Source organism: Jaculus jaculus, chromosome 1 (genome assembly GCF_020740685.1).
Source record: "Jaculus jaculus isolate mJacJac1 chromosome 1, mJacJac1.mat.Y.cur, whole genome shotgun sequence".
In the NCBI taxonomy this organism is placed as follows: domain Eukaryota; kingdom Metazoa; phylum Chordata; class Mammalia; order Rodentia; family Dipodidae; genus Jaculus; species Jaculus jaculus.
Genome location: NC_059102.1, coordinates 211804347 through 211876435, shown reverse-complemented (window position 1 = coordinate 211876435; position 72089 = coordinate 211804347). Strand labels below are relative to the sequence as shown.

Sequence of the window (72089 nt, the reverse complement as noted above, 5' to 3'; positions counted from 1 at the left end):
TAAAAAATGGCCTGAAAAAAAAAAATAAATAAAGGAAAAGAAAAGAAATAGCCTGAGTTGAACTAGAAATGTTTAAAAGAAAGAAGAACTAAGGTGCTGACAGACAAGTGTTGGCATTTTTATGGTAGAAACAGCTTTGTAAGATACTTGTTAAGTTGCTTTAATTGAATTCATTTACAGAGAATCACAATGCCTACAACCGATTTATATGCAAGAGTTTACACCAACTAAATCTGTCCCATCTACAGACCTACATTATCCCTTTATGTATATTGGAAAGAAAAAGAAATTATATAATGAGGTTAAAATATCATGCTATTTTGATATAACTTGAAGACTGGAGGAAGTGAGTCTATTCACATCTGATTTTTGTAGCTTTTGTAACTTTTGAGAACAAAATTGTTGAAATTAAACAGTATCAGAGGTAATAGACTCATATACATATCTTCCTAGATATCATCACATAGAAGAATTGAAAATAGATGACTATTCATGAATTTTCCTCCCACATAAGCAGTAAATCTTTTCCTTAAAACAAGACCTCCACAGAACTACTCATATTTTAGTTTGATATTTGCATTAGTTTCCAATAGGGGAAAGTGCTATATCACTGGGCATATGATCTTCTAATATTTGATAGAGTTTTTTTTCAGAACATGTTTTGGAAACCTATTTGACAATAGGTTTTAGCATAAAGATTTTGAAGACAAATACAATATGTCTACATAGACAATATATGTTTTAAAATAGAGTCAATACTTTATATAGTTTTGATTTTGAATGTATTAAATTATATAAAACTGGGAAAACATACTTGTACACTACACTATGTATTTATCTTTTTTTCTATTTCTTTAGCTGTTTATTTATGTGTTTAAACATTGAATATACAGTATGCATAAAGACCTCAGGGAGATGCTAAAGAATATGAAGAGATTGTTTAAAAAGTAGACTCTCTTTACCTCAACTGTTACTAATTCATCAGAATTTATGTCAATAGAGAAACAAATGTATAGACCATGGTTATGTCACAATTAGATAAAGCAGATAAATTAAGCACTAAAAGTGTAGCTTTTTTTTTTTTTTAGCTGTGTTTATCAAGAGGGGATAAATAAGTAGAAATAATTGTTAACATTTTCTTATACTTCACATTTCCTCACCACCATCAATATTCAATCCGTGTAGCATTGCATTATCTATCATCTCCTAATTGAGGTTGTAAATTCATGTTTCATTTCTTAGGTCAGTGATAAGCATTGACATATTACCATTAATGATTATAAAGACTATAGAAGGTTATTTACTGAAAATGAAGAGGTAACTTGCAAATGAGAGACTTTGTATGCTCAGCTTATATTAATTCATGACAACACTAGCCCATTTAAGTCTGTACTTTCTTCTTTAAAACATAATAAAATAAGGATATCCAATTAAAATGACATAATGAGAATCAACTTGCACTTGAGGTTAGCAAGACAGTCATCATTTCCATTCCTCCTAATAAGATGATTATGCTTAATCTTTTTTTTTTTTTCAGTGCATTTTTAACAGCAAAGTGTGGTAGTACAGTCAGTGATCATAGCATTCCTAACCTTAAAGAAGGAAGAACAAGAGTTCAAGGTCATCCTCAGCTACATAATGAGTTCAAGACAGCCTGGGTGCCCTGTCTCAATCTACTTCCCAAATACACTATTTTTTAAAAACAGGGGCATAATAACACCAACCAACATACTTTTAAATTTTAATGGTTGTAGGTCTAGGGGATTAGAATAATTATATTATTACTGAAGGCTTAGTAGAATTAAGTCCCTGTCAGTTCTCTTTATAAGCATGAAATGAAGAACTTGATTTGGCTGAACCAGGCTTCCTTGTATTCATACTGCATATAATTCTTGCATATCAGCCATAGATATTTATCCAATGGACAGATGGTTTTTGAATTGGACAAATCTCATGAATTAAATGCCATGCTTTTTTGACTTAAGCATCTTTTGTAGTGCATTATAGTCAACACTCAAATGTTATGATGTCAGCATTATAGTTCTCAGCCCAAGACAACTCAAGTAAACAAAGTAAATTATAACTCGCAAGTGTTATACCCTATCCATAAATTACTGGCAGCTTATGGATGACAGTGAGACACTGCCCTTATCCATCTCCACGTTGCCATTCAGCTCATGGAAAGCCTAGGAGTAAAGGAGTAAAAAGAGATTTACAGTATTTTGCAAGATGGCATGCTTGCCTATTTCCATTTGTGGAATAGAAATCAATTTGTGGCTTACAGCTTTGTCACAAGAGAGTGCATCTTCTAGTCAGCCTCTTTCATGTTACGTGTTATGATGAGAGAAAAAATATGACAGTGCCTTTGGGGAAAATACCACATTTTGTTAGGTTACTGAAATGGTGTGGGAAAAACAGGGCACTAGCATTCCCATTTGATCACATTATTCAATCTATGATCTTGGAGAAAAAAACAGGAGAGTACAAATATAGAGGAACAAAGAGAATTCTGACAACCAAAACCAAAATGGAGCCTGAGACTGTAGGTGACAACCAAAACTGATCATTATGAGAAATTCCTTTAATATCCTTACTATAGTTTCTAAATACTACAGAGAAAGCCAGCTTGAGGCTTTACTAGTCAAGTAAATCTATGTAGATATCATGATTCTGTGAATATAAATTTGAAATCCTTATTCTTTTGTACTTTGTATTTTGTCAATTTAACAATGAAGCAGAGTATGTAGTAAAGAATTTTGCATTTATTCCTGTTGCTTATTTCAATACATAAAGACAGAGTCAGAAGATATAACATTTTTCATTAAATTTCTCCTGCTTTAAACAAAGAGCATAAAAACTGTATTATAAATAACAATTATAGATTTAATTTTTCTTATTATTTTAAAGTATTATATTCATTTATTTGAAATAGAATGAGAGAGGCAGATAAAGGAAGAACACAGGCATGCCAGGGTCTTCAAGCATGGCAAGCAGACTCCTATACATTTTTTTTTTTTTTCTATTGACATCTTGTGCATTTGGCTTACACAGGTATTGGGGATTTGAAGTTGGATCACTAAGCTTTGCAAGCAAGTGCCTTAACTGCTAAACCATCTCTCCTGCCCCTTATCATTTTTTAATTTGCATACAAATTAATAAGTTTCATTATGCACCTATGTCATAATATTTTGCTCTTATATATCCCCACCCCCACAAACACACTGGCCTTTCCCATCCCTCTATCATCCTGTTGCTGGTCTCCTTCCCTTCCCCGGATAGTCCCACTTCTTCAAGTCATGTATATATTTTTTTGCCCTTTCCAATTACTTAAGCTCTATTCTTCCATACTCATGATCCCCTTTCTATTTTTATGACCTTTAAGTGTGGATTTTAATTTTAATGAATGTACCTATATTTGTAAGTACATAGATTTTTGCTTCTTACACACATTCTGAAACATAGCATGTATAGATGTGAATTCTCCATTTTGTCTCTAAATCTGTTTTCACTTCTCAATGAAAGACACTTTAGCCCCCTAACTGCCCAAATCTTATATATCCGGATTTCTTCGGTATCTTATTTTCCACCGTCATCTCTCAGCTTTCTCTCCAGAACAATTTCATGTTCATGCAGTTCTCTGTCCATTAGTACCACCCAGTGTAGACCACTCCCACCCATTTATTCACTTCCCTGCAATAGCAGCCTTTCAACTGGTCTCCCATTTCCACTTTCTATCCCAATGATCATTTAAAAGGATTTAATGTTCTAATTCCCTAATATTGTCAGTTCTTCCCAATTTCAGATAGGATTAAGCTACCTATTCTCAACATAACACGTGAAGTTCATTAGTTTCTGGTTCTTACCTTGTCTTCAGCTCAAGTTCACGTGGTACCTTTTTCCTCCCTGCTCAGCCATCTAGCTCTCTCTTCCATTCCATGCCTGTGTCTACTCTTTACTTGTACTGTTCTCTGTTCTCAGAGCTACTCGTCTCCATACTATAATTCAGAGAAACTAATTTCCATCTATTAACTGCAATACCTCAAGGAGACTTTTGATAATTCTTATTGCTGACAAGTCCTGCATGTTGTACTGTCTCATGGAACACTTTATTCTTATAATACAATGTAACTATTAATTTTGTGTTTATTTGTTAAAAATTGGTGTTAGTCCAGGCATGGTGGGGTATGCCTTTAATCCCAGCACTCTGGAGGCGGAGGTAGGAGGCTCACCATGAGTTCAAGGTCACTCTGAGGCCACATAGTGAATTCTAGGTCAGCCTGGGTTAAAATGAGGCCCTACCTCAAAAAACAAACAAAATAAAAAAATCAACATTGATCACTCAACAGTAGACCACTCTGTTGAGCATTTTTATTCACCGTTGTGCATCCTGCATGTAGTCCAGCCCTTCACATTCACAGACCTTTACGGTGTAGTATCTATAAATTGCAGACTCTACTCTCGGGTATGTGAGACATGACAGGCAGGACTTGTCTCAGTGGCCACTTGTAGTGTACATTAAGTAAACTTTTTTTTTTTTTCTGTTGAAAGAAAGGACTATGTCAGACATATCTTGATTTCCTTCAGTAAATGTGAATATCATTATGAGCCTACATTTTATTGAACTTAGGGGAAATTTAATGAATATAATGTGACTTTCTCTTCCTTAAATTGTATTGAACACAGTTGTGAGTACCCAAGTTGGAAAGGTCCATTCTTTATTCTTGCTTTGTATGACTTTATTATAAATATTAACTCATAGCATTGTACAAAACAGTGGCTTTTATGACATTTCCAAACATGCATATAATGAGTTTTATTTGGTTATTTATGGTATCATTCTCTTTGTCTTTCTCTTTCTCTCTCTCTTTGATTTTGTGAAATAGAGTCTCATTCATCCCTCAGGCTGGACTCAATAAAGAGCCAAGGCTGGCCTTGAATTCATAGTGATCCTCTTGCCTTGGCTAGGATTACAGGCATATACCACCATGCAACATCATCTGTCTGCACTCACTTTTATTTCCTGAGCTATAGTAGGCCTATTCATATAATCATTGTCTGTGCCCATTTCTTAGTGTTTTCTGTACTCGTTTTTTTTTCTAATAGCTTCAAAGTTAAAGCATTACATTAATGTCTTTGATCCATTTTAAACTAATTTTTTTATTAACTAAAAATTTAGTATGGACACGTGATGTGTTGGTACCACCATGTCCCTCCACCCTGTCCCCATTCCACTTGAAGGCCCTCTTCAGTGTGATCACTGGTACTCCACATGGAGTTGTGGTGTATGAGTTGTGAGATCATCAGTCAGTCATTGTGTGGGAGGAGGGAATACCTCTGGATATTCCCTCCCATGCTGTGACTCTTGTAATCTTTCTGCCTACTCTTCTGCAAAGTTTCCTGAGCCATGGTGAGTACATTTTAAGTCTACCTTAGTGTTGAGTTCTTAGCTGCTTTTGGATTTCTTGTTTGGTGTGTTTTGTGTATCCTCAGTGTCTCTATCACTCTAGCCTAGGTTGTCAGGCTCACAGTGGAAGCAGCACTCTTGCTCATCTTGCCAAGGCCTTTGTGGTTTTACCAGGGCCCTAGCTGATGTGAAAGGAGTGGCTCGTTTCCTGCCAGGGATTCAGCTATCTTTTCTTGTCTTGTTGCCTTATGAAAAATAAAACTGTTTACCATTGGAAAGTAAGATCAGTATGGGTTAAAAAGGATAGGCATTGATAATTTAGAGAGATTTTGCTGCCTCTCTTGTGGCCATAAACTAGTGGGGTTTCTCATTGGAGTCCATAATCTTGGTTTCAACAGGACTCTGACTCAGTTCTCAGTTCCAGCTATGGGTTTCTTTAGATTAAGCAGATCTGTTAAGCCAATCAAAGAGCCATGGGTTACCTACCTGGGCTATATGCTAGTACTGCACAGGTTTGTACATCTTATCATTGTTGACCATTTTTCCTCAAGACATTCATGTATCCCTTCTCAGAACAATATGTGCTAACCATAACCATACAGGAACTGACTTCCTTCCAGATTCCAGCCAGATATCTTGATGGTTTCTATCAGCAGCATGTGGTATCTTCAGCAATTGGGTCTTACCTTTTACCTCAGGCAGGTAATCAAGGGCTTTGACAGAAGCATGTCTTTTTTGGAGGAAAAATTATATAATGAGGTTGTAGGAAAATGGATGGACTTGAAAAATATCATAGTAAGCAAACTAACACAGAAACCAAATGACACATGCAACATGTTCCCCTTCACCTGTGGTTCCTAAACTGGAAAAGCTCCAATTGCAGCCATACCTGACAGGCAATGTGAGGGATATATATTAGGGACTGAAGAATTTGTGGGAGAGAAATGAGAGGGAGAGAGGAGAAACATACAAAATTAAATCCAAAATTAATTGGTACCATATAAATCTTCTACCTGGATAGCAGGCTAAAATATATATAACCCTTAGTAGGAGCATGGAATGATGGTTTGGTAACAAAGTCCCTGAAGATGGTTGCATAAACCCTAACCCTAAATAAATCATTTGGCTTTGGAACTCCCAGTACCAGCCTTAGGCTACAAACCACATTGAACAGTTGTTTGGAGAGTCCTCCTCAATTTCTTTCTTAAGTGTATTTATATTTATATTTATGTTTTCATTATATAGTTCTTTCACTTCCTTGATTAGTGTTATTCCACAGTATTTGTTGTGTGTGTGTGTGTGTGTGTGTGTGTGTGTGTGTGTGTGCGCGCGCGCGCACGTCTACTGAAATTGGGAGAGCCTTGCTGATTTATTTCTCTGTATATTTGATTTTTGCATATAGAAAGACTACTGTTTTTGTGTATTGATATGTTAGCTGGCCACTTTGTTGAAGGAATTATTACATATAGAAGTTTTATGGTGGAGTCTTTGAATTCACTTGTATATAGGATCATGTTATCTATATAGGGCTAATTTGGACTTCTTTCAAGTTTGTATCCCTTTTAAATTGCTATACTGTCTTATTGCTTGGGCTAGCACTTCCAGTACTATGTTGAAGAGCAGTGATGAGTGAGGACACCCATGTCATGTTCCTAACATTAAGGGGAATTCCTTTAGTCTTCCCTCATTAAGTATGATTTGGGATATAGGTGCTTTGTATATAGACTTTATTAGGTTGAGATATAAACCCCCCATGCCTAGTATCTCCAGCATTTGAATCATGTAATAGTGTTGTACTTTGTTGAAGACTTTCACTGCATCTATTGAAATAATCATGTGGTTCTTATGTTTAAGTTTGTTTATGTAGTGCATTATGTTAATTGATTACCATATGTTGAACCATCCCTGCATCCTTGGAATGAAGCCTACTTGATTGAGGTGGATAATACTTTTTTATGTGGTGTTGAATTTGGTTTGCAAGGATTTTATTCATGATGTTTGTATCTAATTTCATCAGGGATTTAGGTCTGTAGTTTTCTTTTCCTTTATATCTGTCTGGTTTTGGTATTAAGAAGGAGGTGGAGAGCATTTCTTGATTTCCAGTTATGTGAAAAAGGCTTAAGAAAAAGTGGTTTCAGTTTGGTAGAATGCAGGTGAGATTCCATCAGGACCTGGACTTTTTCATGGGGTAGAGGTTTATGAGTATATTTCAATCTTGATCGTTGTAATAATTTTGTTCAAAAGATTTATTTGCTCTCTGTTTATATTTGGTAGTTGCTATGTCTCTATAAATTCTTTCATTTTTTCAGATTATTCAATTTTGTGGAGTAGAGGATTACAAATATGTGCTGATACTTCTTCAAATTTCATTGATGTCTGTTGTGACCGCTCCCTTTTAACTTATTTAGCAAGGTGAAATTTCTCTTTCTTCCATTCAATCTAATTGGCCAGAAATTTATAAATTTTGTTTATTTTTTTAAGGAATTAATTGTTTCCTTAGTTTCCAATTCATTAATTTCTGCTCTGATCTTAATTATTATTTTTTTACATCTGTAACTCTAAGGATTGGATTGTTCTTGGCATATCTAATTCAGTCCAACAAAAATAAAGACAAACTTATAGAAAAGTATGAGTGGGAATTTCAAGATATTCGGGACACTATGAAAAGATCAAATATTAGAATTCAGGGCATAGTAGAAGGGGAAGAATTCCACACCAAAGGCATAGTAGGCGTCTTCAACATAATCATAGAACAAAACTTCCCCCAAATTGGGAAAGAGGTGCCAATCCAGATACAGGAAGCATTTAGAACCCCAGCCAGAAAAGAAACCTGGAAAGAACCTCTCCTCGTCATATTATAATCAAACTACCAAACACACAAACCAAGGAAAAAATATTGAAAGCAATTAGAGAGAAAAATCAAGTTAGCTACAAAGGCAAGCCCATCAGGATTACAGCAGATTAATCAACACAATCTATAAAAGCCAGAAGGGCTTGGAGTGATGTATTCCAAGTTCTGAAAGAAAACAACTGTCAACAAAGGTTACTTTATCATGCAAAGCTATCCATTCAAATAGACAGAGAAATAAGGATATTCCATGACAAAAGCAGGTTAAAGGAGTATTTGAAGACAAAACCAGAGCTACAGAAAATACTTGATAGGATTCTCCATGCTGAAGAAAAGGAAAACACACATATAAGGAACTGTAAAAAAGAAGCAATACTCAAATATTAGTTAACACAAGAAAGCAAAGGTAGAACTAGAACCACAAAAAAAAATAATAATGGCAAACATAAATACACAACTTTCAATGGCACCAGTCACTCTGACATCTTCCTAAGACATTGCTAGGCCAAGCCCCTATAATTCTCATTTGATACATTTCTAACAAGTTCAGAGTTGATGCTAATGCTGGTCCAGAGACCTCATGCTGAATCACTGATCTACACAGCACAGAAGCACAAATATCTCTAAATATCAACGGCCTCAATGTCCCAACCAAAAGACATAGGTTTGCAGACTGGGTTAAAAAGCAGGATACTACAATTTGTTGTCTCCAAGAAACTCAACTTTCTACAAAGGATAGACATTATCTTAGGGTGAAAGGTTGGAAAACAATGTTTCCAGCAAATGGACCTAGAAAACAAGCAGGGGTTGCTATCCTAATATCCAACAAGGTAGACTTCAGTCCAATGTTGGTCAAGAAAAATAAGGAAGGTAACTTTATATTGATTAAGGGCACACTCCAACAGGAGGACATTACAATCCTAAACATATATGCACCTAACATGGGGGTTCCCGAATTCATCAAACAAACATTATTAAAACTAAAGTCACAGATAACACCAAACACAGTAGTGGTGGGTGACTTTAACACCCCACTCTCATCAATTGACAAGTAATCCCAGGAATAAATAACTAGAGAGGCATCTGGACTAAATGAGGTCATAGAAGGAATGGACCTAACAGATATATACAGGACATTTCTTCCAAATGCTGCAAAATATACATTCTTTTTAGCAGCACATGGAACATTCTCTAAAATAGACCATATATTAGGACACAAAACAAATCTTAATAAATTCAGGAAAATTGAAATAATTCCTTGCATTCTATCTGACCACAATGGAATAATTAAACTACAAATCGGTAGCAAGAAAAGCTATAGAGCATACAGAAAATCATGGAAACTAAACAATACACTACTAAATGATGAATGGGTAAATGAAGAAATCAAGAAGGAAATGAAAAAATTCATAGAGTCAAATGATAATGAGAACACAACATGCCAAAATCTCTGAGACACAATGAAGGTAGTTCTAAGAGGTAAATTTATAGCCTTTAGTACCTATATTAAGAAATTAGAAATGTCGCAAGTAAACGACATAATGCTTCAACTTGAAGCCTTGCAAAAAGAAGAACAAGGCAAGCCAAAAATCAGTAGACAGGAAGAAATAATAAAGATTAGGGAAGAAATTAATGAAATAGAAACAAACAAACAAACAAAAAAAATCCAAAGAATTAATGGAACAAAGGGTTGGTTCTTTGAAAGGATAAACAAGATTGATAAACCCTTAGCAAATCTGACCAAAAGAAAGAGAGAAGAGACACAAATTAATAAAGTCAGAGATGAAAAAGGTAACATCACAACAGATTCCAGAGAAATTAAAGAAATCATAGGGACATACTATAAAAGCATATACTCCACAAAGTATGAAAATCTGAAAGAAATGGTTGATTTCCTTGATCTATATGACCTACCTAAATTAAATCAAGATGAGATTAACCACTTAAATAGACCTATAACAAACATGGAGATCCGAACAGTTATCAATAATCTCCCAACTAAAAAAAGCCCAGGCCCAGAAGGATTCGCTGCTGAATTTTACCAGACCTTTAAGGAAGAGATAACATCATTGTTTCTTTAGCTCTTCCAGGAAATAGAAAAAGAAGGATTTTTACCAAACTCCTTCTATGAGACCAACACCACCCTGATACCAAAACCAGGAAAAGATAGAACAAAAAAAGCAAATTACAGACCAATCTCCCTCATGAACATAGATGCAAAAATTCTCAACAAAATATTGGCAAACATAATACAAGAGTATATCAGAAAGATCATTTACCCTGACCAAGTAGGCTTTATCTCAGAGATCCAGGGATGGTTCAATATATGCAAATCTATAAATGATATACATTATATACATGGGTTGAAGGACAAAAATCACATGAACATCTCATTAGACTCAGAGAAAGCATTTGACAATATCCAACATCCCTTCATGATAAAAGCCCTACAAAGACTGGGAATAGAAGGAACATATCTCAATATAATAAATGCTATCTATGACAAGCCTACAGCCAACATATTACTAAATGGGGGAAAACTGGAAGGTTTTCCACCAAAATCAGGAACAAGACAAGGTTGCCCACTGTCTCCACTTTTATTTAATATAGTTTTGGAAGTCTTAGCCATAGCAATAAGGCAAGAGACACACATAAAAGGGACACAAATTGGAAAGGAAGAGATCAAGTTATCATTATTTGCATATGACATGATTCTATACATAAAGGACCCTAAAGACTCTACTAGCAAACTTTTAGAGCTGATCAAAACCTACAGCCTTGTAACAGGATACAAAATAAATACACAGAAATCAGTAGCCTTCATATATGCTAACAACAAACACACAGAGGATGAAATAAAGAGAATCACTCCCATTCACAATTGCATCAAAAAAAAATAATAAAGTACCTTGGAAGAAAGCCAGCAAAGGAAATAACGAATCTCTAAAATGAGAACTTTAATACGCTCAAGTGAGAAATTGCAGAAGACACTAGAAAGTGGAGAAACATCCCTTGTTCCTGGATTGGAAGAATCAATATTATGAAAGTGCAAAAACCAAAAGCAATCTACATATTTAGTGCAATTCTTATAAAAATTCCAAAGGTATTCTTCATGGAAATAGAAGAATCAATCCAAAAATTCATTTGGAATCACAAATATCCTAGAATACCTAACATAATACTGAGCAAAAAAATAAGGTTGGTAGTATCACCATACCTGATTTTAACCTATACTACAGAGCCATAGTAAAAATTCAATGTGGTACTTGCACAAAAACAGACATGTAGATCAGTGGAACAGAATAGAGGACCCAGATGTAAGCCCAGGTAGCTATAGCTACCTGATATTTGATAAAAATGCCAAAAATACTAATCGGAGAAAAGACAGCCTCTTCAGCAAATGGTGTTGGGAAAACTGGATATATATCTGCAGAAGGATGAAAATAGAATCTTCTCTCTCACCATGCACAAGAATTAAGTCCAAGTGGATTAAAGACCTTAACATCAGACCAGAAACTCTGAAACTGCTAGAGGAAAAAGTAGGGGAAACCCTTCAACATATTCGTATTGGCAATGACTTTCTGAATACAACCCCAATTGTTCAGGCAATACAACCACAGAGTAATCACTGGGACCTCTTGAAACTACAATGATCTTGCACCGCAAAGGACACAGTGAAAAAAGCAAAGAGGCAACCTACAGAATGGGAAAAAAATCATTGCAAGCTATATATCTGATAGAGGATTAATATCTAGTATATACAATGAACTCAAAAAGTTAAATAATAAGGAATCAAACAAGCCAATCAAAAAATTGGCTTTGGAGCTAAATAGAGCATTCTCAAAGGAAGAAATATGAATGGCACATAAGCATCTAGAAAAATGTTCTATGTCACTAGTCATCAGGGAAATGCAGATTAATTAAAACTACATTGAGATTCCATCTCACTCCTGTCAGATTGGCCACCATTATGAAAACAAATGATCATAAATGTTGGCGGGGATGTGGAAAAAGAGGAACCCTGCTACACTGCTGGTGGGAATGCAATCTGGTCCAGCCATTGTGGAAATCAGGCTTGAGGTTCCTAAAATAGCTAAAGATTGATCTACCATATGACCAAGCTATAGCACTCCTAGGCATATATCCTAAGGACTCATCTCATTTCCTTAGAAGTACACATGCTCAACCATGTTTATTGCTGCTCAATTTATAATAGCTGGGAAATGGAACCAGCCTAGATGTCCCTCAACTGATGAGTGGATAATGAAGATGTGGCACATTTATACAATGGAGTTCTACTCAGTGGTAAAGAAAAATGAAGTTACGAAATTTACATTAAAATCGATGGATCTGGAAAGGATTATACTAAGTGAGGTAACCCAGGACCAGAAAGCCAAGTGCCCCATGTTCTCTCTCATATGTGGATCCTAGCTACAGATGATTGGATTTCTGTGTGAGAAGGAAAATACTTAGTTGCAGAGGCCAGTAAGTTAAAAAGGAGATATAAAGGGAAGAGAAAGGAAGGGAGGAGAATACTTAAAAGGTTGTTATTGTGCATATGTAAGTAGAATGATTGAGATGGGGAGGTAATATGATGGAGAATGGAAGTTCAAAGAGGAAAGTGTTGGTGGGGAGGGTATTACCATAGGATATTTTTTTATAACCATGGAAAATACTAATAAAAATTAAATTTTAAAAAGTGTCCGTCTTTGCCCTTTTCGATTACTTTTTGTTTGAAGTGTATTTTGCCAGATATTACTAACACCACACCTGCTTGTTTCATCTTTCCCTTTGCTTGGAATATCATTTTCTGTCCTTTCACCTGGGAGTTGTCCTTTTTAATGGTAATGTGGGTTCCTTGAAGACAATAGATAGAAAATCCATCTTTCTGATTCACCATATTAACTTTTGTCTTTTGATGGGTAACTATGACTGTGAGGTCTAATTAAACCCCTGCCATGTTGAAGGCTTTATGCTGTGTGCTTTATTTGGCTTTGAATGTTTTTGTGCCTGCTCTAGTTTTGGTTATGGTTTTCTCCTTCTTGTATGCTCTTGAGGTTTGCTGTTTGGCTGTTCTGTGTGGATTATTCTCTGAAGTATTCTATGTAGGTTTGGCTTTGTGTTTATGTCATCATGGAAGGTATTCCTTTCACCATCTATTTTGGATGATACTTTCACTTCGAACAGTAGTTTGGGTTGGAAGCCATAGTGTTTCAGACTTTGAAGTGCACCATTCTAAGCCCTTATGGTTTTCATGGTTTAAATTGAGAAATCTGATATAATTTGGGTGGGATTGCCTTTGTATATGATGAGTTTTTTCTCTCTTGCTGCTTTTAGCACTCTCTCTTTGTTTCACTGTTTAGAGTTTTAACTATGATTTTTCTTGCAGTTTCTTCTTTGTTGCATTCTATTTGGGGTTCTGTGTGCTTCTTATATCTGGATTGGTCTCTCTTTTGAAAGAGAGAAAGTCTTCTTCAATTTTGTTGAATAAGTTTTCTATGACTTTGGTTTGGATTTCTTCCCCTTCTGGTATACCCATGATCTGGATGTTTGGTCATTTAAGTATATCTCAGAGTTCCCTCATAGTCTGTTTACATCACTTTTTTTAGTCATCAAAGTTTATGGACTCCTAAACAATTTTTTCTATTTTGTTTTCCATGTCTGAGGTTCTGTTATCCACAGTGTGGGTTTTGGGGAACCACTATGGCTTGTGTGAGGCACGTTGGGATGGCTCTAGGTATGGGATTCCCACCAGGCATTTGTAGGGTGGTGTGGGACATGGGAGAGGGAGCGCAGTGTTTTGCCTAGTGTGATGCCAGACATTTTGGGGAATGAGTGCTCTCCAGTGGCTGCATGTGGCAGTGTGGGGCATGAGAGGACCTCCTGTTCATGCAGAGCATGTTGGGGTGGTATCAGACATGGGGAATCCGCCAGGGCTCATGTGTGCAGCATAGCATGGTACCAGGCATGAAGTGCCCTCCGGGGTGCATGAGGTGCAGTACAGGTTGGTGCAGGGTGGCATGGAACTGCATTAAGCATGTGGGGTCCAGTGAAGGCAGATGCACAGGCGCAGGAGCATGGGAAGGGCATGGTTTGGGTCAGAAGCATGGCCCCTGGGTCCTACTCTGTGTGTACCCATTCAGCTCAGTGGTTTGTTCCCCTGTGTGCAGAAGGTATGGGGAAAGTCTGATAAAAGGACCTACCTGAGGTAGGTAGATACCACACTGCCCCAGTATGAGGGGCTAGTACTGTTCCTAAGAGTTTAGGAATCAGCAGATTCCTGAGTATGTACCCCCATTACAACCCAGAGCAGATTCAATAGGACCTACTAGCACTGGTGTCCTACAGTTCTTCCCTAATTTCACCTCCAGAGCTCTAATGCGGTTACAAGCCTACCAACTTTACTGGAAGCTATGATTTAAAAATTTTTGGATTAATTTTTTTTACATGGTAAGATGCTGTAATTTCAGAAGTGTTATATGGAAATGCAATTTCCCAGCACTATTTGTTGATAAAACTGTCATGTATTGATGATACCATTGTTGAGAATTTGATGAATGTAGCTATGTGAATTTTTCTCAGGTCCTCTGCTCCATTTGATTATCCTACATATCATTTTTTCTACTCTGATACCACACTGTTTTTTGATAATATAATGACTCTGGGGTATGTTTTGAAATCAGATTGTGTGATGACTACAGAATTTTTATTTTTAACTTTTATTCAGATTTTTTTTTAATTACTCAGTGTCTTTTGTGCTTTTATGTGAACTTCAGTTATGATTCTATAAAGATTATATTTTTTACCAGGCATGGTGGCACATGCCTTTAATCCAAGCACTCTGGAAGCAGAGGTAGGAGGATTACCTTGAGATTGAGGCCACCCTGAGACTATATACTTAATTCTAGGTCAACCTGGGCTAGAGTGAGTCCCTACCTCAAAAAACCAAAAATTTTTTAAAAAGAACATATTTTTGATGAGGGTAGCACTGAATATATAGATGTCTTCAATAATGATTTTTTAAAATAATATTAATTCTTCACACATATGAAACCAAGGAAATCTCTCCATTTTTTCATATCTTTTTCTCCCTCAGTGTTTGATGATTTTTTTGTAGTGATTTTTCACCTCCTCAGTTAGCTTTATTCCTAAGATTTTGTTTTTGTTGTTGTCATTTGTTTTGTGTATTGTAAAAGGGAGTACTTTCCTCATTTCTATCACCAGTATACTTGTTATTGGGGAATACAAAAGCTATTTATTCTTTTATGTTGATTATATATACTGTTATTTTATTGATTTCTTTATCTATTCTAAGAATCTTGGTGGAATCCTTCTAAACATACCATCATATCATCTGCAAACAGGGATGATTTAAATCCTTCCTTTGTACTTGGAAGATCAATTATTCACAAGATTCATTCTAACAACTTAAGACTACCTAGTGTAGGAACATGGGGAATCCTGAGGTCTAATGACATTTTTCATCCCTGTTCTATTTATAAAAACAAAATTTTTAAGTCAAGTTCTAGGTCCAGTCTTTCTAGGATACTATCTTCTTCAGATCCTGTCAATTTTGCAGGGTACCACCAAATGTAGGATATAATATTCCCACTCACAAATCATCCTTTCTTAAGATTGAAAAATCATTTGAACCATCTCTCTGTATACCAAAGGCCACCTTGCTTGTTGCCCTTGGATGCATTTAGCAGGCAAATAAAGTCTGGACAGATTTTCTGAGAGGAAATACTGGGTGCTGCCATTCCTATTAGCTCTGTGGCCTTAGACCATTCTAAACTTCAGCCATTTCATCTGAGAAATTGTATGGCAATAGGATCTACCATATAGAAATATTAGAAGATCAAAATAATAGATGTAAATACCTAAGCAAAGTGAATGGGTTTTAGTAAACATACAATTGATGTGATTAATTTTTGTTACTATGACAGAGAGATATCATCCAGCCAACTTGTTTTTGACTCGATAATGAAAATTTCACTTCAAGTAAGCAAGCACAAGAAGGTCTGGTTTTAAATCTTCCATGCCAATATACATGTCAGAACATAAGACTTATTTATCTGTTTCACTATATCTCCAACACCAAAAATGACTATGGGATTAGAGCAGATACTCAAGAAATACTTGCTAAAGAAATAATTTACAAAATCTACTGCATAGTCCCAGTCATGCTAGAGGAATGAGAAAGTAAACCTGACAATTATATAGGTTTTAGAATCAGAGATAGCTCAGGCCCAGAGGAGCGAGCCCTGGAGCACTGACTGGTACAAACTTATAGAGCAGCAGAACACAGTTTCATTGCACTATCACAAGCAGAATGTCAGTTGAAGCAAATGAAGCTAAAATGAAACGAAATAAAACTAAAACGGCCAGAAGAGAGAGAGAGAGAGGAGAGTTAGTGATAGAGTCAGAGAGACTGACAGTCCAACCTTCAGTGTGGTTTTACTGACCTGGAGCTCAACAAGCAGGCTAGACTGGCTGTCTATCAGCCCCTAGGATCCATCTTTTCTGCCTCCCCAGTGCTGTGATTACAGGCACATAACACCAATTCAGGCTTTTTTTTTTTTTTTTTTTTACATGGGTTCTGAAAATTGAAGTCAAGATTCAGGCTTGCAAGGCAGGCACTTTATTGGCCTAGTTATCACTTCACCTAAGACCCAAGGCTTCCTAAAGGTGCAGTATGGTTGGATTTGGTGCATACAGATGGGAGCCAGTCTGAGTGCTGTGTTATGACATGTAAAGGAGAATGGTACTCACTTGGGGGCCAAAGTGTTCGCTGTGAAGATGAAAAGAACTGAGCTCATCTCAAAGCTGCTTAGTGAGACCTTGAAAACAAGTCAGCAAGTTAGTTGACTGGACCATTCTAGAAGGTAGAGAAACTATTTTATTAATGTCTGGAGACCTAGCATCTTGCATATCCTCCACCTAAAAATCAAGCCTGGTAGTTTTTTGATTAGTTGATAAGTAAGAAGAAAGTAGATATGTGTGCAGGTTCCTGAGGATTACTTCAATATGTAAATGTAGCAGGGAATAAAAAGTGCCTGGCAGGATAGGAAACAAACTTGAGTAAAAGTGGGATGGAAGAAAACAGCATAAATTAAAAAGGGGTAAAGGAAGATAAGGCAGGTGCCAGAAGGTAGCGGTTCTGCATGTCAAGCACATTTGTTTGTTGCTAAATGTGTATTTTGGGCTGGAGAGATGGCTTAGCACTTAGGCACTTGCCTGTGAAGCCTAAGGACACTGGTTAGAGGCTTGATTCCCCAGAACCCACATTAGCCAGATGCACAAGGGGGCGCATGCATCTGGAGTTCATTTGCAGTGGCTGTAGGCCCTGGCGTGCCCATTCTCTCTCTCTCTCTCTCTCTCTCTCTCTCTCTCTCTCTCTAATAAATAAATAAAAATGAATTTAAAAAATTTAAATGTGTATTTTTCTCTATCCAATTAATTTGTTAACCACACTGAAGAAAAAGAAACTTGTTAAACAGTTGGTGAGAGAGTTGTAACATACCTAATTATGTAACTCTGTGCCTCATTTTTTCTTACTCTGATGGAACATTACCATGTATGAAATTGTTCTTTCCAAATGTTATATTTGTTCTTATAATGAGCAGGTGATAAAGCTGAATACTGAGGCCACAATTTTCTTTAGAGACACCTTCTGATGACTTTCCAGGGACAAGAAAAGCACAGGCAGAATTGTTTTGTGAAGCTAATTGTCATTATTTTGAATTTTTCAATGGTTGGAATTTTCTGAATAGTTTGATGTTTTCAACAATGAGAAAATAATAATGTATAAAACTAAAAAAAAATTTTTTTGAAACTTCATGATAGAAAAGATCATTCCTACATTGATTAAAATATACTTGATGATGTATATTCTATTATTCATATTCTCTAAATCTTTTCTCAAGCAAATGAGAGAGATTTCTACAAATGAAAGATTATTAGTCTGAGTTCCCAGTTCCTTCCCCACCTCACAGTTCCCTGGTCCCAGTTACTCTGCTGTTGCCTTGGGTCTGCCTGGACTATGCAAGCTTGCTGTGGAAGCAGGTCCCTTGCTTTGTCTTCCTGATTGAATGGTCCTTGTGTACCAATTCCCAGATCTCCTGTTCCAGAGGGTGTGCGCATGGAGTGAGTAGACCAGTGCTCCACCTCTCAGTTCCCTGTTTCAGGTACCCCTGCTGCTGGCTTGAGCAGGCTGGTATCTGTGTGTTTGTGGTAGAAGCAGGCCTTTTGCTCTGCTTTCCTTATTGACCATCACCTAGGTCCCCAATTCCCAGATGCCCTTCTCCAGATGGTGCATGTATAGAGCCAGACCTCCTAGTTCATTACTCAACTCCCAGTTCCCTGGTTCCAGTACACCTGCTTCTGGCTAGAAGTGCCCAGGTTCGTGGCTGTGTGCTGTAGAAGGAGGCCTTTTGCTCAGGTCTCCTGATTTAACCACCCTCTGGGTCCTGAAATTTCTATTCCCCCAAGCCAGAGGGTTCACAGGCCACTGTGAGACTTAGGCTCTTGCCCCTGGGTCCCCAGCTTCCCAGCTCCTGGGTCCCCAAACACTGGTCCCTTTGTGCTGAAGAGTACATGTAAGTCGAGTGAATAGGCCAGAGCTTCTAGTTCACCACTTCCCAGTTCCCTAGGTAACTTTGAACTTCTTGCAATCTCTACATCTGTGCATATGCAAGTACAACCCCATAATACATCAATCTGCTTCACATTTAAACAGGAACGCTTGGACAAGTGAGAAGGTGTAGTGGTTAAGGTGCATATGTGTGAAGCCTAAGGACCCAGGTTCAATTCTCCAGGTCCCACTTAAGCCAGATTCACAACATGGAGCATACATCTGGAGTTTTATTTTTGAATGGATAGAGGTCCTGGAATGCCCATTCTTTCTCTCTTTCTCTCACCCCCTTTCTTGGTATCAAATAAAAATGAACATAAAAAATAAAACAGAACAACCTCTGAAGAACCTACAAGAACAAATACTTTTCCCATCAACAAAATAAAAATTTTCCCCAATATGGGTAGTCTGCAATGTAAAAGAAGCAATGAAAGTCAAGAAAATGAGAGATCTCCACCAAGGATGCCTAGCCTAACAATAGAAGCCACCAATGAAATCAGAGAAAACAACAGAAAATGAATCCCAAAATTAAAACACAATAAGCTAAGGTGACCCTTATCAAAATTATTGCTACACTGGAAGGAGACCATCAAAAATCAAAAGTCACATTAATGAAGTCAAGCATAATCATCTCTTAGAGCATTCAGCTTTTGACACTAGATTTAACTCATTGAAAAATAAAAGAGAGAGAAGCCTGAAAAGAGACATGCATGAATTGAAGGAGGGTCAACTAATAGAGGCTCTCAATAACCAGCTGATTAAGCTTCATGAAGACATGATAAAATGCAAGAATGAATTCCAGGAATCATCAAGAAAATCAGACCATAGATCAGTGGAAGAGATTGAGTAAAGGAAAGGTGGGTAAAGGGTTAATTAAAATCTAACAGAGTATCAATAAGTCATATGGAAACCTACTTTTCTTGACAGTGGTGCATCCAGAAACCATAGATTGTTATTAGAAAAATTTCAGTGTCAGGGATGGGATACCTTCCCACTGAGTTGTTAGCCAGGAAGGCCCCTGATGTACCGCAAAACATTACAGGCTATTAATGAGACACTCGGTATCCCACCATGAATAGATGGTAAGACCCTGTAGCTGAAGATTACACATTCTTGGGCTGCAAAAATCACTGAGAACTATTTCTGCAATTGAGCTACAAACCTCCTCCATGTAGTAGTCAGAAACCTGGAAAAAGCTACATTGTACAAAGTTCCATTCGAGAGACAGAAATTACCTGTGAAGATAAACAACAGTGGATACTGCAAGCCTGAAATTTGGCCAGTCATGACAAATGAGCAAGAGGTGAAATAGTGGCAGGTCTGTTATGGGCAGAAACAAACCACTCCCTAAGTGGACTAGAGGCTTGTTCCCCAGGAGGGAATATATACCTGATACTGAAAACCCATTCCAGGGAATCTATGAGCTCTAGGGTTCTAACATCTGCTGGTGTCTGCTAAATGCATATATTATGCTCACCACATTTCCCAGTAAGTTCATGCTCATATACTAATGCTACTCTCACTTTAAGTTAGAGAAGCTTCTATTTTCAGATGGCAGTGACTTCTAGAATAATACAGAAGACACCATGGTGCTGACTAGAAGTGAGAGAGGAGTGCTCAGCATTGAAACATCTCTATCAAACCTTCCAAGGTTCAGGATCCATTGTGGAAGTGGTAGAAGAAAGAATGGAAGAGCCCACAGAAGGGTAGGGCTCCTTACAATACACTCTTCCAGACACAAAAATGGCCAGGATATCCATGAAAGTGAATGACACTGTGCACACAATACCACCATCATAGGAGGAAAAGATGACGGCATCAAAATAGAAGAGAGGCTGAGTGCGAGGGGGAAAGGATTTGATGGTGAGTTAAGTTGCGAAAGGGAAAGTTGGTGAGAAGGGAATTAACATGTTTTGTTGTCTATGATTTTGGAACCTGTCAATAAAATAAATAAAAAATAAAAAGCTGAAAAAACACATGATAAAAAAGAAAATCAGACCTTGAACTAGAATTGTTCCTCAAAAAAGAGATGGAATTGGGTGTGGTATTGAACACCTGTAATCCAAGCAGTTGGGAGGCAGAGGCAGCAACGTATCAATGAGATCAAGAGCACCCTGAGACTACAGAGCGACTTCTAGATCATCATGGATTAGAGTGAAACCCTACCTGAAGAAAAAAATAAAAATAAAAAGGAGATGAACATGATGCAAAGAAACACAACAGAAAATAAACATTCAATAGAGGTTTTAAAAAAACCTCTCTAAAATCCCTAACTTACAGAGTCAGTCATGTAGAAGACAGAACATGTAAGATGGAAGACATGACAGAAGAAACTGATCAGGAAGCCAAAAATCTTGCTAAGTTTAAAAACTCATCCAAAAAGTATATGAGAGAATTATGGCATACCTTAAAATGACCAAACATCCAGATCATGGGTATACCAAAAGGAGAGAAAATCCAGGCCAGAGGCATAGAAAATATATTCAACAAAATTATTGAAGAAAATTTTCCCAATACCACAAAAGAGAGGCCTATCTAGATATAAGAACCTCACAGAACACCAAACAGACAGGACCAAAGAAGAAACTCTCCAAGGCACATCGTAGTTAAAGCTCTTATCAATGAAAACAAGTGTTTAATGCAGGAAGACACAAACAACTCTCTACATACAAAGGAAATTCCATCAGAAGTACCTCATATTTCTCAGTGGAAACCCTGAAAGGCAGAAGGCCTGGAATGGAGCACTTCAAAGTCTAAGAAAACTAAGGCTTCCAACCCAAACTATTATACTGAGTGAAAGCATCTCTCATAATAGATGATGAAAGGAAAACTTTTCATGAAAAATGTTAAGTCTATAATTATGTGAACACAAAGCTACAAACTTACAGAGAACACTTCAGGAAATGCTCCACACAGAATTGTCAAACAATTAATTTAAAGAGCCTACAACTGAGTATAAAGCATAAGAAAATACCAAACCCCATAAAACACCCCATCATGGTAGGGATTAAATTGAACCTTATAGTTATAATGTTGAATATTATTGGTGTGTACTTACTCATTAAAAGACCTAGGGTGGATCATAAAAATGGAATGCTCTATCTGCTGTCTTCAAGAAACCCATGTCACCACTAGAGACAGACACTTCATCAGGCTGAAAATATGGAAAATGATATTACAAACCAATGGAAATAAGAAACAAGCATGTGTTGCTATAATCTGGGAAAATAGACCTCAAACCAAAAGTAACCAAAAAGGACAAAGAGGGCCACTTCTTATTCATCAAGGGAATGATCCAACATGAGGCCGTCACAATCATAAATGTATTTGTACCAAACACAGGTGCACTACAGTTTGTAAAACAAATCCTAGTTGACAACAAAACAGAAATAAACACCAACACCATCATATTTGGGGACCCAGTACTCAACTATAATCAATATACAGATAATCCAAGCAGAAAATAAATAGGGAAATAATATACCCTAATAACACCATAGAATAAATAGACATAAGGGACATCTACACAATTTTCTATCCCAATTCTGCAGAATGCACACTTTTTATCAGCAGCCCACAGAACCTTCTCCAAAACAGACCATATGTTAGACCAGAAAGTGAGCCTCCATAAATTCAAGAAAATTGAAGGAACTTCCTTCATCATATCAGATCACAATGCTTTAAAGCTAGAAATTAACAAGTGACACATCAGCAATGCCACAAGAGATTAATGAATTAGAAAATAAGAAAGCAATTAAGAAAATTGATGAAACAAAAAGCAGGCTCTTTGAAAAATTAAAAAAAAAAAAGATTGGTAAACACCTGGTCAATTTGCTCAAGCAGAATGAAGTGTAATCAAAATCAGAAATGAAAAGGAGAGGTAACAACAGAAATCAGTGAAACTTTCTAGTTACTTATGAACCATCAAGACATACTTCCAAAACCTCTACTCTACAAAATTGGATAATCTGGAAAAAATGGATGAATTTCCAGTCAGTACCAGTGGCCAAAACTAAATTCAGAACAGGATAGTCTCCTAAACAAATCTATCACATCCATGAAGATTGAAAATGTAATTAAAAACCTCCACAAAAAGAAAAGTCCAGGATCATATGGCTTCTCGGGTGAATTCTATCCAACCTTCATTGGAGAACTGAAAGCAATTTTTTCTCAAAGTGTTTCACGTAGTTGGAGACTAGGGAGCCCTTTCCAACCCTTTCATGAAACTAGGATGACCCTAATGCCAAAACCAGGCAGAGATGCAACAGGAAAAGAAAACTATAGACCTATATCCCTGATGAATTTAGTTGCAAAGATCCTGGACAAAATTCTTGCAAACCAAATTCAACAATACATCAAAAGCACTATCCACATTGATCAAATGTTTCATCCCAGGGATGCTGGGATGGTTTAACATATGGAAATTGGACAATGTAATAAATGACATAAATAAAATTAATCACAAGAACTACATTATCATCTTAATTGATGCAGAGAAGACCTGTGACAAAATACAACACCACTTTATGATAAAATCATAGAAAGAATAGGCATGGAGGGTTTATATCCCAACACAATAGAGGCTATATATAAGCCTCCTAAAGCCCTTATAATACTTAATGAGGAAAGACTCAAGGAGTTCCCATTAAAATTGGGAATAAGATAGGGGTTTCCACTCACACCACTGCTCTTCAATATAATACTAGAAGCCCTAGCCCAAGAAATAAGACAGGAGAAAGAAGTGAAGGGGATACAAGTTGGAAAGGAAGAAGTCAGTGTAGCACTATTTGCAGATCACATGATCCTATACGTAAGTGACCAGAAAGTCTCTATGTCAAAACTTCTAAAGGTGATTAATTCCTTCAGTAAAATGGCAGGATCAAAAATTAACACAAAAAAAATCAGTAGCCTTTTTGTGCATCTGGTTTTATGTGGATACACTTATAAATATTGCTATTTATTTATTTATCTATTTGAGAGTGAGGGATCAAGAGTGGACACACCAGTGCATCCAGCCACTGCAAACTCCAGACATATGTGCCACCTTTGTGCATCTGACTTATGTGGGTGCTGGGGAATTGAACCTGGGTCCTTAAGTTTCATGGACAAGTGTCTTAATTGCTAAGCTATCTCTCCAGCACTGAACTGTAAACTTTTAATTCGAATGTTGCAAGTTGCATGGATTATATCTCAATGAAGTTATAAATCATAGAGACATACATAAAACTTCACCCAGTTCTCTGCCTCTATCATCTATCTAGTAACCAGTTGTGATTAAAAAAGAAAAAGAAGCCAGGTGTGGTAGTGTACACCTTTAATCCCAGCACTTTGAAGGCAGAGGTAGGAGGGTCACCATGTGTTAGAGGCAAGCCTGAGACTACGTAGTGAATTCCAGGTCAGCCTGGGCTAGAGCAAGACCCTACCTCAAAAAACCAATATATATCAAACGGATAAATTTCTGGCCTGCCTACTATCTCTCAGGCCTTTGCCATGGCCACCATAGGATGTACATCAGTGGCTTGCAATGGGCAACAGGTCACCAGTGGTCACTGCACTTACAGAACAAGTGCTTCAAGAAGCCATAATCGTGCTAGGAGGAAGTACTGTGACACCTGCAGCTAAGCTGCAGAGTTGCCACACTGGCCATAATGCACTGTCCCACACTAGCAATAACACCATCAAAGTAGATCTGTTTCTGTGGTAACAGTGCATTACTACAGAAAATAGAATCAGTACAAATGAGAATAGTTTCTGCCAGTGGAGGCCAGATGCTGCCTCCTCTAGAGTTTATCAGAAGATCCTGAGAGAGGAAGTGCTGTCCAACAGGATCAGACACCAGACCAGAAGGTGAGCCCTTTTCTCTGGCTAAGCCCTTAGGGATCTGAGAAGGCCTACCTTGGTGGCTGTGGGGGCAGGGGCTTTGGCTTCTCTTTGTCCTTATTCTGGTCTTTGTCCCTGTCCTTGTCCAGGTGCTATCTGTCCTTCTCATCACGCTTGGCTCTTTCTCTCTCTCTCTCCCACTCTTCTTTCTTCTGCTGCTGCTCCTTGTCACGTTCCTTCCTTTTCATGCTCCCAGTCCCGTTCCTTCTGTTGGTGCTCATACTTTCAGTCATGACACCATTCTCAGTCTGTTGTCACTGTCTGTTTTTTTGCTTTTGTTCCCTTTTCCATTCTTGGTAACACCTGAGTCACAAGGCACTGGAGAGGGTACAATAAAGACTGATCTTAATATTCTATAGCTTCTCTCTCTCTCTCTTCTCTCTAACCCTTTTGTATTATTATCTTTGTCTTCCTTCTCTTAGTGTGCACTGACCTTTAACTCCAAGTACCAGCAGGTGGCTGTCATCCACAATGAGCTTTTGATGAGAGAGACATACAAGGTTTCTTAAAAGAATGACAGATTTCTGTCAGAATACTTGATGACCCACCAAAGGTTAGTGGTAAGACTCTACTGCTGAAGACACCATATACAGTTGACACGTAACATGGGGTGACATGGGCTGGAAGCTGGAAGAGAGTCAGTCCCCAGACAGTCAGTGTGTCTACTATCAGAAGGTGCTATAGGGGTGACTGGGGGAACATGACCAATATCTGTCCAAGCAACTTATGGTTTAACTTACTTAACAGCAAATCACCTGTTGTGATGCTCACACAAGTGCACTAGTGGCACACAGCCATGGAAGGAAACCTACTCTTGATTTGGCTAACTGATCCACTCTACGGAACAGAAATCATAGCTGCAGCTGGGAAACAAGTCAGAACCAGATCCAAAAATGAGCCCACTCTCCATTATCAAGATACTGCCAATCATGGCCTACAAGAGGGCCTACACCTATTAAATTCACTCTAAAGAAATAAAGGTTATCCCATTTATCTGGTGCTAACTTTACTCTCTGTCAGAGAATCTGCTTTTCTTTTTCAGATAGACACAGTTCTTAAGGAGAGAACCATCCCATCATATATCAAAAGGGCCACAGCTGAAACTAAGAAAAATTGATGAAACAAGCAAAGGTGCTGTTTTCTTACTGAACCTGGTACCAGCACAATGGTGAAGGAGATTGAAACAGAAAACAATCAACTCCTACCAAATCAGATAACCAGAGACACAGAGGCTTCCAAGACCTCATCACTGAAGCAGACCAAAAATGAACCCAATATGGCTCAGGGAAATTATGTGGAAGAGGGGGCGGAAACAATGTCAGAGACATACATTGGGTCATGATACATAGATATTTCCTCCTACCCATAACTCTGGGCTAAGTCCACAATGCACGACCAACATACTGCAACAAGGAGGAGCCAGGGGAAGGGAGGAGGGCAGGGAGGAGGCTAACAATGGTACCAACTTGACTGTATTCCCTGAATACAAAACTAATTAATAAAAAAAATTTTTAAATCAGTAGCTTTTCTATATGCAAAGGACACATATACAGAGAAAGAACTCAACAAAGCTGTCCCATTTCCAATAGCAACAAAAAATTAATACCTTGGAATAGCACTAACCAAGGATGTGAAAGACCTTTATAATTATAACATTAAAAAAAAAAAAAACTCAGGAAAGAAATTGAGGATGAATTGAGAAGATGGAAATACCTTTCATGCTCCTGGGTAAGTGGAATCAATATTGTGAAAATGACAATTGCACCAAAAGTAACATACAGATTTCATGTAATATCTATAAAAATTCCAGCATCATTATTCATAGAAATAGAAATAGAGAGATGAACTCAAAATTCATATGGAATGGCAGCAGGCCTCAGATATCCAAACATATCCTCAGCAAGAAAAGACACCTCTAGAGATATTACAATGCCTGATCTAAAGCAGTATTGCAATGCCATAGCAAGAAAACAGCATGGTACTTGCATAAAAACAAAAATATAGACCAATGGAACAGAATTCAATACCTGGTCCTTAGGGCAAGTAGCTACAGCTACTTGATCTTTTACATAGATGACAATAATGTAGACTGGAATAAAGATAGCATCTTCAACAAATGGTGCTGGACAAATTGGACAGCAATATTCAGAAAAATGAAACTAGACCCATTTATCTCACCATACACAAAAATCAAGTCCAAGTGGATTAAAGACATCAATGTAAGTCCTGAAACTCTTCTCCTACTGGAAGACAAACATAGGAGGAACTCTCTACAAGGAGTGGGGGAAAACTTCCTGAAAAAAGCCCCAATAGCCCAGAAAATTAAACAATAATGCAAGCAATGGGATTTCATGAAGCTAAAAAGCTTTTCTCACAATAAAATGTACCATAATCAGAGCCAATAGATTACCCACAGAATGGAAGAAAATTTTTCCCACTTATACTACTAAGAGAGGATTAATATCAAATCTACAAATAACTCAAAAAATTAAACAATAAAAAATCAAGCAACCCACTCCAAAAATGGGGCAGAGAAGTGAGTAGGGAGATTTTAGAGGAAGAAATACAAATGGCTCACACACACTTAAGCAAATGTTCAACATTCCTAACCATCAGGGAAATGCAAACTAAAACAACCATGAGATCCCACATTACTCCACTAAGGATGGCAATCATTAAAATATCAAACAAGGGCTGGAGAGATGGCTTCATGGTTAAGTGCTTGCCTGTGAAGCCTAAGGACCCTGGCTTGAGGCGCAATTCCCCAAGACCCACGTTAGCCAGATGCACAAGGGGGAGCAAGCCTCTGGAGTTCATTTGCAGTGGCTGGAGGCCCTGGCGTGCCCATTCTCTTTCTCTCTCTCTCTCTCTCTGCCTCTTTCTCTCTGTGTTGCTATCAAATAAATACATAAAAATAAACAAAAAAAATTAAAATATCAAACAACAGCAAATGTTGGTGAGGCTATGGAGAAATAGGAACCCTCATTTACTGTTGGTTGGAAACAAACTTTTACAACCACTATGGAAATTAGTTTTGAGATTCCTGAAAAGTATGAATATAGAGCTACCAAGAGACCCAGTTATTCCTTACTGGACACTTATTTTAAATGCTCCATACAGAGATATTTCCTCAACCATGTGTTGGGCTGCTCAATTCATAATAACTGAGAGCTAGAATCAACCAAGTTTGCCATCATTGTATTAATAGGTAATGAAGGTGTGGTATATTTACACAATGGAGTTCTACTCAGCAGTAAGAAAAAATAATACATAAAAACTTTAGAAAATAGACAGATTTGGAACAGATTATAATCAGTTAACTCATACAATCACAGAAAGACAAATGCTTCTGGGTCTCACTCAGCTTTCATTCCTAACCTGGACCAGCTCAGGTTTCTGACATACCTGACAGGCAACTCAAGCCCCAGAAAATAGGGATAAAAGGGTTTGGTGGGAGGGGGAGGTTAGGGTGGGGAAAACCAAATACAAAACTAAATCAAAAGTGAATTGGTAAAATAGAAACCATTATCCTTAAAGGTAGACAAGAAGATATAACCCTCAACAGGAGTAAGGGGAGATAATACCTGAAAAGAAGGACTCTGGAGATGATGAAAAGAAGCCTAACCTTACATATTTTTCCCTCTGACCTGTACCTCCCAGTATCAGAAATCAGTTGCTATCCACAATGGTCTGATTGGAGAGACCTACACAGGGGCTAACATAACACAGGCTTCTGTCAAAGCACCTGAGGTAAGTTTCTGTTGCTGAAGACACCATATGCTGCCAACACAGAACATGGAGAGACCTGGCTAGAATCTGGAAGAGAACCAATCCCAAGACCGTTAGGCTTTCTAGTGCTGGAATGTGTTACATGAGCTACTGGGGAAAAGTGGACAACAATGGTCTGAGCAACCAGAGGTCTAAGCTACTCAAAGCAAACACACTGACATGATGTTCACACCAGTGCAATAGTGGCACACAGCCTTGGTGTGTAACCAATAGCTTTCTGATTGGCTAAAAGATCCACTCAGTGTAAAGGAACTCAGATCTGGAAATGGGAACCAGATCAGAATCCTATGGAGACAAAGATTGTGCTCTCCCTTGGCAAGCTCTCACTAGACTTTGGCTAAAAGAGGGGTTACATACATCAAATCCTTCCTAACTTAACAATGCTTATCCCATTTAAGCTATGGTGACTTAACTTTCCCTTGGAGAATCTTTTTCTTTTTCAGAAGACAGCGAGACCTGAGAGGATAAACTACTCCTCTCACTTCAGGCAAGCCACAGCTGAAACCACAGAGAAATTGGGGAGACAAGCAGGAGTGCTTCTTCTATGATGATCCTAAAAATCAGCTCAAGGGTGAAGGAGTTTGTGTTATAGCATTTCTTATTTCTCATGCTATAGTTGAGTTTATATATGTGACTTATCTTCCCACTAAACTAGGCACTCTTAAAGATATCACAATTTTATATCTCATTCTGACAAATCACATGGAAAAAAGGAACAAAAACCAAAAACAGAAAACACCAACTCTTAAATGCATTCAAAGTGTTCCTACCAACAAAAAATTAAATTTTAATGCATAGTATAATGTGACTGCATGACAAATTACATTTCAGACTTGCAAACACCAATGCAACCACCAGCTATGGAAAGGACAGATATGTAGGAAAAATGTATTTTAGATATATTTTGATAATATATAAACATAATATTTATATAAAATCATATTGTATGATTTGCCTAGCCCTTTGAATATTTCTTTGGGGCTTTAGGGAATCCACATCATCTCCTCCAAGGCCCCAAGACCATGGCAGGAATAAAGGAAGAAAGAATATTAAAAGCCAGAGAATGGGGCAGAATGCAGTGGAGCAATGTCTTCTGCCCTTTAAATTCATGCACTTATATCAACTGTGGTTTCCTGCACAAGATTTAGCCCATCAACATTCTATCATTGATGGGGAAAAGGTTCATAGGACCTCATCCTCCAAGAAGAGCTATTTGAAGTTAATGTTTGCTGAGAGAGGGGGTGTCATTTCTTTGGTGGTGAGGCCAATGTTAAGCTACCCTAAATACCCTCTCACTCATGCTGATGCAAGCAACCCTAACTTAATAAACAACAGGGAAAGAAAGACAAGGCTGTAGGAAGGGGATGGGTACTGTTTGAAAAGTAGGAGTGAGAGGAAGATGAGAATATTATGATCAAAATACATTATACACATCTGTAAAGTTATCAAAAATAAAATTAAACTAATAATCAAAAAGTGTTTTTATAATGGTAGCCAAGAAGAAAACAAGGTGAAATTCTTTATCAGTGTATTAAAGTTTGACAAAAACCATTGAATGTATACTGTCCAGCTACGTGCTTCCTTGCATGCTCTCTGCAGGAGCAGTTGTTGCCTGCCTCACTGCACATAAGGCTGGTTTACCAAGCTGATGGCAAACAGTGGCTGCTGCATGTGACATGGCGGTTGATGCTTAGTACCTGATTCTTGATTGTTTACCCCTCTGCAGCAGGGCTGTCACTTAGGGAACCAACCTTCTTGTCTTAAAGTGCTGTCATTTGAAATAAACAAGCACCAGCCCTGCTGGAGAGGAGTAAGGCAAATAGGTCAGATCCCTAAACGACAGCCCTGCAAGACAAGGAGGCTGGACCCATGGGTGACTGCGTTTAGCAGAACTTCCCTAAGGGAAAACCTTTCAGAAATAAATTTATGCTTTTGTTGTGATTGCTACAGTTAGTTTGTGTTAAATTGTTTACTATGCCTAGAGATTCGCTACTGTGTTCAAATAACTTTACACCATCAATACCACACAGAAAAAGAGTTTATACAATTCAAAATAAACATTGGATTTGTGGTATTTCGAAGTTTCCATTTGAAACTCTGGTTTAAAAATGAGTGAACTGAGTGGGGCGTGGTGGCTCATGCCTTTAATCACAGCACTCAGGAGGCAGAGGTAGGTGGATCACCAAGAGTTTGAGGCCACTCTGAGACTACATAGTGAATTCCAGCTCAGCCTGGGCTGGAGTGAGACCATACTTCAAAAAACAACAACAAAAAGAGTGAACTTAAAATAAATAAATAAAAGACCAACTTTAAAGCCTGGGATGGTAATGCACACCTGTAACCCCAGCATCTGGGGCTCAGTAAGAAGGATCATGAACTCTTGAGGTCAACTTGGGTCACATAGCCTTTGTCTCAGAAAAACAAAACAAGAAAGCAAAATCATAAATAAACAAAAGAAGGAATGCCTTCTTAATCTTACCCACTACTTCCCTAATGACATAGCAAAGAGACAAGAACTAGCAAGAAACTTTGTAATTTGTTCTCAAAAATCAAAATGGGTGACAAGGTAATCTTGTGTTACAAAATGAAACAATGAATAATGACATTGAACTGTGAAGAATAATTGTGAGATGCAGATTTGCCCTCAATAATAGTACAAAAGTGTTGGCAGTGGACAAACAACAGGAAGGACAGTTGAAAACATGAATTAATTTGTTCCTCTGATCTACTTCCTCCACTCACCAATGTGTGAATTATTTGACTCTTAGATCTTGGTTTTCTGTGAATCTAATAAAACTTAAGCTGCAGGACAATCTCCTACATAAGCTAGTTACAAAGGCCAATGGAAATCATGTGAGCACATGGTGAGTTTTTATTGGTTTTGCTTAGAATCAGGTGAAAAAGATTTCTTTTGAGTTTCCACAGTTGTAGAGCACAAGACTGTGGTCTAGACAAATAGTAAGCATAGTAGCATGGTCATGTAACCATCACACATTGTACAACCCAAACTTTCAGATAATATATCAGACCTGATCAGGTGTGTTGAAGGTGGTATTGCTGTAGACAAAGGTCACATATCAGCTCATGTGATGCTGAGATGGACAAAATTGTCACAGACATAGAAACAAGTTTGGAATCCTTACAGTCCTTATATGAAAGCAATTTGATGGGAATTTTCCAACATTGGTCAGTAATCCTCTAATTTTTCTTTGATATCATCAAATAAGAAAGCTGAAAAAAGTTTCCAAAGTATTTTTTATTTAAAAAAATATATATAACATGTTATACTCTTATTTCCTCACCCTTACTTCCATTTCTCTGGGGGCCCTCCTCATTAGTGTTAGAGTAATCATGGTAGGGTCATGAAGGCCTCAATTATTTCCTGGGGAGTATCAGGGGCACCAAGCCTCAGGCTATTCCTACCCACATTCTGGTTCTTAAAATATTTCCACCTCCTTTTATGCAATGTTCCCAGAGCCATGGCAGGCCTATTGGCAGTCTAGTTTAGTATTGAGCTGTCTGTACTGTATGGATTTCTGTTTTGATGAGTTTTGACTGATCACTGTGTCTGTCACCATCACCTTGGAGCTGGTTGTCAGAAGAGCAGTCAGAGAAGTATTCTGGTCACTGCTTCCTCTGCACTTTCTCCTGGGGCCTGGCAGTGGTAGTAAATGGGGCACATCTCATCGTGGCAAGTTGCTGATCTTTGTGTCATATTGATGGATCTTGGCTCTCTTCTGTTTTCTCTGCCATATGTAAAATGAAACAGATATCCAACCAAGAGTGGGAGCAGCTTAGGTTAAAGGGAGAATGCAAAGTTATTTGGGAGACTTTTTGATGTGAAAGCCCACTTCTTCTTTAGAGAGCAGTGGGGGGCTTCTCTCTGAAGTCCATGAGTTTTCTGATAAGGGAAATGTTTCTTGGTTTCTAGTATCAGGTATGAGTTCTCTCCCGCTGAGCCAGCCTCATTTCCAATCAGAGAATAGTTGCTTACCTGCAGAAGCTGTGTGCCACTATTGCACAAGTGTGTAGTTCTTGTCTGGCTGAATGATTACATAGTCTTCAGAGTCCCTTGCTTATTCAGGTTGTTGGTGGCTATTGTCTTCCAGTGGCTCCCATAGGGCCTTCTAGCACTATAAGGGCTATTCAGTAGGGAGCTAGTTTCTCTTTCAGTTCTAGTATGGTTTTCCAGTGTTCTGTCACCACAGTCAGCAACAGAGACTTACCTTTTACCTTTGACAGGTAATCAAATAAAACTCTAATTTGGACTAAGAACCATCTGTATGCAACATCACATTTGTATTCAACAAAATAACATTTTGCAATTCTTTTTTGAGAAAAATCAATAGCATGTGTGCAACCAAATATAGTAGAAAATGTTTAAAGATATGTATGGAAGGCATTTACTAAATGTTAACTTCCTGCATATGATGTTTATAAAATCTGTTACTTTTTAATGAATACTGTGACTACTTTTTGAATTTGAAATACATATGCACTTAATGTACAATTTAGAATTGATCTTTTTAAATTCATTTTCTTAGAACATACAGACTTAAAGTACAACAAAATGTATTCCACCTCTGTTGAATACTTTCCAAGATGATGGTAGAAATTTCCTTTGATACTTCCTCACTTGTAGATTTTTTAAAAATATTATATAAGACATACTTTCTTCAGATAAAAGTATTGTCCAAATAATTTCATTTTCTTAAAGCCATATTTTCCTTCTGACACAAACACCTTAAAACCATGATGTATGAAGAAATACTTACTACCACTAGTTATTTTCAAACATTTTAAGCAAATTATTCATTGATTTTGCAATTCAAATTAATTCAGCCCACTTCTAGGATAATAAATATATTTTAATCCTCTAAGGTCTGGGGCTAAAGGAATAGGTGATTTAAAAATATGCATCTACATTTCCTAAACATGTTACATTAACTTGAAACAAATAAATATGCATTAATTTACCAAATATCTGACAAGGCTGGGGTCCTTTGCATATGTGATTTCTGATTGGGAGTAGGTATTATCTTTCTGACATGGAATACAGCCATAATTCTAAAATTATAATTACAAGTTTAGTCTCCTTTAAAGAGGAGCCACTTCAGAAGTTCTCTGGATGCAGAATACATCTGAGTCAGCCTCATCATTTACATATGTCTTGTATTATTTTCTCACCTACATGTTTTGTCAATTTTTTTCAATGCATTTGACTTAGCTTTCATAGTACCAATTCTTTTCCCAAGATAATATTATTACTTGCCAATGTTTAACGAAAGTTGGCAATTATGAAATTTATCCAGCTGATTGTTGGTCTAAGAAAACTGATCTACAAGTAGGAATGGGATAATGTGGAGGGGGACACCTTAGAGGGCAGCAGCCCAAGAAATTAAACAAGCCCTTGACCAGTGGAATCTCATGATTTTAAAAAGATTTTTCACAGACAAAAAACCCGAAATCACAGCCAATAAATTACACACTGAATGGGAGAAAACCTTTGCCAGCTATACCACTGAAAGAAATCTAATATCTAGAATCTACAAAGAACTCAAAAAACTAAACAATAAAAATCAAAGAACCCACTCCAAAAGTGAGGCAGAGAACTAAATAGGGAGCTCTCAGAGGTAAAAATACAAATGGCTAACAGACATTTAAGAAAATGTCCAACATCCCCAACCATTAGGGAAATGTAAATTAAAACTATGAGATTCCACCTTACCCCAGTAATGATAGCAAACATTAAAAAATTAAAATCAAGTGATCACAAATGTTGGCAAGGCTGTGGAGCAATAGGAACACTCATTTACTATTGGTGGGACACTTCTGTATCATGGAGACTGCCTTCTATTTTTACTAACAGTAGTTGAAGAGTTTCAGGCCTTATATTAAGGTCTTTAATCCACTTGGACTTGATTTTTGTGAATAAAAAGGTGAGTGTGTCTAAATTCATTTTTGTACACATAGTCAATCAATTCATCCAACACCATTTGTTGAAAATGCTGTCTTTTCTCCAATCTACATTATTGACACCATTGTCAAAAATCAGGTAGCTAGTTATTCGATATAAGGTTTGGGGTTTCAGTTCTATACCATGGGTCTGTGTTTCTGTTTTTTTTTGTTTGTTTGTTTGTTTTGTTTTATGGCTTTGTAATATGGATTGGGTACGGTGATACTGCCAGAGGTGTTTTTGATTGTTTTGTTTTGCTTTGTTTTATTTGCTGAGGATGTGTTTGGATATCTGAGGCCTCCTGCCATATGATATATAATATGAATTTTGAGATTGTTTTTTTCCACCTCTGTGAATGATGATGCTGATATTTTTACTGGTATTGCTTTAAATCTATATATTGCTTTTAGTAGAATTGCTGCTTTCACAATATTAATTCTTCCTATCCAGAAGCATGGAAAGTCTTTTTGTCTTCTCAAGTCCTCTATTTCTTTCTTGAGTGTGTTTATGATTTCATTATATAGGTATTACTTTTTTAAATTTTTATGTATTTATTTGAGAGAGAGAGATACAGGAATAGGCAGGTAGAGAGCAAGAGAGAGAATTGGCTCACCAGGACCTAAAGCCACTGCAAACGATCTCCAGATGCAAGAGCCCCCTTGTGCTTATGTGGGTCATGTGGGAGTCGAACCTGGGTCTTTTGGCTTTGAAGAAAAGTGCCTTAAGTGCTAAGACATCTCTCCAGCCCCATCTTTGTTTTTTGCTTCCCTCTAAGGTAAGATTTCACTCTAGCCCAGGCTGACCTGGAATCACTATAGTCCCAGGCTGGCCTCAAACTCAGTGATATTCCTATCTATGTTTCTCCAGTGCTGGGATTAAAGGTGTGTGCCACCATACCTAGCTGTCTTTTTTTTCTTTTTTTAATTTTTTTATTAACAAATTCCATGATTATAAAAAATACCCCATGGTAATACCCTCCCTCCCCCCACATTACCCCTTTGAAACTCTGCTCTCCAGCATACCTCCTCCCCATCTCAAGCAGTCTCTCTTTTACTTTTGATGTCTTGAGCTTTTCCTCCTCTTATGATGGCCTTAGGCAGGTAGTGTCAGGCACTGTGAGACCATGGATAGTCACACCATTTTGTGTCTGGAGGGAGCATGTTGTATGGAGTCCTGCCCTTTCTTTGGCTCTTAGATTCTTTCCGCCACCTCTTCCACATTAGACCCTGAGCCTTGGAAGGTGTGATACAGATATAGCAGTACTGAGCACTGCAGTCATTTCTTTTCTTTTTTAAATAAAAATAATAGTAGTTTTATTGACCACATATAATTTTAGCTATATTAACATATATTATAAACTTTAGGAATTAGTAATAAATGACTTTATATTTTACCAAGAATAAGTAGTGGTAGCATGTTTGATGAAAATTAAATATTTATGTCCTGAATAATCATTATAGATCTAGAAAATCAGGAAGTCATCATCCAAGTTCATAGTAGGACACGATAGTCACTCCTTTTGCAACACACTCCCGTAATCTTATACATTTACCCAACTTACTCTTCATCTGTAAGAGTCACCTCTAACTTTCCTTTTGAAAAAAACCAAAAAAACCAAAAAAAAAAAAAAAAAACAAACAAACCATGAGACAGTAGCCAAGTGCTACTTTGGACTTCATATTTTGGGTTTTCCATTTTTGCCTGAAACCTCAACTTACAATTAAAATGAAATCACTCCCACATTACAGTGATGTGTTTAAAACAGGACGGACAATGACCTTGCTTTAGCAGATCAGATATACACTGGTTCAACTGGAAATAAAACACTGAAGAACGTCACTCAAATGTCTCATCTCCTTTTTCCACATCTTTCAGACTGAGCACTTCCAAAGACCCCTTGCCTTTAGTTTCCTTTTGTATTAGCTCATCGATTTCCCTGAAGCAGCCTGGGTCGATCAGACACATAATCTCCAGCTGCTGACCATAGTCTTCGCTTTCTACCACCTTGATTAGTGACTTCAACTTGTCTTTCAGCTTCTTCCCCTCATTCACTGGGAGGATGAAGTGAAGTCTCATGTGAGCACGTTCTATTTTCATCTTCTCCTTCAGCTGCTTGATCACTTCCAAAGCATCTGAGCTTCTCCAGAACAGAGTGTTTCCAGTTCCGCTGGCTGCAGAGACTTCTAAATCTACAACTCCATGCTTTGAAGACCTGATCTTCCACCTGAGTTAGTATCATTAATCACAGAACTGCTGTTTGGTACTCTTGTTAGGTTTGACTGAATAGTGGATGTCCTTCATGGCTCTCTCGATAAGGATAACAGTGTAAGGTCTCTTTGTTTCAGGGTTCACACATTCGTCTGCCACAATGGTAGCAATGTCTCTAAACATCGGCTCCAACTGTGTATGTCTTTCTTTATCTGATACTTGAACTTCTTCTTTAGTCAAAATCTGCTTACAGATTTCAGTCTGGTCGTCTGTACCAAATGCACTGATGAGGTCTTCCTTCTTGGCAACCCGACCTTTGGAAACATTTACAAACACTGAATGTGTCTGCAGAACTTCATCAAGGTCTTTTTCCCTTGGAAGGGCAGGAGAGTCTTGTGTAAATCTACTTGATTCGTGGAAATTCACTCACATTTAAATACAAGATGGCAATGAGATAAACAGCATGAAACAATCAGTATTACAATGCAGTCATTTCTTTCCATCACCATGATACCTTCTGAGTCATCCCAAGGTCACTGCCATCTGAAAACAGAAGATTCTCAGCCAAAACTGAGAGTAGCATTAATATAATGGTGTGCACATTAACAGAAGTGCTTACTGGGCACTTTGATAAGCATAGTATATACATTTGGCCAGACAACAGCAGACATTACACCACTAGGGCTCATGACTACCCCTGTTTTAAGTTTTTAGTATCAGGGATATATTCCCTTCCCATGGTGTGGGCCTCCAGTCCAATTAGAGGGCAGTTGGTTTCCCCCATAACAGATGTGCCACTATTGCACCCTGTTGGCTCATTTGGCCTGGATGTCCAATTATAAGGCTTGCAGTGACCACTGATGAGTATCTTCACCAGTGATTTCTCTTTCTCCCATTGAACTGCATGTAGAATGGCTTCTTCCAGCTTTCTGTCAGCTGGTCTACACGGAAGAGGTTATCAGTTCAGATCCAGCAAGATTTCTCAGTGGCTTTGCAGCCCAAGAATATGGAATCTTCAGCAATATGGTCTTACCATCTATTCCTGGTGGGAAACCAAGGGACTCAGCAATGGCCTATAATGTTTTGGGGGCATCAGGGATCTCCCTGGCCAACAACTTACTGGAAGATATCCCATCTCTGGCACTGAAAATTTTCTAGCAATAATCTACAGCTCCTGAGTGTTCCATTGTCCAAAAAAGTAGGATTGAATAGTTTTATTTTTATCCTCTTAGATTTTGATTAGCTGTCCCTCCTTTCCTTTACTCAATGTTTTCCCCAGACCTCATTTTGGGCCTTTCACACCCATTAATCTATTCTTCTACTTACTCATACACAAAGTTTTTATATACTTTTATTGACAATTTCTATACTTACAGACAACAAACCATGGTATTTCCCTCCCCTCCTCTCTCCTCCCCTCCCCCACTTTCTCCTTCATAGTTCTGCTCTCCATCATAGCATTGGGAAGGTTTTTTTTATTATTATTATCTTTTAAATCTCCATGGATCTGATTGGTTTGTTTAGGTGAATAATCTTCTCTGAGTTTATTTTAGGTAGGTGGCATGTGTCTAGGAATTCATCCATTTCTTCCACATCATTTAATTTCATGGAATACAGGTTTTTGGAAGCATGCCCTGATCATTCTTCAAATTTCATTGATGTCTGTTGTGATTTATCCTTTTTCATTTTTGATTTTGTTAATTTAAGACTTCTCTTTTTATTCCTTGGTCAATCTGTCCAAGGGTATTTCAATCTTGTTTATTTTTTCAAAGAAACAGCTCTTTATTTCATCAATTTTTAATTGTTTTCTTGGTTTTCAATTCATTAATTTCTGTTTTTGATTATTTCTTTCCATCTGGAACTTCTTGGGTTGGATTCTTCTTGTTTTTCCAGTGCCTTTAGGTAGGTGGACAGTCAGGTTTTTGATTTGAAATCTCTCTGTCTTTGTAATGAAGGCATTTATGGCTATGAGTTTCCTCTTATGACTGCCTTCATTGTAACCCATAAGTTTTGTAGGTTGTGTTTTCATTATCATTCAATTCTAGGAATGGTACAATTTGTTTTTGATTACTTCCATGGCCATTTCCATATTTAAGAGTATGTTGTTTAGTCTTCAGGAGCTGGAGGAGTTTGTTATGTGTCTGTTGTTAATTTATAGTTTAAAAGCATTGTGATCTTACATGATGCAGGAAGTTACTTCAATTTTCTTGAATTTATGGAAGCATGCTTTATGGCCTAATATATGGTCAATTTGGGGGAAGATTCCATGGGCTGCTGAGAAGAATGTATATTCTGTAGAGTTGGGTGTAAAGTTCTGTAGATATCCCTTAGGTCAAGTTGATCTATGATGTTGTTGAGCGTATTATTTGCCTGTTGATTTTCTGTTTGGATGATCTGTCTATTGATAGTGGAGTATTGAAGTCTCCAACTATGATATTGTTGGTGTTTATTTGTTTTATTTTTGAGTAGATTTTGTTTTATAAATTGTGGTGCACCTGTGTTTAGCACATATATACTAATGATTGTAATGTTCTCATGGTGAATCGTTCCCTTGATGAGTAAGAAGTGGTTTTCTTGGTTCTTTTGGGTTACTTTTGTTTTTAAGTCTATTTTATCAGATATTAATATGGTAATACCCACTTGATACATCCTGATAACTTGTACCTATGGATGGGTGAGTTAAGATCATTTGTATTTAAGGTTAGTACTATTAGGTTTGAATTAATCCCTGCCATGATGACTTGTTTTGTGGGGTTTGGTGCTTTCTTGTGTTTTGTACTATTTTCGTTATTGTGATCTTCTTGTTGGCTCTTGAGATTCGTTGTTTGAATGTCCTGTGTGGAATAGTCCTTCAAGTATTCTCTGTACATCTGGTTTTGTGTTCATATAATCATAGAGTTACCTTTTTGTTTTCTGGAAAGATTTTTTTCACCATCTATTATGAGGAATACTTTTCCTAGGTAGAGTAATGTTGCAGACTGGTTCACATTGCTGGTAGAAATCACCCAACCAAGAGCAGCTCCTAGGAAAAAGAGAGTTATTTTGGTTTACAGGCTCGAGGGGAAGCTCCATGATGGCCAGGGAAAATGATGGCATAAGCAGAGGGTGGACATCACCCCCTGGCCAACATAAGGTGGACAATAGCAACAGGTGAGTGTGCCAATTACTGGCATGGGGAAACTGGCTATAATACCCATAAGCCCACCCCCAACAATACACTCCCTCCAGGAGGCATTAATTCCCAAATATCCATCAGCTGGGAATCTAGCATTCAGAACACCTAAGTTTATGGGGAACACCTGAATCAAACCACCACATTCCATACCTGGCCCCCATAAACTGATAACCATATATGATGTAAAATGCGATGCATTCATCTAACTTTAAAAGTAGCCATAGTTTTTGTCAATTCCAGTGATGTACATACATCCTCATAGTTCCAGATCTTTTAAGTGAGCCACAATGCCAAAAAATAAGCCCCCAAAACCCATAATGGCACAGAATAAATATTCACACTGCAAAAGATGGCAATGGGAATAGGCAAAGAAACATTCAACCAATACAAGATTTAAAATACTGATTGAGATGGGGAGAGGATATGTTGGAAAATGCAATTTCAAAGGGGAAAGTGGGTGCGGAGGGAGGGTATTACCATGGAATACTTTTTATAATCATGGAAAATGTTAATAAAAATTGAGGAAAATAAAAGATTTAAAACAACCAGGGAAAACATCAAGCTCTGTAGCTTTAATTCCAACAACTCTAGCCAGTGACAAATTTCCAAGTCCAATAATTCTAACCAGCAACAAGTCTCTGGCATTCCAGTTCTTCCATGTTAACTCTGTTGGGGAGGGATTCTAGAGAGGTGTGTATAATTTATTCTCCATGCAAGGAACTCCTGTCTACTGACTTTTTGATAGTTTACACAGCTGTAAAGAAGCTTTTTTTTGTTTTGTTTTGTTTTGTTTTTTTCAAGAAAACCCACTAGTTATTTGTCTTATTCCCTGGGCTACTATGGACCTATTCAGGAAGTCTTTCCCTACATCTACATATTCCCTACATACTTATGTGTTCTCCTGACAATTTCCTTGAGCTCTTTCAGAGGTTTTGATCTTATATTCAATTCCTTAATCCATTTGGTGTTAAATTTTGTGTTAATAATTTAGGGAAGAGAGTCTAGAGACATTCTTCTACAAGTTATTATACAGTTTCTCCAGCACTATTTGTTGAAAATGTTGTAATTTTTCCTGTGTTTGTTTTTGGCTTCTTTGCCCAAAATCACTTGGCTATAGTTATTAGAATTTATATCTGTACATTCTATGGTATTTCTTTGTTCTATTTCTGGTGTTTTGCCAGTTCCATGCTGTTTTTATTTTATTATTATTACTATGGCTTTATAGTATAACTTGAAGTTAGGTATGGTGATACACTAGCAATATTCTTTTCTGCTTGGGACATTTTGCCTAGTCACAGCCATTTATGTTTCTATATGAATTTTAAGATTATTTTCTCTATTTCTGTGAATAATGGTATTCGAATTTTGTTTGGAACTACATTGACTGTGTTTATCACTTTTGACAGGAAGGCTATTTTCATGACAATAATTCTTCCGGTCCATGAGCACTGGAGATCTGGAATCTCTCTTAATTTATTTCATTAGTATTTTATGTTTTTAGTATAGAAGTCTTTTACTTAGGTATTTTCAAGTTATTTAATTTTCTGTGTTCACTGTAAATGGGATTATTTCTTTCTCAGTATGTTTGTCTGGTGTATAACAAGGCTACCAATTTTTGTGTATTAATTTTATATTCTGCCAGTTTGCTGAAAGAGTTTATCAGCTTTATATTCTCTTTTGTTGGAGTCTTTAAGATCTCTTTAGAACCGAATCATATCATCTGCAAATATGGGTACTTTGACTTTTTCCTTTCTAATCTGTATCCTTTTTATTCCTTTGTTCTTATTGCTCCAGCTAATAACTTAAGTTCTATGTTAAACAGAAGTAGGGATAGTGAGAATACTTACTATTTTTTCCAGATATTAGTGGCACTACTACAAGTTTCTCCCCATAGAGAATGATATTTTCAAAGTTTCTCATATGTAGCTTTAATGGGTTGAGATATGATCTCTCCTCCCCTAGTCTGCCATGTTTTTGTTATGAAGAGATGTGGCACTTTCTAGTCCCTTTTCTGTATCTATTGAGATAATCATGAAATTTCTGTCCTTAAATCTACTTATATGATGTGTTATATTTATTTTTATATATTAAAACATACCCACATTCATGACCTACTTGATCAAGGTGGATGCTATTTTTAATGGGTTCTTAAATTCAATTTGTGAGAATTTCTTGAGAATCTTTGCATCTAACTTCCCTGTGGATAATGCTCCGTAACTCTTTCTTTCAGTGTGTGTCATTTTGCTATCAGTGTAATGCTGTCTTCACAGAAAGAATTAGTGAGCATTTCAAACTTCTCAATTTTATTAACTAATTTGAAGAACACTGCTTTCAGATCTTCCATAATAGTCTAGTAGTATTCAGCAGTAAATTTGTCTGTGCCTGGACTTTCTTTGGTTGGCTTTTAAATTCTAGCTTCAGTTTGGTCATGTGTTTTATAGATAGGTCTATTTAAACTATTTATCTCTCTGGGTTTAACTCTGGTAGGGCATAAGTGCCAAGGAATTCAATGATTTCTTCCAAATCTTTAGTTTGGTGGAGTATGGAATTTTGAGATATATCTATATTATTTTCTCAATTTTATGTACTATCTCCTTTTAAATCTATAATCTTATTTATTATGGTCTTCTTTCTCTTCCTTTTGTTAATTTGGCTAGTGGGTTTACCAATCTTGTTTATATTTTTGAAGAACCTACTATGTTTTATCAAATTTTACAATGACTTTCTTCATTTATGATTCATTTATTTCTACCCAGATCTTGAATATTTTGCTCCATTTGGAGCTTTTGCATTTGGATTGTATGACCTTGATTTGAATATTGGTCTTTTTATGGTGTTCCACATTTCTCTCATGTTTTATTTATATGTTTTTCTGAACTTGTCATTGACTTTGGCTTCTTGATCTATTTTCTCTGCCTGCTCTTGAAATCCTGATATGCTGTCCTCCATATGTTCTATTCTCTTGGTATGCTTTTTTGAAGAGTTTTTTAATGGACATATTTAATTTTTTGATTGCTATTAAGTTTGTTTTCAGCATCTCTCTCTTTATTATATTCCAATTTCCTTCCTTGGCTTGATGTTCTCATTACATTTAGTTGATTTTTTGTGTTATCTTCAAATTCACTCAGGTGTCTGTTAAGTTCTTTTAGTTTATTCTTTTGCATTTATTTAGCTATATGTTTATGTTGTCTTAAAGTTTTTTGTATATATTTATCTTAATCATGTTTTTAAATTCTTTGTCAAGATTTTCATCCTGAAAAAGTAGCTTTTGTTGGAGGGTTCACCTATGCTATTAAGAATACTTGGTGGGGTTATTTTGCCTTGGTTTGTGTTTTACTTATGTTGCATTTAGGTTTGCCCATCTGGAGATAATCCTTTTGTTTTACTAAAAATGTAGCAACAGAATCTCCACTGGTAGACACAAGGTGATCTATAGACAGGACCGTTTATGTAACAGACATGGATCTGGACCATAAATTAATTGGACTTTGTCCTCACGGTTCCCTAGTGGCCTACACACTTTGGATTTGAAGGAAGCAGGATGTTGATTTTGAGCTCACTAGGGACAGGGTCTCGTTGTTTTATATTTTCTATAAAGTAATTTCTTATTAATGCATACTTTATAATTCAGTATATGACTACTGTATAATACTGCTTTATAAATTCAACTTTCACTTACAGTCTAACAGATATGCATCCAATGCTCATTTTTATTTTATCTTTGTATCAAGAACTATGACAATGAACAAATCTGTCATGTTTGATCACACGGAGCCTTGATTCTGCCAAATGAAGTATCAGGGACAAGGCTGAGATGCTCTTAAGTAAAAGATGACTCATATGGTCCAATGCCAGTATACAACACAGGCTTCCTCAAGGACATGATACAAACATATACTTGTTTGTTTTTATGTATGTATCATATTGAGGTCTGCTTTTTTTCAGTTTTTTATTGACAACTTTTATACTTACAGATATGGCTAAGGGTAGAGAACACTCTTTTTAGATGTTGACATGCCATTTGTATTTCTTCCTTTGAAAACTCTATTTAGTTCCATAGCCCATTTTTAATTGGGTTGTTTGATTTCTTTTTGTTTTATCTTTTGAGTTCTTTATATGTTCTGGATATTAATCCTCTGTAAGATGTGTATCTGGCAGAGATTTTCTCTGATTCTGTAGGTTGTCCCTTTGCCCTATTCACAGTTCCTTTGTTGTTCAAAAGCTTTGTAATTTCATGAGATCCCAGTGATTGATTAGTGGTTTTATTTCCTGAGCTATTGGAGTTATATTCAAAAATGCATTGTATATGCAAATATGTTGAAGGGTTTCCCCTATCTTTTTTGCTGAAGCAATGTCAGAGTTTCAGTTCAGATATTAAGGTTCCTAATCTACTTGGAGTTGATTCTTGTGCATGGAGAAAGACAAAGGTCTATATTTATCCTTCTACATATAGCTATCCAGTTACCCCAGCACCACTTTTTGAAAAGGCTATTCTCTAATTATTATTATTTTTTGGCATTTTTGTCAAAAATCAGATGACTGTAGCTGCCTGGATCAACATCAGGGACCTCTATTCTGTTCCATTGGTCCACATGTCTGTCTTTGGGCCAATACCATGCTGTTTTTCTTACTATGGCTTTGTTATATAGCTTAAAATCAGGTATGGTGATACAACCAGACTTATTTTTGTTGCTCAAAATTTTTTTGGATATTGGTGGTTTTGTGTGCTTCCAAATGAGTTTTCGGATTGCTTGTAAGAGAAGCATAGCCAGGAGGGCCCTGGGATGAGGCCCTGAGATTACAGCACATGCCTGAAGGCTACTTCCCTTGTGAGCCAACCTAAATCCTGCCTAAACACCTGGACACTGTTGACATAGGAAACGAGCCAATGAAAAGGGATAACACAATGCCAAACCATGAAAGGACCAATGGGAAGTGTGGAAGGGGTATATGAAAGGACCAATGGGAACCAGGGAAGGGGTTTATGGAGATGTCTGTTTTCCTCAATAAACAGTCTGCTTTCAGCTTCTCACCTGACTCCCAGAGTCTCTGCACCTTCTTACCCCCACTCCCAAGGACTCTGGAGTGGGGGGTGTGTCCAGCAACAGCTGGTACCCATCGTGCTGCTCTTTACCTGTGCCAGCATGGATTCTGACCTCGCATCTTGGGTCCTGATTTTTACTCCCTTTTGCCGGCAGTACTTTCATTTTCTCCCGCTGGCAACGTTGCCAACACCCTTCCTTCTCGCAGAGCAATATGGCACCTCCTACTTGGTGTTTTCTCAGTAAGTTGGCCCCTTTTGTGTTCTATGTTCTTTGCCACTCAAAGGTGAGTGAGGCGGCCTCCTTTTATTTTTCTCTCTGTTTGTCTGAATGTTAGGGAGGTACATTTTTCATGCTAGGTTCACCTGGCATCTCCACATAAGGGCTGACCCCCAGGAGACAGAACCCCCAAGTGGTCACCTGAGTGGCCTTTGACCAGAGACACCCTGTGGGAATACAGCCATGGTGTAATGAGCCACATAAGTCCCCCACTAAGCATAAGGCACTCTGGTCTGACACACAGGTTGTCTCTTCTGCTGTTTTTTGTGCCTAAGAGATGAGCAACCTGCCATTACACTGCAAGGAGCCCCAAGTCAGGGAACTCAAATCCCTTCTTGTAACTCAGGGACATTTTTAATAAGCATTCTATGTTGCAACATTGAAAAATTCCTTCCCAGTTCCTTCAATCAACTCATCTCACCCCTTTATTAAACATCTTTTTAATAAGGCTATTAAGAAAACTACAGGGCTGGAGAGATGGTTTAGTGGTTAAGCGCTTGCCTGTGAAGCCTAAGGACTCCAGTTCGAGGCTCGGTTCCCCAGGTCCCACGTTAGCCAGATGCACAAGGGGGCGCACGCGTCTGGAGTTCGTTTGCAGAGGCTGGAAGCCCTGGCGCGCCCATTCTCTCTCTCTCCCTCTATCTGTCTTTCTCCCTGTGTCTGTGGCTCTCAAATAAATAAATAAATAATTTAAAAAAAAAAGAAAAGTACACCAAGTTGATTAATCCTGTTACTAACAAGCAAGTAGTCTAAAGACAATTTTATGTCATTAATACCAATAACATAGTTGGAAATGATTTTTTTAGGAGTAACTAAGGCAAACTTTGTTGCTAACTTGAAGCAGGTTGGCCTAGAAGTCAGGTCATTTGCCTCCTCCTTTCAAGTAATGGGACATTACAATCTTTTTTTGTTTGTTTGTTTTAATGCCTGACAAATTATAAGGTCCCACTTCAGAGAGAATTCTGTTGCCTTTAATAACTCTCTATGTAAGTTGAAGTTGACCTAGAACATAAACTCAGCAATTGTAGTTATGATATCATGTGACAAAGTATGGCATTGTTTATGTAAACTTCAGTTCACCACAACATAGTTAAGTGTGACTGGCTGTGACTTCTTCAGGAGAAGACTTGAAACGCACTGCGATGGCAAGGAGAACAGGGAGTAAAGAGGCGGGGAAGCAATCCCCCAGCCAACTTCGAGCTTCCTGGTGAGGAAGAGAACACTCATCCATGAGTCTGGGTCCCACATGTTCTCAGGAGAGATTCAGGGTGGCAGTATCACAGCCTCATTCCAAAAATCCTCCAACTCTGCAGACTTAACCTTAAATCCCTGAGTTACAAGAAGGGATTTGAGTTCCCTGACTTGGGGCTCCTTGCAGTGTAATGGCAGGTTGCTCATCTCTTAGGCACAAAAAACAGCAGAAGAGACAACCTGTGTGTCAGACCAGAGTGCCTTATGCTTAGTGGGGGACTTATGTGGCTCATTACACCATGGCTGTATTCCCACAGGGTGTCTCTGGTCAAAGGCCACTCAGGTGACCACTTGGGGGTTCTGTCTCCTGGGGGTCAGCCCTTATGTGGAGATGCCAGGTGAACCTAGCATGAAAAATGTACCTCCCTAATATTCAGACAAACAGAGAGAAAAACAAAAGGAGGCCGCCTCACTCACCTTTGAGTGGCAAAGAACATGGAACACAAAAGGGGCCAACTTACTGAGAAAACACCAAGTAGGAGGTGCCACTGGGAAGTGGTTATGAAGATAGCATCAAAGTGCTTCTGACTTTATCCTGGGTGAGAAATGATGTCATGATGGCTGAAGAAGAATAGAAATGAGAGATATTTAGAGCATACCTCAACATGCCTTCATGATTAAAGAGATAAGGATTGGAGACAGTTAGAAGACTTTATTAATTTTACTTGTAATTTTAATAAAAATTCACCATCTCATTCTTAGGATTCTTCTTCTCACTGTTCAGAATCCTTTCTTACTCTAAGACAACAGTCTCACTTCACAAGATTTGATGTTATTAGAGGATGAAATGCACCTCTTGGCATTTTGCTTCAACAAGGTCTGGCCTTTTGTGTTTGGTAGAAGTACAGAATGCTGTTGTATAGTTTGTGTCTATTCTAACCTTGGTTTATATTTGGCCATTTCTAGTTTTTCACATATCTCTATCTACGCAAGTGCAGTGTCTGGTTATTGCACCCCCTTCCCCTGTGCTCCAGTTTATCCATGGAAAATCAGTTAGAGAGTATCATAAACTCTTCAATCTCTTTTTAATTTGTCTTTTTTTACTTACTATGACTTCCCACTAAATTGGTAATGGGTGAAAATCTCATTAACCTGCATTGCTTTTCTGCTTTTATTACTGATAAAAATTTGGATATTATTTCATGTCACACCCACTCTAAAGACCTAGGGAGTGTACTTGTGACTGTGCATATACATATGCTCAGGCTTTGCAATTGGAATCACTAATATTCTTTGAATGTTTATAAAAATGACTTATTAAAAGTTTTCATTGCAATTTAGTTCTAAGTTTTACTAAAAATATGACATATACATAGGTAATGTAAAGCCATTAATTCTCTTCTAATTAACTGTATAATTGAACAAAAATTTACTTTACTAAAACATTTAGTCCCAGACATTTTCTCTTCTTTCTCTGCAAAACATTTTTAATTAAAAAGAAATTATAAAATTATATATCTCACCTAATTATTTTCTTGTGACAAATCAGAAAGAGGAGAAATGAGCTCACACTTTAACCAAGGACATATTAACAAACAGAACCAATCTACAAAATATGTTGAGTGGTTTAATGATGGTCATATTTCCTAGATGACTTGGCAATTTCTAACATCCTTTTATTGGTCATTTCAAATTTTATGTGTAGTTTTGGTAACATATGCTATCATGTTTATGTAAGAAAATTAGAAAATAAAGAGTATGGTTTCTGGTTAATATGTTTAGAAATTAAAACCAAACTAAACATATAAGTGCATAAATAAAGTATTTCATGTATTTGAGTTTTAGCTATTTTTTTTGCTATTTTTTTCATATTTATTTATTTGAGAGCGACAGAGACAGAGAGAAAGACAGATAGAGGGAGAGAGAGAGAATGGGCGCGCCAGAGCTTCCAGCCTCTGCAAACGAACTCCAGATGCGTGCGCCCCCTTGTGCATCTGGCTAATGTGGGACCTGGGAAACCGAGCCTCGAACCGGGGTCCTTAGGCTTCACAGGCGAGCGCTTAACCTCTAAGCCATCTCTCCAGCCCTGAGTTTTAAATTATGCATATTTAGTCACCCTGAACTCTGTTAGAAAATGCTTTGAGGCTACACATGATCACAGCTTATGTATTTATTTTTTATTTATTTATTTTCTTTCTTTCTACTTTTTATGATGCCTGTCTTTATATACGTAATCATTAAACAGTCCCAAATTTTATGGAGGAAAAGATAAGAAAATGACACATACAAAGTTGCATTTAATGTATGACAGTCTGTCACCCAAGTTCTAAACAGGTCTGATTCTGTTTGCCTTCTGAAATCAGACATGTTAAGGAGGATGTGGAATTAGGTTACCTGAGGTTCTCTAAAATGAAATGTAGACACTGGAAAAGTAAATGCCTTATGGTTTAGGGATTATTTACAACCTTTTATTGTGATTTGCTATAAAATTTGATCAATTAATTATACAACTTAGCTACACAAATATTTCTATAAAAATGGAACTCAATTAGCTTAGTTGAGAATAAAGACACAGTCAAAACACCTTTTTTTTTTTCTGAATTAGTTTCATTCTAGCTGAGGCTGACCTGGAATTCACAATATAGTCTCAGGGTGGCCTTGAACTCATGGAAATCTTCCTACCTCTGCATCCCAAGTGCTGGAATTAAAGGTATGCACCACCACACCCAGCATGAAACACCATTTTTTACTAGCTACTATTAGGCGACCAAATAAAATTTCCTGTACTAGAGAATATTGTCAAATTCACAAATTTCCATTATAAAGGAGACCTTTAATATCTCTGTTTCATAGGTTTAGTTCATATATCACTTCAAAATACTCATATCTATTTAAAATTCAGTAAGTTCTTGAAAGTAATACATTCAAATGTTGGTTTCAGTAAAACTGACACTTGATAGACCAATTAATCCTTAACTATATTAGTACAATTATTTTTACTGGGAAACTAGCCCAATATGTGTGCAAGTTGTTGTAATACTATGTACTAATTCTGTATTTTAGTCATTAAATATCATTCAAAATTTTAATATAATCACCAACATCAGAAATAAATATAATAAATTCAGTTAATTAAATTTTTATTGTGATAATTCAATGTCATGTGTTTATAGAAAAATATGAAGGAATACAAATTATACACACATTTAATTGTGCTTTTTGAACCATAATTTTCCTTAAAACCTCAGGTTTTTATATGCACAACTGCATATGCCTACAGAACATTTATTATTATAATGGTTATGTTATTGCTTTAAAAGGATGATAATTATAAGGCTTTTCTTGTACCTGCAGTGTCACAGAACTTAATTGGAATCATACAAGAAAGATGGAAACTGAGAATCAATTTAAGTCTCTTTCTCAATCCTTTTAAAGGACCATGTAGTTACATGAGAAAAACAATTCCAACTAAATTATACCCCATGATTTTCTATCATGTCCCACTGAAGAGTATTTACCCATCCACTATTTGGAAACAAAGGAAATTATACTAAATAGACTTTTATTTAAAAATAAGCAAAACTCTTATTATCATCTCATTGTGAAGTTTTATCACATCAAGATTTAAATGAAGGAAAAACTGAAAGTGAAATAAAGATAATTGATATAAACAGTACACAAGAACAGGAAACAAAAAGACTGCTTTAGGCCACTAATTAAAAGGGACATGATCATTTCCAATGTGTGTAGATTCAAGAATAAAGTGAAAAGAATACAATAAATTATTCTTGATGAAAATTAAGACTGCTTTTTAGTAGCAATTCTCATTTTAGAATCTAAGTATGACTCTAATTAAAATAATTTCCACAGTTGTCAAGTAGAAATATATCTGTGAAATTAGCATATTAACAAGACAATATTTTTCCCCAAAATGTACTTGTACCATTATCCTAAAACAGTCTAACACATTTAATAGTGTGTACCCCATTAAAATTCCAAAACTATTCAAAGTTTCTCCCAGGAGGGTATCATTTTTATGACCATAGATATAGAATTTCTTATTCTTTTTTAAATATGCTTTTATTTTTATTTGAAAGACAGTGAGAGACAGAGATAACAGGTGCTCCAGAGCATCAAACCACTGTGAACAAACTCCAGACACATATGCCTCCTGTGCAACTGGTTTACATGGGACCTACAGAATCAAACCTGGCTCCTTAGGCTTCACAGGCAAGAGCCTTAACTGCTAAACCATCTCTCCAACCCAAAATTTCTTATTCTTATTAACACTTATAGCCTCAGTTTAAACACATATAAACATTATGTCATACAATATTGTCAGCTTTTCCAGTGAAAACAAGGAGACTCTGTGGTAGTTTATTCTTATACAGTGGTGGTTTGTGCTCTTGGATGGCAGAAACAATATTTTTTAGAAGAAAAGAGCTAGTGCTTTTGGTAGCAGCTCTTAGCATCTCTGCTGTGTCTTTTTTTTTTTTTTTTTTTTTTTTGGTTTTTTGAGGTAGGGTCTCATTCTAGCCCAGGCTGACCTGGAATTCACTATGGAGTCTCAGGGTGGCCTTGAACTCACAGCGATCCTCCTACCTCTGCCTCCCAAGTGCTGGGATCAAAGGTCTGCACCACCATGCCTGGCTCTGCTGTATCTTCTGATATGCAGGAAAACATCTGTGACAAACTATTGTAATCACCATTTCACATACAAGGCAACTGTGCTTCCCAAAGATTGTATGGCATTTTTAATTGGCAAGGTTAGTATGCAGTAATCACAGAATTAGAACAGTAAACTTGGTAGATTAAACTAACAATAAGAAGAAATTTTGACAGCCAGCATTACTGATAACAAAACCAGACAGAGACACAAGAAAATATTATAGACTGATATCCCTGATAAACTTAGACTTAAAAATTATGAATAAAATCCTTGCAAACTGAATTTAAGAATATATCAAAAGCATTATCCACCTTGATTAAATTGGCTTCATTACAGGTATAAAAGGATGGCTTAATATGTGGAAATTGATAAATATAATACACTACATAAATAAACTTATACACAAGGACCATATGATCATTTTTAAAATGTATTTATCTTTTTAATGGGAATACTTAGTATGGATACATCATGTGTTGGTGCCACCATCTTTTTCCTTTGTCCCTGCCCCCATTCCATTGGGGGACCTCCTCAATGGGGTTGCTGGTATTTCCCATGGTGTTGTGAGTTAAGCTGTGAGAGTAGCAGTCAGATATCAGAGGGGGAAGGCAATGCTTCTAGGTATCATGTCCCCATCCATAGATCTTACAATCTTTCTATCCCCTCTTCTGCAAAATTCCCTGTGCTGCAGTTTGTGTGTTTTAAGTCTCCTTCAGTGATAGGCTCTCAGTAGCCTCTGGATTTCTACTTTGGTATGTGTTGAGTGTCCTCAGCATTTTTCTTGTTCACTCTGGTGCTGATCTGTTAGGCTCACCATAGAAGTAGCACTCTTGCTTCTCTGGCCAATTCCTCTGTGGTTTCACCTGGGTCTTAGCTGAGGTGCAGGGGGTGGCTTATTTCCTTGGGTCCCACTGCCTTCTGGAAAAGGAAGACAGATTCTCCAGTGGAGAATGAAGTCAGAATAGGTTAAATGGCAAAAATATTATTAATTTAGGAAGAATTTAATGGGTAGAGACCCTCTTTTGGCCAAAGATTAATGAGAGCATAATCTTTGTCCCATAGGATTCTGGTCTGGTTCCCAGTTCCAGATAGGGTTCCTTTCAACTGAGTGGATCTTTTAGCTAATCAGAAAGCTGTTGGTTACTGACCAAGGTTGTGTGCCACCATTGCACTGGTATGTACATCTTGTCAGACTGGTTGCTTCAGGGAAGCTTAGACCCTTGGTTGCTCACACCATTGTTGGCAACTTTAAATGGAACAGAATAGCAGATCCGCTACCGGATCTTTGACAAAGGGGCAAACAAAGCACACTGGAGAAAAAGCAGCATCTTAAAACAAATGGTGCTGGAGAAATTGGATAACTACATGTGGAAAAATAAAACTAGAGCCACTCTTCTTACCTTGAAAAAAAAAAAACCCTCCAAATATATTAAGGACCTCAATATAAAACTGTGACATCTAAAACAACTTGGGGGAAATAGAGAAAACTCTAAAATATGAGTGGGTAAAGACTTCCTGAATTGGACTCCAGTAGCTCAGGAAATTAATCAAAAACTCAGTCAATGGGATCTCTTGAACATAGCCAACAGACTACTCATAGAATGGGAGAAAATGATTGCCTGTTGTACTTCTGACGGAGGCCTAATATCTAGAATCTATAAAGAACTCAAAAAAGCTAAGTAATAAAAAAATCAAACAATCCACACAAACATGGGATAGAGAACTAAATGGGGAATTCTCAAAGGAAGAAATAAAAATGGCCAATACTCATTTAAAGAAATGTTCAGGTCTGAAGAAATTGCTTAGTGGTTAAGGTACTTGCCTGCAAAGCCAAAGGACCACAGCTTGATTCCCCAAGACCCATGTACGACAGAAACACAAGGTGACACACATGTTTAGAGTTCATTTCTAGTGGCTGAAGGTCCTGGCATGTGCTCTCTTTCTCTTTCTCTCCCTCTCCCTCTTTATCTCTCAAATAAATAAATAAAAATCACACACACACACACACACACACACACACACACACACACACACACACATATAAATGCTCAGCATCCTTACTCATCAGAAAACTTCAAATTCAAACAACTTTGAGATTCTTTCCTACTGCAGACAGGGAGAGAGAACAGGAACGGGTACAAGACAAGCCAGTAGAAGGAAAGAATTTCAGGGAAAGGGAAGCTGTGGAGGGGAACTACACAAAACCAGACTAAAGGAGTCAGCACTATAGGAACCTTCTTCATGGAAGCCTGTATTGGAGATAGAACCCCCAAATAAGGGAGGTGGATGGACCAGACTGAAATACACAGTAGAAAGCAGGGAAAGCTTAATTCTATGGTGTCTGGCTTCTGGATCCCAGGACCAGGTCTAGAATAACCGCTACAGTGAGCAGTTAAGGGTGATCCATGTAATTCCCCAAAACACTGCAGGATTTTGCCAAGCACTTGCTTACCTGACAGATCTAAAAGATGAGAGCCTATTGCTGAAGCCACCATAGGCTCCCATCTCAGAATACAGAGAGACAACATGGGAAATGAGAGGGGAGCCAGTTCTCATGTGGGAAAACCCTTTTGACACTGAGACGTGCTATGGGAGCTATTGAGTGACAATGATCACTAACAGCATAAACAAACAGCACAACTTCATGCAATCCACCATCTAGTCAAGAACTACACACTCAAGCAATAGTGGCACACACCCTCTGTGGGTAACCAACTGCCCTTTGATCAGACATGAGTTCCACTCAGTGAGAGGGAACTCACAACTGGCATTAAGAACCATATCAGGACCCTATGGTTAAGAAAATCATAATTTCCAGAGAGAAATCACATGTTCTCTGTACAAGTTAAGTGGATAGTCTCATCAAAATGTTTCTCAATCTTCTATACATATCCCCTTCAAAGCTGCTCTCAGCCATGTCTGTTTTATTTTTCAGATGGAAGAGAATCTTGGGGAGATCCAAAATAGGTGAATGCTTGCCATGAGATGTGCCACCTCTACCACATTTGCTGGTCTCCAGAAAAAACTGTGGAGGAAGCAGTGTTGCATTATTGCTCCTAATGCTAGCCTGACATCCACATCCAGGAAAATAGCAACAAGTACTGCGGTGAACCAAAGCACATCGTAACATAAATACAGAGGCCACAGAGAAGTCAACATTAACTAAGAACACACCTTCCAAGGCTCAGAGACTGTTGAGGAAAAGGGGGCAGGAAGATTTTAAGAGCCACAAGGCTGGTAGAAATACCCTGAAACACATCTCACCTCAGAGACAGAGGCCCTAATTACCCCACAGTGAACACCAATAATCCTATTTATGAGATCCTACAGGGTAGTGGGGACCAAAGGATAGGGGTTATACTACAACCTATGTAAAAAAATAATAATTAAGTAATAAAAAGGGGAAAAGAGAAAATTTTGATATATTACAACCTATTTAAATAACTGATTTTGTGAAAAAAAGGAATGGCTAAAAAATCTAAACTCAAAAATGACTTAAAGATACTACAGAAATTAATTTGAAAAGAAATTGATTCTAAAATTATTGCTTATTATCATATATGTTATAACTATTATTAGATAAAATTTGGAAACTGATGGATATTAGAGAAGGATGCTGGCTGGTCACAAGGATGCAGTGAAACCTTGACACTGGGACGTGCTATGGGACCTATTGCCTTTAGAATTGAAGTTTGATTAGAAGAATTAGTAACATTATGGTACAGGAGGCATGATGGGCCTTTGAAGGCAGAAAAAGGCTTTGATTTGAAGAGGGGGCGAACTACCATGGAATAACAGGATGGAGTCACCAAAACCAGAGATGGGAAGAAGGCATGTTTCAGTTTTCTCAAACAGCATAGGGAGTTCTTTACTCTTTATGGATTGTTAGGGAAGGGAAATAGTTTGACACTAAGTGACCCAGTCTATGCACCAAGAGCCACAGAGGCATGGGGAAGGTACTAGATAGGATCTCAGCCACTAATCAGTGGGTCTGGAGTCCTTTGCTTGGCCTTGATGCCTGGAAAGTAGGGTTTCTTATTTAGAAATAAATGAAATAAATAGAGTTTTATTTTTTAAAAAAAATTGTGTTCTAATAGAGACAAAGAAGAAAGGTAAGAAAAAAAATGTTGATTTAATCCATAGAAATCTTGTTAATATTTTTGTGACATTCAATGTCTTTTTTTTATTACATATGTATTGTTTGCTTTCTTATTTTTCATATTTTTGTTACAATGTATAGTAAATTGCTCTTTTAATTTTTAATTTTCTACATATTTTATCTTGTTTCCAACCCATCTTAACCCCCTCATAATCATATATTTGGTTGATTACATAATAATTTATTAAGTAAATATGCCATAATTTATTTAACAATAAAAACTTATTTTATATTTAATAGACTCCCAGGTTCTGTTACTATAAATAAGACCAAAGTGAGCATCTTTTACTTAAAGAATTTCACATATGAATAATATTATTTTTAGATATCTTTTCAAAAATGAAATCCCCAGGTAAAACATATGCATCCCTTTAGAGTTTCTAATGGATTTAGGAAAATTGCTTTCTTATTTATTCATTTGTTTATTTTTTTTGAGCCAAGATCTCATAGTGTGGCTCCAGTCAGCCTGAAACTCACTAAGTAGTCCACACTGTCTTCCACTTATGGAACTCCTCCTGCATCAATCTCCCAAGTGTTGAACTACAGGTGTGACATGGTGCTGTCAAGTTGTTTCCAAAGATATTTGTTAATTCATCCTAAATGCTTGTAATACTTTGGAACATGACAAGTATTATCATTAAAAATAGCATTGTAGGCTATGCACAGTGGTACACATCTTTTATCGTAGCACTTGGTAGGCAGATGTAGGAGGATCTCATGTATTCACTATGTTTTCTCAGGGTGACCTCCAACTCACAGAGATCCTCCTCTCCCAAGTGCTGAGATTAAAAGCATGTGCCAACACACCTGGCTTTGTGAAGCATTTTTATCACATCCCTTAAAGCTCAGGAACCATCGCAAAAGAAGTGGTAGCAAGAATGTAAGAGCTAAAGGAAGGAGAGAAGTGCTTTGCAATACTGTCTTCTAGATACAAAATGGCTGTGGCATTTATGACCTCACATTAGCTGATGCTGTCTACAAAAGACTTGCATTATAGGTGTGTGGGGGGGTGATAACAAAATAGAAGAGAAACTAGTTAGAAAGAAGAAGGGATCCAGTGGAGGAAGGATAGGGGAAAAGGAAAAGAAAAGGTGGTGGGAAGGGATTATGATCATGAAATAGTGTCTATTTGTATGGAAGTTACTAGTAAAAAAATGAAAAAAATAGCATTTTATTTGACCATTTTTAACCACTAAGGGAGTGAATATTTGTTGGGTATGTTCATTTATGTCTTTTAGTTAATCTTTTGCATTATTCTTATTTGTTATTTTATTTTATTTTTATTTGTTTATTTTATTTATTTATTTATTTATTTATTTATTTTGAGGTAGTGTCTTGCTCTAGTCTGGAATTTACTATGTAGTTGCAGCGTGATCTCAAACTCCTGGTGACCCACCTACCTCTGCCTTCCAAGTGCTGGAATTAAAGGCATGCACCACCACACCTGGCCATTTCTCATTATTTTTTATAAGTACACAAAGTAATGGGGTTATCACATATATGTGTTACAATTCTTTGTTCTGTTTTAGCCTTCTTCCTCACTATCCTCCTTTGTCCATCCCCTGACCCTCCATAGTTGGTATCTTATTTGCTTTCTCTTTGTGTTCCCCAAACACAGAACTTGGCAAGTTGGCCAGCGAGCTAGTTGTGTGAAATTCAACCTGCAAGTATTTATTTGACTTAAACAAAAACCTACGTATGACCACTTCTTTAGCTGCACTCAGTTGACTTCATTTCTTGCCAATATAGTGTAATATAATTAGATTCTCAATGTGTCATTTTATGCTTATATGTATAAAATTTCAAGATAAATAAGTCTAAGCTGAGTCTTAGCTGACATAGATCTTAAGGCCATACAAGGTGGTAGGTTTTTAAGAACCTGCTGTAGGCAGGAATATAGCAGTTAATCAGGGAACTTTCACAGAAGTTTCTGTCATTCCCTACCCTCCTCTTTCTGCCATTAATACTAATTGATTAGAATATTAAGCTGAAACATAGAAGGCAGTAGAGCACAGGATTCTCAATGATGAGATTTTTAATATGCCGCTCATTACCTGCAAACTACTGGCTACTCCTGGATATTAGGACATAATTACAGAAATGTAGAAAATTATACCTTAATATTTGTTCAGATTTGTACAGTTACCAAGGATAAAAACTAGCCAGGGCTATTTATCTTAAAACTAAAGTAATCTATTCTTTCTTGTAAGACTGAACTTTGTCTAAATGCAAACAGATAGAATAAAGTCTGTGACTGTCTTGCAATCCTTTAAGCAAGAATTCTAATGATTCTTGAAATCTTCAAAGTGAGAGGACACACCTAGCAAGGCTACAAATAAAGACAGGGATTAATAAGACTAACTAGAATAATAGTGGAAGTTGGAGGTCTAGCCTAGAAAGCTGAGAAAGAGATATTTTAAAGATCCCATGATTTCTGAGGAGCCAGTGATGGTTAATACCAGAACACAACACACTTTTATATAACTTCTGGGAATAATATGTTCTGTCCACTCAGGTACTACTATAAAAAGATTCATTAACTGTTAAATACTAACATTTGTTGCTAAGATTGGACCCCATAGGTGTGTGGCAATCTGACTGTGACATTGCTCATCAGGGTTCATTTAGTGGATTTGGCTGGCTAGGTGGGTGCTCCATTCCTTCTTCATTGCTCTATGTGAGTCCATCCCTAAGCTCTTGGCTTGGTGTGACACAGAGGATGGCTTTCTTCAACAGAAGAGGACTGTTGATTAGGGGCATCTGAGCATCTACACTCTTTTGGTAGGACCTCCAAAAAAGCTGGCATGACTAGAGTCCCCTGCTGTGCATATCAGAATCCATGAATGATATAAGAGTAAGATCCATTTTTACTTTGTCTATTTTTTGTTTTTATAAACAATATATAACATAATATTTACCTTTTAATTTATCTACAAGTAGTTTATTAAGCATAATCTATTTTTTCCTGGGTGTTCTGGTTTGACATTATATTTTAAGAAAAATACATATAAATTGCTATGGAATTAAGGAACACGACCATTATTAATAGTGAAAGTAAAGATGTTGAGATAACATGCAGCTGAATTGGTCCATTCATAGGGAAGGAGTCACAAAAATATTAACAAGATTTCTATGGATTAAATCAACATTTTTTTTTTCTTACCTTTCTTCGTGGTCTGTATTAGAACACAATTTTTTTTTAAAAAAAAAACCCTATTTATTTCATTTATTTCTAAAAGTTTTTCATCATTCATAAACTTCTGCTTTCTCCCAGTTGTTTTCATGCAAGAAGGAGTGCTTTCTGGATAGAAGTTGTAAGGAAAAATAGAAATAGTCTAGCATGAATATACTTTATCCTGAAAAATATAGGCAAAATGGGAAAACATTGTAATAATTTACCCTAAACTATAGCTATATGGTTTATTTTAAAGGCCAATGTGTTCTCATTTATTTTTGTTTTAGATGGATCAATATTGAAAGAATATAATTCTCTGATATATTACTCTATTTAGTGTCTACATTGAGCCAAAGTTAAACATGTGTTTGAAGAATGCATAACTAATGAGAGTTATCAAGAGAAAGAAATTGTTAATATTTCCAGTCCAATGGAACATAAAACCAGCCTGGAGGTAGATTAAAGACAATGCATCAGTTCTCATCGTACATAATCCTGCAGAGGCATAAACTCATTACAAAATTTTGCTTTAATAACCTTGGTGTATCTTTTTTTTAATTTAATTTATTAGTTTTCTTTTCAGTGAATATAGGCAGTTTTTAGGCTCATCTGTGATCTACCCCTTCCCATTAGACCCTCCTTGTTAATGAAAATGGGTCGTGCATTGTGGAGTTAGCCCCCAGTTATTAGTATGATAAATGTCTCTGCAAATCATGACCCAACATGTAACTCTGACATTCTTTCCGTCCCCTCTTCTGCAAGATTTCCCTGAGCCATGTTGGGTTCATTTTTGGTCTGCTTCAGTGCTGAGGTGTTGGGGGCCTCTAAGGCTTTGGCTCTCTGATTTGGTAGGAGTTGATTTTTCTCTGCGTTGATCTCCTTCCCCTTTGTGCTGGTATCTGGTTCACAGGAAAACATCACCCTTACTTATTTCGCCAGTTGTCCTTAGTTTCAGTTGGGCCCCTTTTGAGGTATGTTGGGGCAGCTCTCTTCTTAGGATCTGCATCTATCTGGAAAAGAGAAGCAGATTCTCCAACGGAGAGTAAGTTAGCACCCAAAAAATTGAGATAACACTTACTTTTTTGATAGACAGTTTGATAGGTGTAGGCCCTCTTATATCCCGTGATTGAGGGTAGCTTGATATTGTAGAGTGGGCTTGTGTTTGGGTATGGTTCTGACTTGTTTCCCAGCTCCAGCTGTGGGTCTAGTACCACTGAGTGGATCAGTTAGCCAAATCAAGAGCAATTGATTCCTCACCATGGCTGTGTACCACTATTGCACTTGTGTGGGCATCACATCCGGTTATTTGTTGCTAATTAGGTTAAACAATGTGCTGCTTGGACAGATCTTGGTCATTTCCCCCAGTCACCTATGTAGCACCTTCTGGCACTAGACATGCTGACTGTCTGGGGACTGACTCTCTTCTGGCTTCCAGCCATGTCATTCCATTTTCGCGTCAGCTGCGTATGGAGTCTTCAGCAATAGGGTCTTACCACTGGCCTTTGGTGGGTCATCAAGTACTCTGACAGAAGTTTGTCATTGTTTTGGGAAACCTTGTAGGTTTCTCTGATCAAAAGCTCATTGTGGATGGTAGGCCCAAGCTGGAAGTGGGGGTTACAGGTCAGTGTCCACTAAGAAATTGAGGAAAAAGATAACTAATATACAAGAGTTAGAGAGGAAAGAGATAGAGGGGAGAGGGGGAGAAGGAGGGAGGGAAAATGTAGGAGATTTAGGTCAGTCTTTATCCTACCCTCTCCAGTGTCTTGTGGTTCAGGTGTTTCCTGTAAGGGTCTAGTGAAGGGTCAGACCTCAACATAAGACCAGAAACTCAAAAACTACTGGAAGAAAATTTAGGAAGTACTTTCCATGATATAGGAATGGAAAAAGACTTCCTGAATAAAACCCCAGTGGCTCAAGTTCTAAAACAGTCACTCAACCATTGGGATATTATGAAGCTGAAGAGTTTCTTTACAGACAAGCATATAATAAGCAAAGCCAATAGAATACCCACAGAATGGGAGAAAATATTTGCAGGTTATCCAACTGATAGAGGCCTTATCTCTAGAATTTACAAAGAACTCAAAAGTCTAAACAATAAGAAGACAAATATCCCACTCACAAAATGGGGCACAGAGTTAAACAGACAATTCACAGAGGAAGAGATACAAATGGAAAACACACACCTAAGAAAATGTTCATCATCCCTAATCATCAGAGAAATGCAAATTAAAACAACTATGAGATTCCACCTTACCCCAATAAGGATAGCCAACATCAAAAGGTCAAATGAAAATAAATGCTGGTGAGGATGTGGAGAAGCAGGGACACTCATTCACTGTTGGTGGGAATGCAGGATGGTACAACCACTTTGGAAAGCAATATGGAGACTCCTGAAAAAGCTGACTATAGAAATACCAACAGACCCAGTTATACCATTACTGGGCATGTACCCTAAAACCTTCAAACCAAAGGCCAGAGAGATTTGCTCAACCATGTTTGTAGCAGTTCAATTCATAATAGCTAAAAGCTGGAATCAACCCACATGTCCATCAGTAGAAGAATGGATAACAAAGATGTGGTATATCTACACAATGGAATTCTATACAGCAATAAGAAAAAACGACATAAAGAAATTTGAGGAAAAATGGTTGAACCAGGAACAGATCATTCTCAGCAAACTTACTCAATCACAGAAAAAAAATCGACACATAGTCTCACTTATCTGCAACACCTAACCTGAATCTGCCCAAGATGCCTTACATACCCAGCAAGCACCTCATGGACTAGACAATAAGATGGGTGGGAGGGCGGGGAGGGAATCAAAGGGTGGAAAACAGTAATCGGGACCCAAACGGCAATGGTACCATAAAATTCTACTTCCTAAAAGACAGACCAAATGGCTGAACCTTGGTGTGTCTTTCTATGGAATGAACACTTATGTTGAATAGTTGCATGAAAACAACTGGGAGAAAGCAGAAGTTTATGAATGATGAAAAACTTTTAGATATAAATTAATGGCGCTGAAACAAGGAAGAAATTCAAAACATTCTTTTAGAATGAGTTTATTGAGGTTATGTTTATTTTTTTTTACCTAAAATTTATTTTAAAGAAAGATACATTAATATTGAGAAACGAACAAGTAAAAGCATGTTTCTATGCTTTAAATTGGTTGTTTCTCCATCACATCCTTTGTGAGTATGAAAATTCAGTATATGATGACAGAACTTCAAGGTTAGAGTTTAAATAAGTATTTGCTGGCTAACCCATACACAACATGGTAACAGGAAGGAACGTGCACAATGTTTCCAACTAGAATCTATAGTCATCTTTTACCTTTCATGAGCCTACTTTATTCACAACAATGAATAAATATAAATAACACATGTTCCACCCTCACTTCCAAGCACAGGGGAACCCTAATCATTGAAGTGGAACCCTATGATAAAGTACACAGCAGCCAGCGTCTCTGGATGCCTTAATCATACAGTGCAGCACAGCCAGCATGAGCTGGTTAGGCCAGATGTCAGCAAACTTTTCCTGCCAAGGCAAAAAGAGTAAATGTGGACTTGAACAACCACTGAATGTCTTTGTTAAAAGAACTCCTATTTGCCACTGTATGGTAAAGCAGCCTTAGACAGAATGTCAATTTCCTAAGTGTGGAGTATTCCAATAAAATTTCATTAGCAAACATTGAAATTTAAACTTTATATCATTTCCACATGTAAAAATTATTTTATTTTATATTTTTGTATTTATTTTCAAGGAGAGAGAAACATTCTTGTAGTGCAAATTACTAATTATACACAAATAGTGGGCCAGATTTAGTACATGAACTATTACGGTTTTCTCAAATTATGTGTTAGACAAAATTTTAATCTTTCTATATGCTAGAACACAGATGGAAGATAGGCCATTTAATTTCTTTCCTTTTTAAAATAAATCCTCTTCAGTGACCTTGGGACGACTCAGAAGGTATCATAGTGCTGGAAAGAATTTACTGGAGTACTGAGTAACATCTCAATCACACCTTCCAAGGCTCAGGGTCTAATGCGGAAGAGGTGGTGGAAAGAATGTAAGAGACAAAGGAAGGGTAGGACTCCTTACAATGTGCTCCATCCAGACATAAAATGGCCTGGGTATCCATGACCTCATAGTGCCTGACACTACCTACATAAGACCATCATAAGAGGAAGGAAAGATCATCATATCAAAATAAAAGAGAGTGATTGAGATGGGGAGGGAATATGATGGAGAATGGCATTTCAAAGGGGAAAGTGGGCAGAGGAGGGAGGGTATTACCATGGGATATTTTTTATAATCATGGAATGTTAATAAAAAGTGAGAGGAAAAAAAATATGTCCTCTTCTTAGTGACTTTGAGTTCTTGCATAGACATGGATACATCAAGGCATTTTTAACTGCATATGGGTTATTTCATTGCAATTAGTTGGAGTATTTCAATGAATTAGAATCTTTCCTCTTTCTTCAGGTGCAATGAAAAATATATGAAAACAACTTTGTCTTTCAATGTGAATTTTGGAAAAGAACAAAGTAATCCCAGTTTTAAAAACTTAGTTTTAATTTGCAAGGGACAAGCACTGTGAATATATTAGTCAGGGTTCTTTAGAGGAACAGAACTGCTAGAATGAATTGTATTAAAAAGGGAATTTATTGAATCAGCCAATAGCAGTTGCAGGCCTGATAATCAAGAAACCCTGTAGCTGCTCAGTCCATGTGGCCAGATGCCTCAGCAGTCCCAATCCAGCATTGAAGGCCTGGAAGCTTCCTAAGGAGCTGGTGGTTTTTGATGCACTGGTCTTCATTTGACGCTGGTCTTCAGTTCACGCTGGTCTTCGAGCCATGCTGGAAGGCAGCAAGCACTTCCTGCAGTAAAGAGGAAGGAAGGAAGGAAAGATGGGAGGATGGGAGCGACAGAAAGAAAGAAAGAAAGAAAGAAAGAAAGAAAGAAAGAAAGAAAGAAAGAAAGAAAGAAAGAAAGAAAGAAAGAAAGAAAGAAAGAGCTGTTTTCACCCAGAGCTTTCTAGTATGAAGGCCCCCTCTGAGAAGGGCTGCCTGCTCTGGAGGAAGGGCTCATTCTGAGGAAGGATTCCTCCTTCATTTAATCCGTCCTGGAAGCAGCGGTGGAGACCCATCCAAAAGGGATTTCTGTGGATTACTAAACAGATCAAGTTGACAACACTTTAACTATCACAGTGAACATGCAGACATTTGTGAATTCCAACTTCCAACTTTTTCTTCAAATAGAAACACAGATAACAGATTTATACAGGAAATGGTATAAAGAGAAGTTTACATGGCAGGGGAGAAGGAGAGGTTGAGAAAGAGAGTTTTTTTTTTTTTTTTTTTTTTTTTTTGGATAGTAAAAGGAGCTTAAGGACTTACTGGATGTGGGTCTAGATCACAGTGGTCTCCTAGAGTCTTTCGGTATGCCAGTGTTCTGCTTCTGTCGCTGGTGTGAAGAGTAGAGAAAGGAGAAAACCTCAGACTTATAATGTAAGTGGGTGTTCTCTGAGGCCCCTGCCTTCTAGAGGCCCATGCAAGAGCATGGGAAGCCCCTGTGACTAGAGCACCTGTATGATGTTATTAGGCACAGAAGAAGATAAAACTTTCAATTCTCCATTGAGTCTAGAGGGGCCAGGGGCACCCTGTAGTTACTTAGAGAGTTTTTTTTTTTTAACTTATTTTATTTATTTATTTGAAAGTGACAGACAGAGAGAGAGGCAGATAGAGACAGAGAGAGAGAGAGAATGGTTGTGCCAGGGCCTCCAGCCACTGAAAAGGAACTCCAGATGTGTGTGCCCCTTTGTGCATCTGGGTAACATGGGTCCTGGAGAATCAAGCCTCGAACCAGGGTCCTTAGGCTTCACAGGCAAGTGCTTAACCACTAAGCCATCTCCCCAGCCCACTTAGAGAGTTTTTAAGAGTTTAGACATGATATATATTCTAAGAGGTGTTACCTTTTAGGAGGTGGATGTAGCGTGAACTCCCAGAAGCAATCATGGTGCTATGCAGATGCTCAGAGGTGTTTTAAACCTTGCAGTGAGCAACAAATGTACCAGTGTTGGATGTGGAAGCTCCTGTCAAAGAAAGAGTAGACCACCCCACCCCAGGAAAGACAGTAAGGAGTGCAGGCCAGGTACCACACCCCCATTCTGTGTGAACTCCTATTCTATTACCCTCAGTTACATTCTAGGAGAGAGGAAGAAGCATGTGGTTTTAGGAGAGTAAGAATCAGTCCAAACACAATGCTTACATTTTTCATTATCAAAATATTGTTTGCTTAGGGCTGGAGAGATATCTTAGTGTTTAAACACTTGCCTGTGAAGCCTAAGGACCCTGGTTCGAGGCTTGATTCCCCAGGACCCACGTTAGCCAGTTGCACAAGGGGGTGCATGTATCTGGAGTTCCTTTGCAGCAGCTGGAAGCCCTGGCACGCCCATTCTCTCTCTCTCTCTTCCTCTTTCTTTAGCTCTCAAATAAATAAATAAAATAAACAAAGCAATAAAAAGTTAAAAAAATATATTGTTTGCTTAAATATTCACCTAAGAGTCTCAATTTTACACCAGAAATGACTAAGTGTTCTAGCGAGAAGAATCAGGTCTTCTCAAAATTACCAGAAGATATACTATGTTGGACTATATTGTATGTTGTATTAAATTATGGAAGATAAAAAATTTACATATAAACCGAATTTTAGCTAGACCTATTTTAAATGCAGTTATTGAATACTATCTATAATACAATAAAGCAAAAAGATTTCTGAAAATATTTATCTAAATAGCTTTATGAAACAGTTTTAGTAAACTTTAACAGATAGTTTGATGTAGTAACTCAGATATGCTATACATTTCTGAAATTCTGCTTGAGTCATGAGAAGGCCATGTCATGTTCATTGAATTTGCTATGTTAAGTGAATATTTCTATATTATACATTTAAACATATATTCTATAAATCACTGGGAAATTGGCAACTTGCATCTTGCTATGCAGAACATTTAGTCAGATGTAATATTCACCAAGAACTCCAATAATTGAGATTTATTTTGATGACACATTGTTAAAAATGTTTATTCTGTGAATCATCACATAGGCCAGAATTCAGCTGGCCTCTTGTTTTTTCCCAGTCTTCTGCTTGTCCTGATCTTTTGTACTCTCCCACTGGCCCTGGAATGCCTTCTCCAAGCCCTTTCAGCCTCCTTCTCTCTAATGCCATTTATCCCATCAGTCCTACATGAGCCCACTTTGTATTAAAATAGAAAAAAGCTTATTTGTTTTGAATATGCTTTGTCTTTATCCTATATGCACATTTGGACATTTCTTAACACTTATGTGATACTGTTTTCAGTTATTTATTATATTTTCTCATCTGTACCCTGTGTGGCAAACTATTATGATAATTATTTCTTTTTTTTTCTATTTAATCTCTGTCTTCTCATATTAATCTACTATCTTTACATTAAGTAAAATAATAAAGTTAAGCTGCTATAGTGCTTTTGATTAAAAAATATGTTTGCTCCAGGAATTGTGCTCTGGAGAAAAGAAGACATGCATAGAATTGCATATGATTAATCATATGTCTTTCTAATTTTTGCTATTAAGTTTCCTCCTATGTAGGGAGGAAAACTAAAGTGTAACTGTCTGAGGACTTGATAGGTCTCTGCACAAGGACATAAAAAGCAAAAGTGATTAAAACAGGAAGCTTCCTCAGAATCCATTCTGGGAAGGAGAAATAACTTCTCATATCTTACTGTAAGAACAGCATGTTGAGTAGAGGAGGTGGCTCATGGTATGGGAAACATATGAGCATAGAACTTGAAAAATAAAAAACAAAGGCCAGGGAGATGACTCAGCAGTTGAAGGCCCTTGCTTGGCCATCCTCCTTCCTTCCCTCCTTTCCTTATTCCCCTTCTTCCTTTCTTCCTTCCTTGCTTCCTTCCTTCTTCCCTTCTTTCCTTCCTTCCTTCCCTCCCTCCCCTCCTTCTCTCTTCCCTTCTTTTTCTTTACTTTTTCCCTCTTTCACTCTCTTCTTCCACCTTCCTCTCCATCCCTCCCAACCTCCCTCTCTCTTCTCGCCCTCCCTCCTTCCCTCTTCCTTCCTTCCTTTCTTTTTCTTCCTTATCCTGCTTTCTCTAGCCCACTGACTAATACTGTCTAATCCTCTGCTTCAAGCATTGTCACGAAGACAAGATCACTGACTAAAATGTCATGTAAGCCCTGAAACACAGGGAGGCCTTTGAGAGCTCTCTTTCTTTTTTAAAAAAAATATATTAGTTTATTAATTGAGTCAACCAATTTCTATAGCTCCCATGCCAACAGTGAAATTTAAGCATCTGCTGGTTCAGAAAGGCCCACAATCATCAGAGGCATAAGTTAGCATTGGATTTGTGAGCATGACAAGATAATTGAACATGCCACACTTTGACCTTTGTGAATTAATTCAAGGAACTCTTTATTTCAGTTAATTTCCATTCAGAATTATTTCAAGCCCCTTTAAGGCCTGTTGAAAGTGACTAAGTCGGAGAGGGACTTCAGGTGTACCTCATGCTGAATCTTGCTTAAAGGGTATGGTTACTTGTCTTCTGTACTTATCAACTGAGAGGATCTTGGTGAAAACAATGAGATAAAAGAAAAAAAAAACCTTCCTAATTTGCATCTTTTTAGGTGCATTTCTTTAAGTTCTGGATTTATGTCCATGGAAATTATCAAGGGTATAATGTATAATATTTTGGCAATTGTTGTCTTCTTCACTGCTCTGAGACTCCATGAAAGTATGGGCTAAATTGGCTTTATTTATGACTGTACCCTTAAAATTTTACTCAGTGTTTAGCAAGTATGAGGCCTTTTTGAATTAATAAATTAGATAAAATAATGACTAATTAGATATGTAGGTGACATTTTTTTCCTACTCTTTTCTCTAAAGAGAAGAAATTCTTTTATACTGAGTATAGTTTGAGTTATTGTAAACTAAAATGTAAATAACCTAACAGTTTTTATTATAAGCTTAGAATTTCTTCTTATTGATAATTTTGAAAATAAAAATAAAATATAAATTTATTCATTAGGAAAAATTCATGACTCTTTACTACTCAGGCACTGGGATTATAGAGATAAATAAAGAAGAAGTGATTGAGTCCTTTCAAGTATTTAGGAGGCATGGATTAAATGCACAAATAGACAATTATTCACAATAAACTGTGATCTATGAAGACACAGCTAGTACTTTTGAGGTAACATTTATTTTGTATATGTGTCATGTTTCAAGCCCTATGCTGACATAATTCCTTATTAGATTTCTTATAATTGCTCTCTGAGTTAAGCTTTATTATCGTCTTTCTTTCTTCAGTGAGAAAACAGAAACACAATGGATTTAAACTTCTAAAACATTAATACATTGTTTGGGCTTATGTCTGTTTGACTTCAAGACAAACTCTCATTATTTTATAGACCATTATTAAGAGCCATTCCTACAGATCTGTACATAGAGTTCCCAGAATCAATTAAGGTGCATAAGTGAGAATAGAAATATTGCTAATAGCCATTCCATTGTTTCTTGGGTGCATATGCTGTGCCAAACATTATGTTAGTTGTTATACAAAACTAAGTTTCTTTCGCCTTAAAAGTAAGTCATTCTTCTTTTGTATCATGAGACCCTGAGGCTCATCAAGTCATACAGACAGTAAAAGGTAAGATCTGAAGTAAACTACACTGATTATAACCCTATGTTCTCAACATGTTTTAATTATTCTTCTGGGATTTTTCTTTTTTGACATTAATATGGGCCAGATGATTATATCCTGTCTAATGATAAGTAGACAGTGGCCTCAGGATCTTTAAACCATATTGCATTTCATTACTAAAATTTGAAAACATTTTTTTTCTTGGCTCTGTATGGACTCCTGGGCTTTTACTGTCCCTAAAGATATGTTTTATATTTTATATGTTGTCAAGATAATTCAGACAATATTTACTAGTATCAACTAGTGTAGAAAAATACAACTGCTCCCTGTGGGCAAATGTGGAACATTGGTTACTATGAATATTATCAGCAAAAGCCTCAGAGGTCTCCTATGTTCCTGTTTCTCCAACCAAAATTCATTCATCCATGGAAAAATCTGCTTCTAAATTTGAAAACAGCTTTCCAGTAATAAACTTCCTAAAATGAATAAATTTTCAAGCAATTGCATGCAATTCCACAAATGCTGTTGTTGTTATCCTCCCCATGTTAGTGGTATTTGTGAGCTGTTAAGGCAATGAAAGAAAATAATAACACTTCTTATACTTGCAAACATGTAACTCACAAGTCAAGGTTCTACTCATCTTTTTTTTTTCTTTTTTTTATTATTTATTTATTTGAGAGCGACAGACACAGAGAGAAAGACAGATAGAGGGAGAGAGAGAGAATGGGCGCGCCAGGGCTTCCAGCCTCTGCAAACGAACTCCAGACGCGTGCGCCCCCTTGTGCATCTGGCTAACGTGGGACCTGGGGAACCGAGCCTCGAACCAGGGTCCTTAGGCTTCACAGGCAAACAGTTAACCGCTAAGCCATCTCTCCAGCCCTCTACTCATCTTTTGAGCTCATAAAAATTCTATTTGTCTTTCTCATTCAGACTGTGTCTTTCGAGCCTGATCACCTTCATGCCTGGTATGGACCAGATCCCTTAGTGTTAAACAAATAATTAATCTCCATAATGATAGCTTGCAGAGGCAAGCCCACAATTGTTATGGAAGTGCATCTTGACATCTCAGGGAAGTCTATTTTCAAAAACAAAAGTCTGTGTATGCCAGATAACAATAGTGCATTAAGACAAATTATTTCTTTTTAGGTCCTCAATTCCTGGTTTAGAAAAGAAAGTTGATAACTAGATGTGCTAATGCTTTATGAGAAATTCAGGAAGCTAATTCTTATATAGACCTTTGAAAACTAAATATTCTTTCAAATTTGGATAACTACTTGTATTTTTATGTTTAATTAGCTTCCTCATCCAAATGTGAGCTATAATTTGTACTCTATACTATTTGATACATATTCTTATTTCACACCATTTTAGTAGATTAGGTAATGAAAGGAAAATAGTCTTTCCTATAAAATGATACCAGCAGCTTGGTCCTCAGCATAACCAGAATGCTTCCTTGTTCTCTGTCCCTCTCTATCAGCAGCATACAGGTACTATTTGTCATTTAGGACACCATAGTGGAAGGACGAGGAGTGTTTTAACTACCTTTCTCATCTCTATGACCCATTGCCTGAAAGAAGTACCTTAAGGAAAGATTTATCTTGGCTTATGATTTAAGGGGACATGGTTCCTCATGGTGGGGGAGGCATGGCAATGGGAACATGAGATGGTTGTCTCTTCATGACATTTGATAGGAAGCAGGTATCTTGGGTCAGAAGGGAGGCTTTCAAAGGCCTATTCCCAGTGATCCATTTCCACCAGCTAAGCCTCTCCCCTCCCCCACACATTTCTACAGCCTCTCCAAATAAAAGCACAAGCTGAGGACATGTGACCTCTGTGAGGCATTTCCTTTTCAAAGTATAGCAAAGGCACTTGGTTCTCAAGCCTGGGCTGCTTCTTACAAGGTACATTTGTTAAAGTATAATATATATACATGCATGGATTTAAATGACCTTGGAGGCATTCCTTTGCTTATATAATAAGTATATCATAATGACTTCCACATTTTGATAACTTATATGTATGTTCAAATACATACACCCAGACACACACACACACACACACACACACACGCATATGTCCACAAATATGTACATATGGAAGAGTTACTTGACATAGACTAATTTCTTTCCATTTCCTTTGTCATTGTACTCTTTCATTCTAGTAGTCTCATGTAGTCTATAATACTTCCTTATTATTTAAAATAGACCATCACAGACTACTTTTGGTCAGGGTCTCTGCTGTCATACATCTGGCAATGATGGAGGGATTAAAGTGGTTGTATCTAGACAACCCATTTTTACAAAAACATTTATTGATGTATAGCAATTTACTCTAAATTGAAAACATTCCTGCCTAACAGGAGAAAAGAAGCTCTGAGACTCAGGAAGTCAACAAGTCTGGAAAAAGGGTTCCAAGACTTGGTCCTAAAGATATATAGAGGGAGAACAATTGGGGATGCAGCTCTGATTTATCTGCCTGCAAATTATGTAGTGTGCTCAAGACAAGTGTTCAGCTGAGTTATAGCTTCCATGAATCATCACCTAGGCTGGGGTGGACTTGTGGTGATGTAATTCCCTGTGAGTCATCCATTACTCCTATAAGCATGCCCTCATGTTGCTCTGTATGTAACACCAACAAACTCATTGGTTCACCAAAGCTGGTTTTGGTCTCTTGTTTGAGGTGAACAGACATGTGCTTTCATTACCCCAGGCAAAAACTTTCCCATGACACTCATTCATATACTTTACAAAGCCTGCTACTCTACCTGAAGTCCCCTTCAGATAAGATATGAAAGAGTGACTCTGACATGTGAAAGTGATGCCACAAGAGGGAAAATGGGCTATAGAGATGACCACAGTCTTTCTTCTTATAGAAAGAATGTTTCCAAATATTGGCATAATTTTGGTGAAAACCACTGTCAGAATCAGACCTTATTATTGAAAATGTGCCTTATTATATTAGTAGTCAGAGAGTAAGATGGGGAAATTACATTATAAAAGGCCAGAATGGAAACAGCATTGTGCATGCATGTGTGTGTTTGTGTGTATCTCTGTGTATGTGTGTGAATTTCTTTACAAGAGAGCAACATGTTCTAAGCAAAGTGTTACTACAATTTCTTTCATCTATCCCTAAGTTTACTTTTATGTCTGAGGCAATAGAATCAGTTAGTGTTCCCTATGCAAGATGGATCTATGTGACTTTGTAAGGCTGAATTGAGAAGAAAAAATCTGGGACATGGTGCAGAAAGCTTAAGAAAAGCCTCATGATGGGCAACTTATTCACCCCAGGTCAAGATAAGAATAGGCAGTGGAAAGCCGGGCGTGGTGGTGCACGCCTTTAATCCCAGCACTCAGGAGGCAGAGGTAGGGGGATTGGCATGAGTTAAAGCCCACCCTGTGATGACAGAGTTAATTCCAGGTCAGCCTGGACCAGAGTGAGACCCTACCTCAAAAAAACCAAAAAAAAAAAAAAAAAAAAAAAAGAATAGGCAGTGGATAAAATTAAAAAAAAAAAAAATGATAAAGTAGGCATGGCACACAAAGAACCAAGACAAGCAGAAGTTGAACTTCAATAGTTAGTAACATTATTAGCCTTGATGTAGTTTTATGATAAGCATCCTCCTCCTTTAGAAATACACACCACAGAGATGATCAAGATTATACCTTCTATCCAATGAGGATATAATGAATTCTGCTAATAACCTCTTTCCAAGTATGAGAAGAAGAGAAAAATGCAGCATCAGTGGAAGAATCAGGAGCCCAGATATAAGGAATGTCTTTAATAAATCCAAACTCAACTACTTGCAGGATAAATGACTTTGTGCAATATACTAAAATGATTCTGGGCACTAATTTTCTTACATGTAAAATGGAGTTAATTTTTACCTGGTCTAGCAAGGGATAATTGTGTGAAAAATCAATTAAAATGTTTTGAAAATGATTGATTATCCAAATGCCAGACATTATTACAGATGTTCTTAAGATT

General features: G+C 37.3%; 1 protein-coding gene across 1 annotated transcript; it reads right to left on the bottom strand.

Annotated features, from left to right (window-relative positions):
* Positions 1-36748: 36748 nt before the first annotated feature.
* LOC123457794 (ribosome maturation protein SBDS-like) lies at positions 36749-64428 on the bottom strand. Its single transcript, XM_045142477.1, has 2 exons — positions 64386-64428; positions 36749-37143 (listed from the first exon to the last, which is right to left on the bottom strand). Exons 1-2 carry the CDS (start codon positions 64426-64428, stop codon positions 36749-36751), a joined length of 438 nt encoding a protein of 145 aa, XP_044998412.1.
* Between the last annotated feature and the right edge of the window lie 7661 nt (positions 64429-72089).

Coding starts and splice junctions, on each gene's coding strand:
- LOC123457794 (XM_045142477.1), bottom strand. CDS start 64,428: ATGATTGCTTCTGGGAGTTCACGCTACATCCACCTCCTAAAAG. Junction 37,144..64,385: donor CTACATCCACCTCCTAAAAG/GTAACACCTCTT, acceptor TTTAAATGTGAG/TGAATTTCCACGAATCAAGT.